Below are 71,579 nucleotides of genomic sequence, written 5' to 3' on the forward strand. Positions count from 1 at the left end.
TTAGGAACTCAAAGAATGACAGACCACAAAATGTACGATCATGATCTCAAGACACACTCGACTATGGTGGACGAGGCCTAGGGTTAGTTTTCTTGCTTGGAACGAAGAATCAACTTAATGATCCAATAAAAACACTGGGCCATAATGAAAAAGGTCCAAAACAACTCTCGAATATCAACAAATCTTACCTCTCGAGACAATGTCATAGGATAAAAGATTCTAGAAACTTAAAAATTTAGAGAGTTCGACTATAAAAATATGATATTTTATTATTCATTAATGACATTATATTATGTAGTTATATAATAATATTAAATATATACTTTTAGATGAAAATTATAAATTCAAATATATTTATATTTCTTCCGTTTGAAAAATGGGTATATATACAAATTTATTTATAATAATAGTTAAGTTAATGAAAGTTGGATCAGACCAACTGATTTAACTAGAAACTAAACTTTGTATTCAATCTAAAACAACATATTTAAAACCACTTAGTTACAAAATGGGTAAGAAAACCATCGTCAAAACCAGTGGTTGACATGGTTTTAGATGTTAGACATGATTATATTAATTTTCTTGAATATATGTAAACCTTTTTATATATAAACACTATTTAAATGTGAATCTTTTTATGAAAACTATAATACATAATTATCTTTGAAGGTTTACATAAACCAATGACCAATAGTAACTAAATTTCACAGTCTATAGTAGAAGTCAAAATAAAAAATTTATTAAGACAAAAACAAAAGTCGCTGCAATTATTTACAATAAATTAACTAACCATATTATGTTTATAAATTTAGTATTTTCAAGTGACTTTGTTGAATTAGAAAGGGCATGAATTATGCAAGCCATAGGAAGTAGTTATTCCGGCGTGCTATGTCGCATTCTTAATCGACAGCACACAGGTTTTGAATCACATGAAGTTGATGTACCAATAAAAATTATGCCATAGAAAGAAAGATAGTCCTTGGAAAAGGTGTGTGTCCCAGGTGAGATCATTCGTCAGAACCTGATTCGTTTTCATTGAGGTTGTGAGAAAACTATGTTTACATGGACCAACACAATATAGAACATTAATTATGGTCCCTACTACCTATCCTTTCTTTGCCTAGTGTGTGTGACACTCCCTACATCCATCTTCCCTTTTTTTTAAATTTCAATTATTTTCAAATTTTATTTGTTTTTTTTTTTAAGAAAATTAAAGTGCAGAAAAAATTTACAATCAACTAATAAAATAAGAGAAAATTGAGAAAAAAAACTCACTCGTAAATATCAAATTAAGACTTAGATCATATCCTATGTTGGCAAGTGCATTTGCATAAGTATTTGACTCACAATAAATATGAAAAATCTGCACCTGTCAATCAAGTTTGAGCAACTGTTAAATTTGTTGTACCAATCGCATTCTAACTATACTATCTTTTTCAGAATTCAAAATGTTTTGAACAACCACTTTGCAACCTATATGAAGCTCAATAGCTCGAAATCCAAACTCTTTTATCTTCATCCTTCTAACACACTCCAAAGTTCAACATTATATGCAATATAATAACTCAAATATCTTGCTTGCGAAGCCTCCTAGATACTCACTAGTACAACCTCTTAAAAGACCACCACATCCAGCTTTAAAGCCATTATTACTAGTTCCATATGTGTTCAATTTCACCTAACTCGAAGGAGGAGGAGTCAACCTTATTTGCTTCTCGAGCCAACTTCATCTTCCTACCATGTCGCTCCACTGCCAAACAAAATACTCATGAGTAACTTTAGTAACATGTCGCCATATAATTCTAGGTCTCAAAAAATTCTCATGTTATTTTTTATTCCTCCACATCCAAAGTGCATGGCAAGAGGTTGCCTAAAGTTCCGACCATGAAGAATCTTCACTAATACCAAATTTCAAACGTAAATTAGTATCACCCACTCCTTAATATTATTAGCGAAAAAATAACCTCTCATATCCAACTTATCCACATTAGTCTAAATAGTAAAAGCCAAAGGACAATCCAATAAGATATGTAGAATGGATTCCACCTATGTTCCACAATGACTACAAAAAGGCCCTCCTAGTTGTATTTTATTTTTTCTCTCAATTGACATTATCCTAGCATGATACACCAACCAAATAAAGGACCTTATTTGTTCAGGAACTTTAAGCTTTCATATCAACCTTCAATTATCCTCGTCATTTTGTTTATCAAAATTACACATTAATTTATAATTTGATGAAACAGTATGCTCACCTTTTTTATTGCTTGGCCAACAACAAATATCTCTTCCACTTTTATTACCATTAGGAGGGAGAATGGCTAGAATTTTAGCTACCACATTTTGAGGAAATAAATGCTTTAAAATATCAACAATCCATTAACCATGTTGATCTAATAAGTCATTTAAATGCTGATAAGAAGTTGTATTGACACCATTTGTATTAATACCCATCAACCTCATACCTAGTTCAATCCAAAAATAAGACCAAACAACTATATTGGCACCATCTCCTATAGACCAATATAAAAATTGAGCAAACTTAGGCCACAAGTTAACGATATTCTTCCACAAACTTGAATCATTTGCCTTAAAATCGCATCTTCATAACCAAAATTGTTCCTCATAAATTTGCAACGTATAACTTCATAACAAAGGGATTGTTCATTACCGTGAATGACCCAAACAAGCTTCAAAAGACAAGCATTATTCATAGCATCCAATTGTATAATACCCAAACCTCCTAAGAACTTTAGCAGCATCATCACGTCCCACTTCATCAAATGAACTCTTTTATGCTCCTTTCTATCACCCTAGATAAAAGAACATTGTAACTTTTGAAGGTAGAGTAAAACACAAGAAAGGGGGGTTTGAATTTGGTTTTCTAAAACTTTTAATCTTTTAAAATCTTTTCACAAAAGTTAATGAGATATTTAAGAAGGAGAAGAAAAAGAACACGTTTGGTTATACAGGTTCGCTTTAGAAAAGGTTAATTCTGTCCACCCGCCAAGGTGATTTCGCCTTAGAAAAGGACTTAATCCACTAATCTTGTAAGATTACAGACAACCTCTCAGAGTCTAGAAAGACACCTTAGCCCTTTCAAGTATACATACTAACAACCTAGTCACTTGAGGAATTTAAATCTCAATAGATTTACAAAGGGTAATGTTTACAAGATATTGCTTCTAAAAAGCAGATTGAAACATAAATAGTTTAGCACAGATGATAACACAATCTAATGAGCAACAACTCTTGTGTTCTTACAGATTCTTATAAACTAGATTTTGCACAATGGAGTGTTTCACACAGTTTCTTTAAGATCTTTCTTTCTCTTTTTCTCTTTGAAGTTTATTTGTTGAGTTTTTGTTATAGCTTGAATAGCGTTGTTGATTAGCAGATTCTTCAAATGAGAATGTATCTTATATTTTTTCCCATGAAAAGATGACCGTTGAGAGAGGACAAGGCATAACTTTCCTTGACGTAAGGACTCTAAAAAGTCGTGGAGAACAAAGAGCACACAAAAGACGGAATCGTACAATACATCCTGCAAAAGTAGAAAAGGTGATGTATTTTTATACCATATTGCTTCTTTTGCAAGTTTCTGATCATTCTTCATTTGAGATGTACTTCTTAAGTTGAGAGATCAGTGAAGAGATTATGTAACGTAGACGTTCCAAAAGGCCGTATTCTTCAGAGTCAAAAAGAAGTCTTCAGAGTTATAAGCAGCAGCCTATCTGAACGACGAATTTGGAATTCTGATCTTGAAGCATATCTGAGCTGAAGTATAATCTTGAAAAGTAACTTCACTTCAGAACATTTGTAAATCCTTTTTCTGATGAGTGATTCAACATTCTTCAGAACTGCTAATGTCACTTCATAATTGAGATGAATAGTTCTTGTAATGTGTGATGACGCTGATTCTGATGATTTTTCTGGACAACAATCCTAATCCACCAAAATAGTGAATCTACACACTTAAGAAACTATTAGAGTACAAAAATTGTTGCATAACAAATATATGTATTGTTATCATCGAAACTTAAAGATTGAGTGCAGAACCAAATCGTGTTCTAACAATCTCCTCATTTTTTATGATGACAAAACCATGTATTTTGATGAACAATTTTTACAAGGCTATATCACAAAAATAAACAAATCAGAGTTTAGATAGAGAAAACTCCCCATATATGTATCAGCTCCCCCGGAGTCAAAGACTTACAAATTTTAGAAGGAAGGGATATATGAGCATTGTTTAGAAGACTCCACATGAGTTAAACAATCTCCCCATGAATCTAAAACTTAAGACTTTTTCAAAAATGTAGGGTTTTGTGAGCTTTGTTCGCATTTCATCTGATATTTTTATAAGTGTTCACTTGAATCAGAGTGTTAGATATCAGAGCACTTAGATCTTTAACTATTAAAGCTCACAGATGTTCATAAATCATAGTACATATTTTTGATGTAACTCGGAATTTGGTGAACCTGATCAGAGTATGATAATATCAGAGCAAATGATTTGTAGTATAAGAATATTGGAATCCGATCATTTGAATTAGTAGTATCAGAGTGTTTCTTATTAGAGCGTATTTGGTTAAACAGTATCAGAGTCATTTAAGACTTGTGAACTAGATATTTTTGAACTTCATATCATGTATCATCATATATATTTCTAATCAGATATTTCTGACTAACCATCAAAAGTTTTCTCATCTTTCTCAGGATATAATTTGCATGGTGTATTCCTGAATTTCATTTTAAATCTCATTTTTTGAATTAAAATGTAAGCAGCGAGATTTGCTGAGAATAGATATTGATCAAAATCATCATTATATTTCTCCCCCTTTTGTCATAATCAAAAAGTAGGAGCGAAAAGTAAAGGAAAAGATTTTACCATAATTAAACAAAATCAAGGAAAAGCGCACACACACACACACACGCACAGAGAGAGAGAGAGAGAGAGAGAGAGAGAGAGAGAGAGAGAGAGAGAGAACACATACATAAAAGGGGGTACACCTTCAAGAAAGGGTGAAGGCACCACATCACTAAAGATTATGAATTTTTTGTCGGCGGAGAGGGAATGAGTTGAAACGGACCGGATTTTGTTTTCCTCGTCGAGATAGGCTAAGGTGCCATCTGGAATCGCATCTTCAAAGAAAAGAAGATGAAATATGGGTTGAAAATTTGTGGTAGTATGTTTGACTTTAGTTATTTTAGTATCTTCATTTCCAACTAATAAATATAAATGATACAGTTGACATTGAGTTTTTCTAAAAATACAGTAAAATCAAGTTTTTTCCAATTACGATAAAATCACGTCTTTCCAATAATACAGTAAAATCATGTTCTTGTACTATAAATTAAATCAGTTTTTTAAAATACAGTAAGATCGAGTTTTTTTAAAAAACAAATAAATCGAGTTTTTTCAAAATTACAATAAAATCAGGTTTTTTGAGAATACAGTAAAATCGAGTTTTTCCAAAATTGTAGGGAAATCAGGTTTTTGAAAATACTGTAAAATCGTGTTTTTTGAAAATACAGTAAAATATGTTTTTTGAAAATACAGTAAAATCTTGTTTTTTGAAAATACAATAAAATTGAGTTTTTCCAAAAAATACAGTAAAATCGGTTTTTTTAAATGCAATAAATTCGAGTTATTTGAAAATACAGTAAAATCTTGTTTTATGAAAATACACTAAAATTGAGTTTTTCCAAAAATACAGTAAAATCGATTTTTTTTGAAAATGCAATAAATTCGAGTTTTTTGAAAATACAGTAAAATCTTGTTTTTTAAAATTACAGTAAAATTGAGTTTTATGAAAATACAGTAAAATTGAGTTTTCCCAAAACTTACAATAAAATCAAGTTTTTCCAAAATTACAGTAAAATCAAGTTGTTAGAAAATACAGTTAAATCGAGTTTTTTGAAAATACAGTAAAATCTTGTTTTTTTAAAATACAGTAAAATCGTGATTTTTGAAAATAAAGTAAAATCATGTTTTTAGAAAATACAGTAAAGTTGAGTTTTTTCAAAAATATAGTAAATTCAAGTTTTTTAGAAATACAGTTAAATCAGTTTTCCAAAATACATTAAAATCGAGTTTTTCCAAAATAACAGTAAAATCAGTTTTCCAAAATACAGGAAAATCGGGTTTCTCCAAAATAACAGTAAAATCAAGTTTTTTGAAAATACTGTAAAATCAAGCTTTCCCAAAATTAAAGTAAAATCAAGTTTTTAAAAAATTGCAGTAAAATCAAGTTTTTTGAAAATACAGTAAAATCAAGTTTTTCCAATAACTACAGTAAAATCAAGTTTTTCGAAAATTATAGTAAAATCGAGTTTTATAAAATACACTAAAATCGAGTTTTTCCAAGTCTACAGTAAAATCAAGTTTTTCCAAAATGACAGTAAAATCGAGTTTTTTTAAAATACAATAAAATCTTGTTTTTGAAAATACACTAAAATAGAGATTTTTGAAAATATAGTTAAATCTTATTTTTTTAAAACCAGTAAAATTGAGTTTTTCCAAAAATACAATGAATTCGAGTTTTTTGAAAATACAGTAAAATCAAGTTTTTTGAAAATACTGTAAAATCAAGTTTTCCCAAAATTAAAGTAAAATCAAGTTTTTAAAAAATTGCAGTAAAATCAAGTTTTTTGAAAATACTGTAAAGTCAAGTTTTTCCAATAACTACAGTAAAATCAAGTTTTTCGAAAATTATAGTAAAATCAAGTTTTAGAAAATACAGTAAAATCGAGTTTTTCCAAGTCTACAGTAAAATTGAGTTTTTTTAAAATACAATAAAATTTTGTTTTTGAAAATACAGTAAAATCGAGATTTTTGAAAATATAGTTTAATCTTGTTTTTTTAAAATACAGTAAAATTGAGTTTTTCCAAAAATACAATGAATTCGAGTTTTTTGAAAATACAGTAAAATCGAGTTTTTGAAAATACTATAAAATCAAGTTTTTTCAAAATTATAGTAAAATCAAGTTTTTCTAAAATTACAGTAAAATCATGTTTTTTGAAAACACAGTAAAATCGAGTTTTCTAAAAATATATTTAAATTAATTTTTTGGATGGATGGATATCCCCCCCTAAAATGATCTAAATTGATGAATTGGATTGATTTTACTCTTAATGGACGAATTGGATTGCAGTGGCGGAGCCAAGGGTGACGGGGGAAGGCCACGGCCACCCCATTACTTTTTAGAAACAATTTATATATTGAAAAAGACTACCATGAAAATAACTTGTATTTGTTATAAATGACATCATGTTTAATGGTATTATGTATTATGATAAATAGTAAAAAGAAGAACTCATCAACATTAATAAATAATTTAATAATATTGTAATGTAATGTCATGGTCTCACACATCTCTCTACAAGCTAAAACTTTCTCTTTATAAAATACATAACTAGTACATCTTTCTAATTACTCAACTATAATAATGAATATTGTTTTATCACTAATATTTTTAATTATATTATTTTTGATATTTTATAAGAAAAAATTTATAAAAATATTAATTATTATTCTTAAAGATAAATTTATAAATTGTATTAATTATCTGCAAATTTAATATTATCAATACTTTTTAATTTTATAATATATTCAAATAGTCTTATGTTTAGGGAAAATGTAATAATATATACATACATATATATATATATATATATATATATATATATATATATATATATATATATATATATATATATATATATATATATATATATATATATATATATATATATATATTATAAGTAAAAAATTAATAAAACCTAATTTAATAAGTATATTCTACTAATTTATTAATTGTATCAATTTTTCTTATAAAAATATATTTGAGTATTTCAAGATGATTATAAATATTACAAAATTATTTTTTTCGAGTATTGATTTATTCATCACTATTATTAACATAAATGGTAAGATATTAATTTGAAAATTATACAAGTAATATTGATTTTACAAATTAGTATTATATTAAGAATAAAAAAATAATTTTATTTTGAAAAAACTTTTTTCTATAAATAAACCAGCACTCTTTCGAGGATAAGGAGTAATACTTTTACAACTTCTTTCTAGCATTTTTAATATCGAATCACTTTTCACATTTACAATTCTCATCAATTACATTTGTTTTATTCTCTCCTATTCCACTTACGCCACTTTTATCTCTATTTTTATATTATTTATTTGTAAGTTCATCTCATTCCTCTATGCATTTTTAATTTTAAAACTTTTATTTTGATTAAAGTGTAAATTTTTAATATTAGAGTTTTATTTTAGGGCTGAAATTGTACATTTTCTGTTTTAAAAAATTGTTAGTTTGACCCGTTGTATTATAATAGACAAACAAAAAATAATAATAATAATAATAATATATATATATATATATATATATATATATATATATATATATATATATATATATTTATATGGGTTAAATATGTTTTTCGTCCCTCTAAATATTTGAAATTTCATTTTTAGTCCCTCAAAAAATTTCCTTCAACTTTTCATCCCTTCAAAATTTTCCGTCTCAATAATTAGTCCCTGACGTCAGATTCCACTAACGGTTGCTTATGTGGCAGCCTACGTGTAATTATTTTTTATTTTATTTTTATTTTTTGTATTAAATTAGCTAAGGTGGTATTTAGTGGTCCTTCTACATTCAGAATCCCTAATTCTACGTTCAGAATCCATAATTGAAAAAACATTTCAAAATTCCTAATAGAAAGGTGTGGTCCCTTTTGTTCCCTTCACTCTCTCAACGCGCCTCTGTGGTCCCTCCATTGACGAAGATTATGCAGCTTGTTGCAGTCCCAAGAACGACAAGGTAAGGCCCACTTCATTTTGTTTATTCTTTGCAGTACTGATAGTATCTCTTTAGTAATGATAGGAGTGAAAACGGTTCCAACTATATTACGTACCTGAAAGCTAGGGTTTATGAGATTTCTTAAAAAATGAACCTACCTTAGTTTTTTCTTGAAACATGCAGGAAATGGGGTTATTTAAGGTGGTTTTCTATACGAAAGGTTCTTTTGTAAAGGATGTAGGGTTAACATATGAAGGGGGACGTTTATGCTGTTAGTGGTCAAGACCCAGATTATTGGTCATATTTTGAAGCATGTGACTTGATTAAGGACATGGATTCTTCATTTAAAATCGAAGATGTTAAGATGTGGTGGAAGACAAAAAAGGAAAGTCTTGGAAATGATCTTAAACCATTTGATAATGATGTTGATGCAAGTAAGTTAGTTGTGTGTGCTGAGGAGAATAAGTGTGATGTCGAGATATATGCAGAGGCAAGATTACCTGGTAGTGAGAAGACTTACATGGAGAGGTTAATAGGGAAAGAAAAAGGCCATGTTGTTGATGAGGAAATTGATGAGGTTAATAGTGAATCATCTGAGGACTCTTTGAATGTCATACACTTTGAAGACAGTGAAGAGGAAAGAATGCATGATTTTGATGATCTCATTGGTGAAGTTCCAAGTCATGTGGAGAAGGGGGGAAGAGCTGGGAATGATGCTGCTGGTAATGGTGTTGGTGATGGTACAAGTCAAGTGAATGATGCTGTTGGTGATGGCGTTGGTGCTGGGACAAGTAATGTGAATGATCCTGTTGGTGCTGGGAGCAGTCAAGGTATTAAGAAGGGTTTGATTACTGATGAGATGGATAGGGAACATGTAATTGATGATGGTTACATGACTGATGATATTGATAGTGGGGCAGATGATGATAGTGCTGATGAGAGGCCACCAGTGATTAGATTTAATGAAGGTGAAAAACTAAGAAAAGAGTTCCAATTCAAGGTGGGAATGGAGTTTGCTTCTCTAAAGCAATTTAAGAAGGCTGTGCTTGAACACAATGTGTTGAATGGTAGGGAGGTGAGGTTTGCCAAAAATGATTTAACAAGGTGTAGGATTGTTTGTAAGGACAAAAAACAATGTGACTACACAGTCCTATGCAGTAGGGTACTGAGAACAACAACATTTAGGATCAAAACTCTATATGCAAAGCACAAATGTGGTAGGAAGTTCTTTAACAAGAATGCTAATGTTGATTGGGTCTCTAGAGTTATTGTTGACAAATTAAAGAACAACTCAGGTATGAAATTGAATGAAGTTGTGGCTGATGTAAGACTTAGGTATTCTACTGAAATTACTGGGTGTGGAGCTTTTAAGGCTAGGTAGCTAGCTAGAAAGGTTGTTGAAGGAGACTCAGCCAAGCAATACAGTATGCTTTGGTCTTATGGAGCTGAATTGAGGAGGGCATCAATAGGAAATACATTTAAGATGAATATTTCTGGAACACCTCCAAAGTTTGAAAGATGCTACATGTGCTTTGATGGAACTAAGAAAGCATTGAAGGTTGGATTCAGACCATTCATAGGGTTAGATGGATGTCACCTCAAAAATAAATATGGTGGGATCTTGCTGATTGTTGTTAGTAGGGATGCAAATGACCAATACCTTCCTCTTGCTTTTGGAGTTGTGGAGACTGAAACTAGAGACTCTTGGAGTTGGTTTGTTAAGTTACTTCTTGATGATATTGGCCATGAAAACAGGTGGTGCTTTATGTCTGACCAGCAGAAGGTATTTGTACCTTATTCATGTTTCTTTATTTTTGTTAGTACCTCATTACTGTTTCTCTATTTCTGATCTAATGTTAATTGTGTAGGGACTTGTGAATGTATTTGAGGAAGAGTATCCTGAGTTTGAACACAGGTTTTGTCTGAGGCATTTATATGCCAACTTTAAGAAGAAGTATGGAGGTGGTACACTATACAGAGATCTCATCATGGCTGCAGCAAAGGCCACCTATTTTGAAGCACATGAGGAGAAAATGAATCAGATTAAGGAGGTTAGTTTAGATGCTTATGATTGGTTAAATGCTATACCCAAACATAAGTGGTGTAAGCATGCATTTCCATTGTACTCTAAGTGTGATGTTCTGATAAACAACCTAAGTGAATCCTTCAATGCAACAATTTTAATGCAAAGAGATAAACCTATTATCACCATGTTTGAGTGGATTATGAACTATCTCATGGGGAGATTTGCCACTCTTAGGGAGAAAGTAGAAAATTACAAGGGAGAGATCATGTCAAAACCCCTTAGGAGGTTAGATAGGGAGATAGAAAAAAGTGCAAATTGGTTACCAACCTATGCTGGTAGATTAACCTTTCAGGTCACACATGTTATGTTCACAGATAGCTTTATTGTAGATTTAGCAAAAAAGACTTGTTCATGTAACTTTTGGGATTTGGTTGGTATCCCTTGTAGACATGCAGTTGCAGCCATAAATAGGAAAGTTGATGATCCTATTAAGTATGTCCACAAATGTTATCATAGGGATACTTATTTGGCATGCTACAATGAAGTTATCACCCCTATTAATGGCCAAAATAAATGGCCAAGGACTACTGACCCAAATATTTTGCCACCTAGTTTTAAGAGAGGTCCAGGTAGACCCAAGAAACTCAGAAGAAGAGAGCCAGATGAGGCTTCTCAAAACAAGTGGCAAAGGACAAATACAAGTCATAGGTGCAAGACTTGCTTTGAATATGGACACAACAAAAGGACTTGTAAGAAAATTAAACAACTAGCATGTGTTGAAGGAGAAGTGCCAAGAACTGTTGCAGCCACCCAAGGTAGTCAAACTCAAACTGCAACAATGGAGACAACATCAAAAAAAAAGGGTTAGTATCTCAAATTGTCATTAGACTATATTTCTGAATGTCATTAGACTATATTTATGATTTAATTGGGATGGTTGCAGGGTGTGCCAAAGGGAACAACTAAAAAAGGAGTCCAGAATAAGAAAAGTAAGAAGACTAATGTTGCTGCAAATACTGAGACCCAGCCCCAGCCTGATGTTGATGCTAACAATGTGTCCCAGCCTGATGTTGCTGCAAGTAATGTGCCCCAGCCTGATGTTGCTGCAAACAATGTGCCCCAGCCTAATGTTGCTGCAAGTAATGTTCCCCAGTCTAATGTTGTTGCGAGTAATGTGCCCCAACCAAATGCACAACCTGAGGTAACAAGTACACAATCTTCTGCTGAAGCCATGAGAATGTATTGTAGTATAGATCCTGATGAGCTTGAAGCATTGTTGAATGATGATGAAATCTTGAATATTCAACCATTGAGTGTTGATGCAAGTCCTGTGAAGTCAAGTAGGTCTGGCCCCAAAACTCCTGGCCCCAAAACTTCTGGCCCCAAATCTTCTGATCCCAAAACTTCTGGCCCTAAAACTTCTGGTCCCAAAACTTTTATAGGCAAATGTCCTAAGGCACCAAAACCTACTGTCAAAAGCTTCAAGGTTCCAAGGCCTAAGTCACCAACTCCTACTGCCAAAACTATGGCATCTGATCCTGTAAGTTTGTTCATCATGCTGCTTAGATATGCCAAGTGTATTTTCATTGCTAATGCTAATTTTCTTCTGTAATGACAGGTGAAAACAATGATATCACCAAGGAAAAAGACCAATGTTGTTACATCTCCTACAAGAAAAAGTGACAGGCTTAATACTTTAAGGACAAAAAACATAATGGGGACTGGAAGGGATGCAAAGGAACCACTTGTAATTCATGAAGATGAAGGAGAAGAAAGTGTTGGCAGTGCTGTAGGGTCAAGCAAGTGGGATGACATCCAAAGGAACATGACTCAATGAAGACCTATAACTACTTTATTTTGGAACCTATTATCATTATGTATTTTGATTGAAACTTATAAGTTATGAACTACTTTGTTTTGGCAGTGCTATATGATTATGTACTTTGTTTTGGCATTGCTGTATGATTATGTACTATGCAAGAAATGTAATGGAGCTCTACTTTTTTGTACTTTGCAACTACTATAATGGAGCTCCACTTTTTGTGTACTTTGCAACTTAAGTAATGTTATCCTTATGTTACATTCATGTTATCCTTGTATTTTGCCAATTTACCAATTACAAGTAACTCTTGCTAACAATTTACCAATTTTCCAAATTTGATCACTAATGATTTTTAAGAGTAAATTATGTAGAACATAACAATCTCATTTCATTGAAAATCAACTTAACATTACAACACTACCACCATAACAAATGACATTACAAAGTTCATGAGATAACACATAATTCAGCAACTACATTTCATAACAAGATACACATTTAGGATAAAGGACACAACAAGACAAAACATCTTCAATCTTCCATGAAATTTCTCTATTTTCAACTTCATCTTCAAGTTCTTGCTCTTCTTCCTTGATTCTTCATACAAGAACTTCATATATCCCAAAGATGCCATGGCTGATGATTCACTGTTCATCGAATCTGCACCTTCAGTTCCAACATGGTCTGCAAAATCTTCATCCCATATGAAGAGATCACACGTTTCCGCACTCCTCCAATTAGGGCATCTCCAAAACAACCTACCATTGTTTGGTCCATTCTTGCAGAGATACGACACCATACGAACATGACAACCACAAAACTTCCCAACACCAGATTTCACCGAAGCAGTTGACATGATGGAGAGCAGAACAAGAAGGAGATCAAAAGGATGACAAAAACAAGCAAATGAGATGATGGGTTTCACGATTTTAGTAGATAGGAGATGGGGCAAGAGAAGAAGAAGAATAACGTGAAGAAGAACATAAAAAATTGTGAAATTAGGGCAACTGGTCAAATTAGGAATCCATTTATAAACTAACCTACTCATGCCACGGAGTCATTGCAGAAATAAAAAGAAAAACAAAAATTAATTACACGTAGGCTGCCACATAAGCAACCGTTAGTGGAATCTGACGTCAGGGACTAATTATTGAGACGGAAAATTTTTAAGAGATGAAAAGTTGAAGGAAATTTTTTGAGGGACTAAAAATGAAATTTTAAATATTTAGAGGGACGAAAAACTTATTTAATCCTATATATATATATATATATATATATATATATATATATATATATATATATATATATATATATATATATATATATGGCTTAATACCCTTTTTAGTCCTTTACCTATACCTCTGGGTCCATTTTGGTCCTCTTTCTTTTAAAAGGACCAATTAAATCCATTATTTCTTCTAACTGTGTCATACTCATCCTTTCCGTCTATTTCACACTAACGGTGTCAATGTTTTGCTTACATGGCATCTTAGTCATTATCTTCTTGGTTTTCTATGAACTCGGACAATCCCAAATTTTTCAAACCCAGAAAACTCATTATCATCAACTTTTTTCCAAACCTAAATTTTAAAAATCCTAATGGCTGGAAAATGTGCATGTTTAGTCTTCCTGGATGAACATCAACACCCAGATTAAATGAAAGTGTTGAAAGACCTAAATTTTAAAAATTCTAATGGCTGGAAAATGTGCATGTTTAGTCTTTCTGTAACATCTTTTGCTATTCCAAACTCTATATTATTCATAGACCCAATTTTTTATGTAAAATTTTTTGCTATTCCAAACCCAGATTTTCACAGATCCAAAACAAAGGGTCATCAGCAACCATACACAAACCCAGAATCTCTCTTCCTCTTTCTTCAACTCATCCAAATCCCGGCGAGGAACCGCGGCGGTCTACGGCAAAAAACGCATTCTTCTCCGACTGGACCTCACCAGACCACCCTGAATCAACAATAAATCTACACGAACCCCTTATTTTTTCCTACGGTTATTCTGAATACGGTGTTAGTTTTCTCAAGAAATTCCTCATATGGTCGGATCGTTTGTTGAGCTATGGTGATATTGTTTTCGTTGTTTTTGTGAGTTCCTAAAAAAGATTTTGTTTTGTGAGTTGTTAACAACGCTGAAGAAGGTTGTTGCAGGTTTCTGGCCGATTGAAAAAATTGGTGGCAAACGGAGTATTTGAAGATATGAAGAAGGAGAACACTTAACGTGAAGAAACCATACATATGTCTAAGCTTTTTTCTTCATTCAATTTTATGAGATATGCTTTTAATGGTTTGTGATTGGTAAGAGAAAGGAAATCGGGTTTTGAGCTGAGGGAGCTAAAGAAACATGGAGAAGAAGAGAGAAGAAGGTTTTAGAAACTCAGAAAAGAGAAAAAAATATTTGTTTTGTATTTTTTAATAAATTTATTTATCTAGTGGTACACATGTGGCTTCTACTTTGTCCAAATCAGCGCCACTTGTCATAGTGATTTGACTTTGACTAACGGTTCTGACAGAAAGGACAAACGTGTCATGTTTTTAAAAGATAAAGGATTTAATTGGTCCTTTTAAAAGAAAGAGGACCAAAATGGACCCAGAGACATAGGTAAAGGACCAAAAGGGTATTAAGCCTATATATATATATATATATATATATATATATATATATATATATATATATATATATATATATATATATATATATATATATATATATATATATATATATATATATATATATATATATATATATATATTTTGTTTTGTTAATATTTAATTATAATTTAAATATTTTGTATAAAAAACTTTAAAAAAATTATAATTTTCATTTTATTTTGTCGGCCCTCTCAACTTTTTTGTCCTGGCTCCGCCATTGTTGGATTGGATATTTTTAAGGAAGTTTAACTGGATTGTTAATGGACTAATGGATTATTTTGATTCATCCATTATCAGTCCAATCTATATCCATCCAATCACCTCTAAGAGTTACTATTGTTTCCATGTCATGACCCTAAACAACCTTTCAACACAACTCCGTATCTGTATTTTACCTTTAATATTCCACCTCTGTACTACCTGTTTACAAAATTGATGGCTTCCCATATCGTGAACTGATAGTATTGATAGTATTGATAGTATTGATGTAGAATACATATTTGGAGTTGTAATTGAGAAGTTGTTTAAGGTGAAAAGTGACAAGGAAACTAAACTTTAAAGCTATTAGTTGACATGATTGTTAAAAAGTTGTCTAGCGGAAAAGAAAAAAAAAAAAAATAGATGAGCTCCGAAGCTCAATTTTATTGAAACCACATGATAAAGATGTAGTAAGGACTATGTGATAGTAACCTGATTGTTGATGTCCATTAGTAAAAACAAAGTGGTATGTTTGATTTTGAAACTGATTTAAGTTCATTTAATTGTTTTAACATCTTCATTTTCAACTAATAAAGGAAACATTTATTCATAAAGATTTTCATCTGGTTCCATCCTCAACGCCCTTGCAGATTAATTCAGAGCAGTAGAGCTTAGAATGGAAGAGCAACAAAGGAAAGACAGAAAGTTAAATTGGAATCATTCTCAAAGTATGAGTATTTGTTGTGACTTGTTTCTTTTATGTGGATGTAATAATCCTTGTAATATAATGAGTCTATGACGTTTTAATCTATTATCTACTTCTACTACAATATAATGAGAGAACTTTATGCCATAATCATTTATGCTCCTCCAATATCCTCTAATTAACCCTATTTTTCTCATTAAGGCTCTATTAAACAAGTCGCAATGCTTTACGCCAAGCCTACCTTCCGCTTTCGACATATAAATAATGGACCTTGCCACCCAATTGATCCTTCTAAGATTTTCTTTACGATTCCACAAGAACAAACGTTGAATCTTGATAAATTCTTGATTAACAACATTTGAAGCCTTATAGAACGAGAACGTAAGGAGAGGAATTGAGTTCAAGACTGAGTTTAGCAAAGTAACTCTTCCCCTAGAGACAGATTTTTCCCTTTCCATAAAGTTAATCTATTCCTCACCTTAGCAAGAACCAAAGACCAAAAGGAACTCCTTCTTAGATTACAACCAATTTGAATGCCAAGAAAGAGAAAAAAAAATGAGGTACTAACCGCACAAGACAGATAATCAGAAGCTGCGATCAAAAATTTAGGCTCAACATTTTACCCCATTATTCTGCTTTTGCTAAAATTGACAGATAAATCTGAAGAAAGCTCAAAACCTCAAAGCAACACTTTACTTTTAAGGTCCTGACATTCTTCCAAGAAGGTTGTCCTATAAGCGTAGTGCCATCGGAAAATTGGAGGACTTCAATATGAAGACTATCGCTCAAAGGAAACATTTGATAAGAATGGCTTGGACACGCATTTTATAAGAGGCTTGTGATTCCTTCGGCTGCAAGAATAAAGAGAAAAGGGGAAAGAGGATTCCCTTGACGAAGGCCGCTCTTAGCTTGAAAGTCACCGGTTAGACTACTATTTATCATAACCGGAAAAAAATGAGGAAACACCAGCCTTAATCCAATTTAACCATTTTGTAACAAATTTCATCCTTTTCAAGTTATATACAGAAGATAATCCCAAAAAACGAAATCAAAGGTCTTTTCAAAATCAACTTTAAAAAGAAAAAGACATTTGTTGTTTCTCTTAGTGTAATCAACAACTTCATTTAAGACTAACACACCATCAAGGAGGTCACTGTTAGAAACAAAAGCATATTGGTTACTAAAAAAGTAGCCTACACAAACAAAAAAAGTGTTTTTTTAACCAAAATGCTTTTGTTTTTTTAACTTAATTTTGGTTTTTTATTTAATAACTAAGAAATAAATATAATTTTAATAAAAGATATATTTTAGAAATAGTAAATGTAAAATATTTATTTTTGCTTAATATTAGTTCCAGAAGAAGACTACATCCCTTGTGGCCGTTATTTTCTCAGTGGTAGTTTTATTATTTGTTTCCAATCCGTTTTTCTAGGAATTAAATCTGTTAGGTGAGAATTCTGCTCCATGATTCCTGCATCCACTCAGTGTGTGGCTTATAAGTGAAATTATTTTCTTCTTTTGTTTCTGTTTGGTTATTGATTAATTAGGGTTACATTGCATATTACAAGCAAAGTTCAGTTTCTTCAATGGCTGCCACAAAGCATCTACCAGATGATATTGTCTTCATCATTCTATCAAAACTTCCTATTAAATCATTTAAACGATTTGAATGTGTGCGTAAATCATGGTCTCTCTTGATTGAAAACACTGATTTCATGAACATGTTCCGCGACAATTTTTTATCTAACTTGCATTGTTGTTCTTATTATGACCAAGCATCTCTCTTCATGCTGGTTCATGGACGTCATGACGAATTTTTCTATTCTTTTTCAGGAGAAAAGTTGGAGAGTAAAGTCAGATTAGATATATCAAATCCATTTGTAAACCAAGAGGAAGAGGTTTTCGTCGGAGATATTTCTATTTTTGGTTTTGGTAGTATTAATGGCACATTTTGTCTCTCTGGATATGGATCTCACAAAATTGTATTATGGAATCCAAGTAGAGACGAATTCAACCGCATTCCTCCTAGTCCGGCTGAGTCCATTCTCCCCGAGGCTGCTAGGGGTATTTGTGATGTCACGCCTTATATTCATGGATTTGGTTATGATCATAGTACATGTGATTATAAGGTCATTCGTTGTGTATTCTTTGTCGGTAGACATGAAGAAGAATGGGATTATGTGCCGGAAGGAGATGTATTTGGGGATACATGTTTAGACCCGGTATGGGAGATATATAGCTTGAAAAGTAATTCCTGGAGAAAACTTGATCTTGACATACCGCAATCTGTTATGGGAACTGAGGACGCGCGACTCTACATGGATGGAGTGTGTCATTGGCTGTGTCAATATCATAGTCCACTTGCACCGTGTTTGGTATCATTTGACGTAAGCAGTGAAGAGTTTTTTGTAACATCAATACCGGATGATTGTTTTGTTGTTGGAGCATCATATGTATACTTGGCGATGTTAAATGGATACATAGCATCTTTCCGGGAGACAAGAGGTATTTTTCACATATCAATATTGGGTGAACTCGGTAGAAAAGAATCATGGATCACACTCTTTGTTGTTGGACCATTGTCTGTTCTAAGTTCTATTGGAGTGGGGACCAAGGGAGAAATATTCTTCCGGACTAAAGATCGAAGAGTTGCTTTGTATGATTTGCGTACCCAAATGATTGAGAAGCTTGATTATGAAGAAGAGGCCTGTAGTTTTCCTAGTCGGGTAATAGTTTACAAGGAAGGTTAAATCACAAATGAAATCTGATGGGAGTAAAGTAGCAGAATTAATTTTTGTTTAGTATTCTAGATATAAATTTTTTATTTAAAATATTTATTATAATTTACCTAGTAATATTTATTTATTGAAAGAGAGGAGATATGGTTTATGTTATTTCATTCCGTTAGCTATATGAGTAATTCAGTATTAATATTAGACATGGTTCTTTATTTTATGTCTTTTATATCAATTTCTCAAAATCATTGAGGCTAACCATAGATCTGATAGATCTTGAATTTTAATAAAAGTTGATGAGCAGGAGTCGAAGCATGACTCCTAAGCAAACCTTAACCAAGAGTATGAGTAGTATTACTCCCAAGCATTAGCTAAGTCTAGACAGAAGCATCAGCACATGTTCTGAGCTTTGGATTTTCTAAAAAAGGTTAATGATAATCTGATAGGAAGTTATTCCTACCAAACTAATAATCTAGGGTTTCTACTAGAAAAGGGGAAGAACACTAAAATGAGTAAATAAAATAAAAGATAAACATAAACTTTGATTTCTTTTGATTCCTTTCCAATGTGTCTAGAGACTACATTATATAACACTAATAATAGATCCTAAATCTAAAAGCCCATATACTACTAAGAGCCCATAACAATACAAAATAACTAATAATATGAATAACTTACTAAATTATTATTCTAACTTAATTTAACTCATAATTCACTCTCTATCATTGCCGCCCGGTTCACATTGAACCTTGTCCTCAAGGTTCAGTCATAAAAGTTGGATGCTTGAGTAAATCGCCTGGATCCCACTGCTTGGAAAAGGTGCATTTTAAGCAACTAAAAACGGGAGAAACCTCTGTCACATACAAAGCTGCAACAGCAGGGCCTAAGCCCAAACCAGTCTCAACAATTAGCCTTCCTAAAAGCATTCCAAACGCACTCATTGAAGCACCAATTATCAGTGGCAATTCACACAACTGGAAAGCCCTGCGTCGCCCCAACCCAGCAGCAATCCAGCCATTAAATAAGCATCCCAACAAGGCCCCACCAAGACATATGCTCACCACTTTTAATTTTATGCGCAAGGCTATGATGGATTTCACAATTTCCCACATAATGGTTGGATTCACATTAGTTTGTGCAGCAAAATCCTTCGTTCTATATCCAACAGCAGCCAAGTTCACAAAATGATGACGGGAATGATGACATGAATGGTAATCACAAAACAACACATCTTTGTCCAAAACACCTAAATCAATTTCAGACATACCCTTTTGATCAACACACTGTATCTGAAGCAAGGTATGAGCCGGGCTCAACGTATTATCCACAGTAACACTCGGTTTCTTCAGTGTTGTCATGTCTTGACTTAGAGAATGCAGCCACACCTTGCTTGATAACTCAGGACCAAATAGTTCTTTAGAATAAGCTGGTGGAAGAGAAGAAAACCCTTGCAAATGTGCATCATATTCAGGTCCAGCCAACTGAAGTTCACTGGAGATACATTTCTCTCCTAAAGCTTCCATAAGATATTCACATACATCATCTTGCCGCTTTTTCGTGTGAAACAATTCCATTTCATCAGTGATAAAGAATAATTCTAGGGCCCTTCCATCAGGAGTTGGCATCACTTTAACTCGCGGAATCGTAAGTTGGAGGTTGCACAAGATTTCGTTGATATCGTATAATAATCCTTTTTGATCGAAATTCCAAACCTTCAACAAGTAAGTTTGATTTGGCAAAGGATTAGCGGATTGTTGTTTGAAGTGGTAAGAAAACAAATATGAGGGACAGGGTGAAAGAAGCCTTGTCTTAAAGCTTTCCCAATTAACTGTTTGAAGTTTTTGAGCATCATCCTCTACACCAGGAACAGGGGAGCGGCCTAGCTCAGAAATGAACCTATAAGCAAAACAGTCTTCACTGCCACTGACTTCATAAGCTAATTTGTCAACAATGGTAGTTTCAATACAAGTAGTACTGGAATCAACACGAGCAGAAACAACAAGAGACATAGGAGAAACAGGTTCATGCATTTTAGCAAACAGGTGGCGGGAAGCATAAGAGAATACAATGTTACTATTATTTTTCGATTCACTTGTTCCACCACACAAAAGCCCAGCAGCAACCGTGTGTATTAAAGTTTTAATAAGACAAGTAATCAACGCAGGAAAAATGACATGAGCAACAATGGATTTATCGCTAGTCGATTCTTTCCACAACTTGGACAATACTTGGGAATCAAACGAGATTTTGGAATGAAGGATGATATGAGATATTCTTATATCTAAGATGTGTAGTGAAGGTTGTTGAGAATTTTCAAAATTGTTTACCTTGAAAAGAGGTTGTGGAGAAGCGACAGAATTGTTGATGTCGAAGTTAAGATCTGGTGGCTTTGGAGGAATCATTTCATTGATTTTAGACGTGGTCGGAGGTGCTAATGGAGAAGGCAACTGAATATATGACTGCTTCACAGTGGGTGTCGGATTATTGCAGTTTCGAGTCCAATCGGCGATTCGACCTAACTTGTCGGAACGAGAGATTTTCTTTCTTGAACTGGGATCTGGGGGTTTAGGGAGAATCTCCTTAAAACCCAAATATGGTGGTTTTGGAGACAGAGGACTCGGAGCATGATTGTTGACCTTGTTGTCTTTCCTCGCAACAATAACACCTCTATGTTGTTCATGAATGGAGCCTGCAATTTCAAGTGGTACAACCTCCACTTCTACCATCGATGGTAAAGGGTGCTCCAAAAGTGTCTCAAGAACGGAAGTTTGGTATACTGGAATTGTTGAAATGGAATCTTCCGTATGCAAGAGCTGAAGTTCCTGGCGTGTTGCTTCAAAGGAAGTGGGTTGTTTACCCGGTAGCTCTGTTTCGCCATCATTTAGATTGGATTGCTGCGTTTGTTTTCTAAACAGATCTGGTGATTCACAACTTTTCCCTTTCAAGAATGACGATTCTTGAACCATTTCTTCTTCATTCTGCTCGACAGAATCATTGGTTGAATAAAAGGAATATGTTGATTCATATGGTGGTTCCTCTTCTTCATCATCCAGCGGTAAAATGGGTCTCCATTCTGGCTTGAAACGCCATAATAGTGCTGTTGTAAATGTATCCCAATTATATCTACGATGACTACGACACCACCATATCCACCATGTGAAGGCAGAACCTCTTAATGCTCCAATAGCTTTCAGAACCTTCAATGACTCCGGTGTTTCATGCTCCTTGAAAAATTTCTCAACACAAAGAATCCACCAATAGACATCTTCTTCTTCTTCTTCTTCTCCATAGAACACTGGAAGTGCCATATAATTGGGGAGAATGAGATCGAAATGAGAGCACCAATTGATAGGAAGTTATTCCTACCAAACTAATAATCTAGGGTTTCTACTAGAAAAGGGGAAGAACACTAAAATGAGTAAATAAAATAAAAGATAAACATAAACTTTGATTTCTTTTGATTCCTTTCCAATGTGTCTAGAGACTACATTATATAACACTAATAATAGATCCTAAATCTAAAAGCCCATATACTACTAAGAGCCCATAACAATACAAAATAACTAATAATATGAATAACTTACTAAATTATTATTCTAACTTAATTTAACTCATAATTCACTCTCTATCATAATCTATTGCACTAAATGACAGTCCATTGTCATGTTTTCAACTTCCACAAAATTTTAAAATCTGCATATGACAATCGATTGCTCAAAATAATAATCGATTGTCGTGTTTGGAAAGTGCAATTTTAAATTTGGTAGAGGCAAAAACAATTTTTATACAATCAATTGTGCCATGATGCAACCGATTGTCATGCCTCAAAAATTGAAAACTTTACTAAGTTTTTGAACAAACCTTATTCAACATCTATTAATTTATCCGATTTAATAAATTATATTTGAAGGGCTCCTATTGACTAAAGGTTGGTTCTTCGGTTTCCTTTAGAATGAAAGTAGCTATGAAGCCCCTACTACTTATACTGACTTTGTTTGATTAAAAAGGCGAACCCCAACTAGCCGTATATGGGGTGGGGTGCTTGTGGTAAGCTGCCTTGGATATGAGTCTGAGGAATTCCTAAAGTGATTTAACATGGTTCAAACATAAAAGTTAACTTTTCCAACGCATGATAAAAAAATTTGAACACTAAGAAATGTATACGATATAGAATTCATAAACCTTGGATTAGGGGTGTGCAAAATATTCGGTTTTGATGTCTAAATCCATAATCAAATCTAAACCACTTTTAAATATCTGGATATAATTGAATGATTATTAACCGGTTTAATTATTAATGGTTTGGTTATCCATTCATATAATCCGGATATAATTAAACGATTATTAACCGGTTAAATTATTTTGGATTCGGTTATAATCCGGTTATTATCCAAATCCAAATATTTTAATTGTCAAAATAAAATTTTTTTTTTGAAAAAAAATAATTTTTAAAACTGGATTTTTTAAAAAAATCGGTTATATAATCATAACCAAATTTATAACCGGTTATATAACCAGTTTTGATTAAAATGTGGTTATGGTTATAAATCTAAACCATTTAAATGGTTTTAAAATGGTTATGGTTTGGTTTTTTTTTTTACAAAAAAAACCAACCATGCACACCCCTACCTTGGATGATGAACAAAATCTTGTGAACCAAGTCATATCTTCATAGATCTTTTTCTCCTTCTTTGATAAGGTAATCTTAAGCTTGTCTCCATCACAATACGCTGGAAGCTTGTATTCACACCTCAGTATCGTAGGAGTTACTATCCTACTTTCACAAAACTCTAGTCACTCATACAGACACGATCAGAAGAGCTTTCACGCTTCCTCTCTTTTACAACTCGGAGACTTTCAATTTCTTTTACCAGATGCATTGATCATATAAGCACTTCGATGGAACCTTGAATCCCTTAATTTATGTTAAGAAACATAAAAAGAGAAGCTAGAAACTTATTTGGAGTGATGAGGTCAATAAAAGAATGATTGTCATGGCCTCATGGGGACTTGAAAGAAAATTTGCAAGCCTCAGTCTCATGGTGGTCTTGGCCTAACTTTAAGTTGGGATTTTATAACTACTGAAGAAGCTTGAGCAGTTATTCTCAAAGCCAAGATTCTTAGACCTCATGGTGTTATTAGGCATCACAAATTCTCAGCTCATTGGTGTGGCATTAAGACTAAATTCAATCATCTCATGAATCATTATTCTTGGTCTTTTGGCAATGGTGCCTCTATCAAGTTTTGGCATGATTCTTGGTGTGTCCTTACTTTCAGTTTGGGTAGTAGTTTGGAGTTCCTTGACAACTAAGTGAGTGTTTGGAACTGCGTTTGCAATGCCAATTTCACATTCCAATGCACATTTTAACGTGATTTTCAAAAGCTACAAAGGTTAGCTTCCACGTTAACGTGAATAGCAAACGTGCTTTTGGTATTTTTGATGGTTTACCAAACATATACTAAGGTTTTAATATCTTAATGTCTCTTAACTAAAAATGTTTTATATTAAAATTTTCTTTAAGCCTCAAAATATATAATCATTCTTATAAATATGAATAAAGTCTCAAAATGAAGCTTAGAAAATTCATTAAAAAAAAGTCTTTCCTAGTTAACCCCCGTCTTCTTATTAATGGAGAGATTGTTAGAAGTAATATATAAGAATTCAGCTTTATCTTTTTAATTGTAAAATATGAATAGATTTATTGCGTTAAACTTAATATGATTTAGTTTTTCTAAGTGATAATCCTTCATAATTAGTTCTCTATAAACACTAATAATAAATTAGTAAAAACTTATTAGTAAAATTGACTTATTAAATGAAATTTCACTTATTAAATTACACTAATCTATCATTTGTGTTTTTTTAATTATAAATTTGGTTTTCAATTTTTCATATATACTGAATACCATAACATTTTGAATCTTAATAGTACCTAAATCAAATCCATATTGTAAATTGTAATAATGATACATGACAGCACCACACCTAACTAGCCAACCCTATTGATATTGGTGGCAGTACATGTACCATGCAAGTGTGTTAATAATGATTTTTTTTAATAGTCTAATGATTTTTTTCTGGAACGTCCTCATCATTTGGATAAGAGAATTGAACACAATACATATATGTCAATGACTTTTATTGAAGTATAGAAATTGTTGTTTGGAAAAAATAAATTATACAGAAAAAAAAAAAAAAAGAGTAACACAATAACTAACATAAAAAGAAACAATGTAAAATTTAAAAAAATTAGAAAAAAAAAATCATGAACATTATTAAATGGCAAAAAAATAATATTGGGTGAAAATTGTTAAAATACATAATATATTCTCAACTCAGGCTTTCAGTAGGGTTGTTAATGGTATGGTTCGTAAAAAAAATTGAACCGAACTTAACCATAGTAAAAATTTACTTAAACTGAATCGAATCGTTTCAATTTACTAAGAATCGAACTGAACCAAAAAATTTGGTTTAGTATACTGAACCGTTATAAGACAATTTTTTAAAAACCGAACCGTTTATCAAAGAACCTCACCATTAAGCTATTTTTCAATTTTTAAAATTTTTTTAATTTGTTTTAAATATTTTTTTTTTCAGTTTTGATTCGGTTCAGTTTCAATTCGATTCGGTTTCAGTTACGGTTCAGTTGTAGAATTGTTTGTGCATAATGGTTTGGTTCACTATCCAAATATAACGGTTCGGTTATTTTAACTTCAGTTTGATTCGGTTCGACGATTCGATATAGTTTTTAGATTTTTTTAACAGCCCTACTTCCAATACACTCACACCGTCCTAAACAAATATTTAACTACATCTTACACTCTAAAACAAGAATATAGAGAAAAATAATCAAATAAAAATTTAAAGTATTTTTTAGTTATGCATCTTATAATAGAAATTTTAAATCTTATATATAACATTGGACTTCCTTTTTTTTTTTTTTAACTAAACAATATACGACTTCAAAGAATATATATATATAAATTTAAAAGCTACCAATCTAGTCGCAATTAAAAAAATATAGACCAGAAAATAATGACTAAATAGTCTTGTTAAATAAAGATACATAGCCTTCAAATATTTTATAAAATGCAAGATTGTATTAATGGTTGATTTGTTATAAGCTATGGAGTAGGCATGGATAATTAGTAAGTAATAGCTACCATCTAGCAACCATTATCAATCTACCGGTCCCCTACGGAGAAAAAGTTACTTTTATTTATTTATATTTGGTGGTATAAAAAGTAAGTTTTCTTTTTTCTTTTTCTAACGTTTTGTACAAATTGAGCCTCACGGATTAAACTTGTTAATTCTAAGTTAAGAAAGTAAAGGGTTAAAGAATCTAACCTTTAAATGTGGCATATGAACGATCTCTGCTTAACATCAAAGTTCGAACCTCAAGTCCACATCACATTGTTTTTTATGTATTATTTGTATTAGGGCTTGTGTTATCAAATTAGTATTTGTTATCTTGAGAGAAGAGGTTAAATCCTAATTATCTTTTTATGTATGTTTGATATGACAAGAAAGTGGTCGAAATTACATTGGTTGAATGTGATTTTCTCAAATTTATTGCATATTCAACCATACATCTGATACTTTTTAGTATTTTGTTAACTTGTACTCCAATGACATATGGTAGAATGGTAGAATACTACAATTAAAAATTTTGAATAAAATAAAGGCACACAAATTTATTAACTTATGTCTTTGGGGTACATGTTAACATTTACCATTTTTAATAAGTAACTAAAACATTAAAGTGGATATGAGGGGTACTCAACCATTAATATAAGAGAAAAACAAAGTCAAACAAAAAAGAGATACGACATATTACTAAAAAAAACGACAAAAGAGAAGATTGTCAAAAGACAATTAAGCAATACAATTTAAACACTTAGTCGGATCCAAAAGTAATGAGATTCTTATAAATGAATTTGGTACCAATCTAATATGCATTTGAATCATATTTAACATATCACAATTATCCAAAATATCTTCCTTAAAAACCACATTGTTCCTGCAAATTCAAAAGTTTCAAGAAATAGTAGAAATAAAAATCCAAATAGATTTTCTTGAAATTTTAATCTGGTGAAATTACAAAAGAAATCAAAGTACAAAGGAACAGAATATCCTCCTCCATATTAATGTTATGTCAATTTCACATTATATGTCAGATCCCTAAACTGAAAAAACAATAGACAAATAAGTGTATCTCGTTTTCTACTTATGCGGAACACATCAGAAACAACAAACTTTATCTTCCATCAAGCACTCCCTTTTTAGCCAATTGAGTTCTTGTTGGAAGACGAGTTTGAATCAACTTCCAACAAAAAATTTAGATTGAACTTGGAATTTTTTTGATTTCCACACATGCGCCATTCCTTTCAAAATTAGTTCATCCAAAGGCGGGTCATTCTCCAAGCTAGTTGATAACACTATAGCTATTGTTGACATTAAAATCAATCTTTTCTTTCCATCATATGAAATTATCCTTCTTAACTATATTGATTTGGATGTGCTCGATAATTTCCAACAACTCAACCATTTTACTTCCAGCCTCATAATCTGTATCAGAAGGAAAAAGTTCCAAGGACCAACAACAATTTCCTCCAAGCCATACTCACATATCAACCACTTTAGCTTTAGGATATTTTTTTATCTTCCAAAAGCATTAGGGAACAACCTGCAAAAAAGGGTTATACCAATCCATCTACAGTTCCAGAAATCGATTTCCACGCCGTCTTCTAGTTTACAACTTATGGAATCAGAGAATAAATTGCCTTCATTGGTTGGAATGTGCCTTATAGATAAAAGATTCTTCCACCATGTCGAGTCTTTCTTGACAAAAGTAGGACAAGCATGATTGAGGATTTTTCCTTTGATGTCTCCATACCTAAATCTCAGCAATTCAAACCAAATAGGAATGTGATCATCTAAAATTTGCCAAAGCCATTTGCTCAACAGAGCCATATTAATAATGTCATTGTGCTTCACTCCAAGCCCACCCTATTCTTTACTTTTACAAATTTTAGAACAACTTATCCAACATATTTTCTTTTATCCTTCGGACCCGCCCCCCCTCCACAAAAAATCTCTTTGTATTTTGATGACATCATTCAGAAAAATCTTGGGAACTCTATAGAAGGAAAAATAGTATATTGGAATGTTGGACAACACAGATTTAACAACACTATTCTACCACCCAAGGATAAATTCCTCCCCTTCCAAATTGATAATCTTCTTCTGAGCTTGGTCAATAAAGGATTTCATAATTGTTAAAGGCTATGTTGCCTAGATTTTGATTTGGTGTAGCATAATTGAATATGTTATTTGAGATTGGTAGATGAATATGGTATGGGATATATTCATTGAAATGGTTGAGTTGTACTTATTCTTCCATGTGCAATATGCATCATATGTGAAAGCATGAAGTGTCAAATATTGTGTTACAATATGACTAGTGCAATGTTTGGTATGTTTGTTTTAGGTTTTCATTGCGTTGAAAATAACATGTGATACCCTTTTTATTGTATGCATATGAATACTCTGTGAATAATTAATATAATTTTGGGGTTAAAAATTGATACAGTTTGAAAAATAACATTTGCTTTAGGTTAAAAAGTTTGACCCTAAAACATGATATCTCCCGCGAGATCACGTTCCCACAAGGAGGATGATATCTCCAGCGACACACACCTCATTCATTCATGATAGAAAAATGAGAAGTGACGAGTTTTGATCAGAGATAATTTACAAAAGAAATCAAGAAAATAATAGGTATGTCCTTTAAAAAAAGAGTAATGCTATTCATACACCACTTTCTACACCAAATACTTACACCCAACACTATTCACCGTATTTATACGGTGAATAGTATTTTTTAAATAAAAATATATATTTTATGAACAGTAAAATATTATTATAATAATAAATAATTTTTTATTTTTTTAAATTTGTGTCATTAACCAACTTTATAACTTCATTAACCAAATTTGGTGACTACTGTAAAGTACTGTTCATGGGTGTGAGAATAACATTATTCAAATTTGGTTAATGCAGTGTAAAAATTTGGTTAATACAATAATGAAGTTGGTTAATGTAACATCCAGGTATTAAAAATAATTTTTAACAGTCACCAAACTTGGTTAATACAGTGTAAAAACTTGGTTAATACACTAATGAAGTTGGTTAATGCAAAATTCAGGTATTAAAAATAATTTTTAGCAGTCATCAAACTTGGTTAATACAGTGTAAAAATTTGGTTAATGCAATATTGAACTTGGTTAATGCACGTTTGTACATGAACAGTGTCGTCCGTAATTTTAAAAATAAAAAATATTTTTTAAAAATATTATTATTTTATTTTAAAAACACTATTCACCGTATAAATACGGTGAACAGTGTTTGATGTAAGTATTGGGTGTAGGAATTGGGTGTAAGAGTAGCATTACTCTTAAAAAAAATAAAGATTTGACGGTCTACTACCATTATTAAAGACTACAATTGCTATTTCCGAGAATTCTAAATCTATAACCCAAAGCCTCTATAAATATTGTTTAAAAATGTCTACTTATGTTATTTAATGTATAATTTAAAGAATGCAGGGTTATTTTGAAAATAATGGGTTGAAAACTTTACCAAAATTTAGTCATAGTAGGCCCCTATATATTTAAGCCACACACACCTTGATGTCTCTATCATTTGTAATCTACACGTGAAGAAACAGATCAAACACAATTTTTGAGGACAATGTATACAAAAATTAAGAGTCATAGTATTAATTAAAAAATGATCTAGGATTGTCTGGCAAGAACAACTTTTATTGTATTTTTAATTTTAAGAGAAGACAAAATTTAGATCCTAAAAATATTGGATTGATTTTAATATATTTAATTTTTTAAAATATATTTAAATATAATATATTAGATTTATTTTAATATATTTTTAAAAATTAATTTAATTAATTTTATCTATGTATTTAATTTCAATTTGAATTAATAATTCATAATTTTTGTTTTTATGGTTGATTATTAGCTTTAAATTTTTAATCAACTCCCTTTTATATAAATATATTAAAATTATGTATGTCTTTGATTCTACATTAATAAAATTTAATTTGAACTAAAGTGAATTTAAAATAAAATAATTTATATTTTTATACACTCATATAAAAATAATTAAAATAAAAAATTTTAAGTATAAAAATTAATTTTAAAGTAAGAAATTACGATTCCTAAATTTGCAGTATATTTAAATCTAAAAGCAAATTCAATTTCAATGTATACCATTCAAATAATATTAAAATAGTTGTTAAGTATTAAGAATCATTTTTTTATAGATGATAATTTCTTTGGGTGAGATCTAACATTTTCCCTATCATGGTGATATTTTGCTTTCAGTTTTTTAGTTTCGGCTCACATTTTGCCTCTTTTAATTGGTTTTTTTGCCTTTTATTGTCTTACTTATATTTTTTATTTTTTGAAATGCAATAAAGTAAAGAAAGGAAAGGCATGAGACATGCCATTACAAAATACAATAAAACTATACCATCCTAAAAATAAAGGACAAAACACCACTATTGCCCAAACTCTCAAGCTGATAAACTAGAAAGCAAATTACTCTAAAACAATGTAACACTTCCTAATAAATCACCAAATCATCAACACTCTAATTTTAGAGACACTAATCACACAATTACACACAAATACACACAAATTCTAATCAGACACCACCATATACATCAAATGACACGACGAATAAAATTATTAAAATTTATCAAGTCAAATCTGACGTATCCAAACAATTGCATTAATTAAACCTCGACAACATTGCTCGAACTCCTTCTCGAACTCTAATAGAGAGGAAAATACTAATAAATCACCAATTCAACAAGACTCTAATTTTAAAGACACTAATTACAAAGTTACACACAAATTCTTGTCATACACCATCATATGCATCAAATGACGGCGGCTGCCAAAACTACTGAAAATTACCAAGCCTAATCAGACGTATCCAAACAATTAAATTGCACTAATTAAACCTCGACAATACTGGACGGCCCGATAAATTACTTATTTATGTTTTGTTCCTTTTTTGTGCTCTTTAAGTTCTCGTTCGGATACATTTCATATATATAAAATTAAGATTTGATGAAATAATAAAATGCAAATTTTATTTTTAACAGGAAACAATTTTGCTAATAATAGAAAATTTTATTTATCTGTATTTTATTACTTTTTATAGGGGAATCATTGTCAAGCAAATTAATGTTAATTTGTTGTACTTTCACCAAGCTGTCAAGGAAGAGATTACAGGCATATATGTATAGGAATTCTAATACCAACAGCTATCATTTATCTTGTATATAAGATTGCACTTTGTAAATGAATAATACACAAAATTCTCTCATAATATTATCAATTTTCTTTTAATAATTTTTTTCTCGTTCCTTTCCAATTAAATTTATGAATATAATCAAGATTATACAGAAATTACAGACAAACGTACAACAAACTCCGTCACATATATTGCAATGTTCCACCTTAATCTAACGATCATCAATGTCATGAATGCCATAATTCCTAAACTTGGTCCCAAAAACTTGTACTAGTAATTTCTAGCTCTCCCTTTTTTTTCTTTTCACCTCAGCAACCTATTCTTCTGACACAAAAATTTGCATTCAACACAAGTCAACATCAACACACAACAAAAGAGTGTACAAAACAAAGCAATGGCCCAAAACCTCATCAAACATCAAACTTACAAACCAAATAAGAAAAATGTTAAATGGTAAACAAAAAACCAAAACACATTCAAAGCCAAATCAACCTCACCAATCCACCACTCCCTCTTCAATGCCTCAACCTTATTTAGATTTTAGACAACTTTAGAAACCAAACAAACATCCTTAATCTTAAACAATGAAAAACCAAACCACATTGTTCCTGTCTTTTCTCATTCTCCATTTTGCTACATCAAAAGCAGGTTTCAGTGTTGGTGGTAGTGTTGGTGTGGGAGTAGGTGTTGGAAGTGGAGTTGTTTGGGTTGGAGGAGGTGCTAATAGCAACCAAAACCAAAACCCAAAAGCCTATGAATCTCCAATATCAAAAAAGGATTCAGCTTTTTCAGCTCTTCAAGCATGGAAATCTGCAATCACTGATGATCCTTTAAAGATTCTAGAATCTTGGGTTGGTTCAAATGTTTGTTCTTACAAAGGAATCTTCTGTGCAAATCCTGAGAATGGAAATGCTGCTGAAGAATCTGATTCACTAGTTGTTGCAGGGATAGATCTAAACCATGCAAATCTTCAAGGAACTCTTGTAAAAGAACTATCTTTACTCACTGATGTGTCCATTCTTCATCTCAACAGTAACAGATTCAGTGGAACAGTGCCTGAAACATTCAAAGATCTTGTTTTTCTACAAGAGTTTGATATAAGCAATAACCACTTTTCAGGTTCTTTTCCTTCGGTTACATTGTATATGCCAAGTTTGATTTACTTGGACATTAGGTTCAACTTTTTCTCTGGCTTATTACCTCAAGAGCTTTTCGACAAGAATCTCGATGCGATATTCGTCAACAACAATCAATTCGAAGGCGAAATTCCTTCGAATTTAGGTAACTCGCCTGCTTCTGTGATTAACTTGGCTAACAATAAGTTGAGTGGAAATATTCCAGCTAGTTTTGGTTTTATGGGATCAAAGATAAAAGAGATTCTATTTCTGAATAATCAGTTAACCGGTTGTATACCAGAAGGAGTTGGACTTTTCACTGAAATGGAAGTTCTTGATGCGAGTTTCAATTCGCTTACGGGTCATTTGCCGGATACATTGTCTTGCTTACAGAATATAGAAGTGCTTAATTTGGCGCATAATCAGCTTTCTGGAGAGTTATCTGATATAGTATGTTCGCTGCGAAGTTTGGCTAATTTAACTGTTGCGTATAATTTCTTTTCTGGGTTTAGTCAACAATGTTCTAAGCTGCCTTTTAGGAATGTTGGTTTCGATTTTTCGCTTAATTGTATTCCTGGGAGGGATATGCAGAGACCACATCCTGAGTGTTCTATCATCCCAGGTGGTAGCTTAAGTTGTTTCAGAATTCCAACACCAAAGCCTCTTATTTGTGGTTCTATGTTTGTAAGTGATTCTGAGAACACTGATTCTACCTCGGAATCACCTTCGCAAACACAATCTCCTTAATTACGATCCTTAAATGTGTCTGGTCTGGTGTCACTATAGTCTCTGAATGTATTGAAATCGCAACATTTCTAGGACTAAACTCACTAAGAAAGAGACATTCCGGAATATTTTTGTAATTTTGATACATTCGGATATTATTATAGTTGTAACAATAGACACATTTAAGGATCAAAATAATGATTTCTGGGATAGTTGTAGTATAGTTAGTTACAAGTTGTTATTGGATTTTTCTATTAATGACACTTTTAATCTAAATTCTTAATAGATTCATATTTTTTGGGTAACTATATTTGGTTTGTATGGATAAAGACATGCAACTTGTGAAAGATCTATTTTGTGTTCTTGGATTGGACCTAATAAAAGATATATAATTTATGTTTCACGTGACATGTTTGATAGTTATTAATTTCATATCACGGGTTCTTATACCTTTCAACAACTTCATTCCATGCAATTTGACAAAGGGGTTCTTTTTTGTTGTTGCTTTCTGAACAATGAAATGAAACTTGTAGCACTGTAATGCTTTAGGTTACATATCCAAGATCACAATCTTGCCCATTTTGCTGTAAGAACTTCAATTACATGAATTTGATTTGGATTAGACTATCTAAATCTCGAATGTTCAAATTGCAATGCAGATTTTGAAATCTGAAATACAGAGTTTGAAATTTGAACTGATTGATCAGACAAATCAGATGGGGTTGATCTCGTGCAATCGTAAAAAATGAATACAAAATGGAGAAGCCATATTTGTACTACGGAATAAAATACATTGGATTTGGTAGTTTAAAAGACCGCGACGCGACTGAATAACCCCATAAATCACTCCATTGATCACCAGAGCTTCCATGGATTCTGTATCCTTCATTCACCAACTCTTCTCTCTTCTCAGACTTGAAATTAGTTGCTGATTTCCTTTGATCAAAAGGGCCTCTGTTTCATTAACAAATAATTTTATATTAAGTTTAACAAAACACATCCAAATCGGAACCATGTCCATGATACCGAAAGAGTTTTAACTGCGAGCTTCAAAATTTGAACTCTTAAAACCAATTGAATCACAAATTACTAATATTTGCCTAAGAACGAGCAATCGATATGTACCTTAAGATGAGTCTCTCCCAATTTCTGTAACCTGCAAACAGAAGGTTAGCCTCTGTGACATTCCTTTGAAACTCACTCCTACCGGTCAATAGAAATATCTTGAAGCCCAATTCTTGTAGCTTTCTAAACAAACTCAAACTGGAAGGTAATGCCGGGGCATCAGCCAACTTCACCCAATCATTGAAGGAAGTCTCATTGAAGATTTCTGACCTATAGCCCAATCAAACACCAAAATGTGAAACAAAATACACCCATGATGAACTCACCAAGAAATATAATCATATAAACAAACTCCTTAAGAGTTTATCTTATCACATAAGTACATCCAGCAAGTTTTTAGATCTATAAAAAAGTTGTCTTTGAGAGCGTGCAACGCAGAAATTTGTTAGTATTAAAATAAGATATTAAAATATTTGACACAGAGACTAAATAAGGTCTCTATTTAGTATACAATTAAACCAGGGGTTTTTTTAGTCGTGCGGACTTAAGTCTTGAGAATGTGTTTCTACTAAGATCTAAAATTTTAATCCTATTAGTACATGTCAACAATTTTTGTACTGATCCCAAGACCGAATATCGAGATTTTAATACTAAGTGTCAGTAGGGGACCGAATATCGAGATTTTAATACTAAGTGTCAGTAGGGGCTGCAAAACAGGTCTGGCCCGTGGAAGAAGCCTGTTTTGCCCGCACTTTTCCGGGCCTATATTTTACCAACTGAACTACACCAATATATGTAATTCAAGTGTCATTATATATTTTTATAACTAAATAAAAAAATTGAGACCTTTTTTAAGCCCAAACTTTTGAGGCCTAAAGTCCTAGCTTGGGTAGCTTGGCCCTTGGGCAGGCCCTGCCTAAAAATTTCAATGTCCGCGACCGCTCCGCCCTAACACAGAACTGAACAAAATTTTAGACCCGCACTCTCAAATATGTCCGCCCCGCCCTTTTTTTTCCGAATGCTTTTGCAAGCCGGACCTAATCGGGGCGACATATGCCTGTTTGCCACCTCTGAGTGTCATGTCAGCATGACCTTCTAGAATAATTTCAATTATTCAATAATTAATAAAACTAAATCTATATTTAAATGATTAATTATTGTGAAAAAATTGATAAATTAATGAACCAATACAAATTCAACAACTATTTGATTAAAAAAAAATAAAAATCCAACGGCTAAAAATTGACGTACCCGAATCCGACGGCTTTGTAATAAGGCACATTAGAAAGAAGCGTTTCATCAATATCAAACACCCACGCGTCTCTTCCGTCACCGGCAAGCGCCACGCGCTTCGCAAACTCCGACGAGAATTTCCCCACCACTTCGCAATCCCTCTTGTACCGTTCTCCAACCATATATTCCGCCACCGAATCAACACAGTTCGCCGGAATCTGATTCCACGCCCCGACGTTGTTCGTCTCCACCGCTAACCTCCAGCTATCGCAATACTCGCCGGAGATTTCGTTTTCCGACGGAAGTCTGATGATCGTCTCCGAAGATATGTGAGAGATCAACGAGAGGAATAGGATGAACGTAAGCTGGGCGACGGAATCCATCGCCGGTTAACGGTGAAGGTTTTCAGGGAACTGTTCCGGTGACTCTCCTTTTTCTCAGATTCTGTTAATCTGAGAAATGATTATCACACAACAACAGAAAAAAACTAAATCATTTTATGCCACACAGAAAAATCCAATAGCTTTTTTTTAAGTATATATAATTAACTTATTTATTAAAAAAATTATTATTTAACTTTCTTCGACATGACAAGAACCAGAAGAAAAAAAAAAACTTTTTTTGGCAGGAAATATTTACTTAACTAAAAATCTTCATTTTAAATGAAAAAGGATTTTACATTTTAACTTAAATGAATTTTTTTTTAAAAAACTATATAGAAATTATTTTACATTTGCCTAAAAATTAATTTAATCTTCCATTTCATCTATTATAACTAAATATATACATAATATAAACAAAAGATAAAATAAATATATATAGTCAACAAATTCTAACAAGTCAATATCTATTATTAATATATAAAAGTAATAGTACTTGGAAATTCCAGTAAAAGCCTTTTGATAAATGAACTAAATCTTTTCTTATTCCACGGGTATAAAAGTCTTTTGTCAAAATAACACAATAATATTGATTTGGTATTTATTGCTGCTGATGTGGCAGGCTATTATTTTTTTGTTGATTATTTGTTTTTAATAATAGATTATTTTTTTTCTTCCATTTCAAATCTTCACGTTAAATTAAATTAATGGTTAAACCTAAAAGTTAATTCATCATTGACTGTGTATGTTTTCTATGCGTTGGAAAACTTCAATTCTTCCACTACCCAAAATCAATTACTTCTGCCCTTTCAATGTTCTATTCGTTTCAAATTTTTTATTCTCACGCTATATATCACCCCAACAATGGCATACCAAGATTCACTTGCTCTTTTACAGGTTTGATCCTTTTTCTTCATTTTTGTTTTCTATTAATATGTACGATTTGAGATTTAACAAGTGAAATTTGTTTTCTTCTTGCAACTATTTAAGCATTCCCATGGCTCGCCCTATCGATTCTGTGAAGTACATCAATGAGTCGAAGGATTTGTGGAAGATTGCAGTTAATTGTAAGCATATATGGTCTGTAACAAGTTCTTCAAACAAAGAACACATAGAAATGATTTTAATTGATTCGAAGGTGGTATTTTGTTCCCAAATTATATTGTTTTTGTCTAACACACTGTGTTCGGCCTTATTACTGACCAATATTATTTCTGTTTTTTTTAAGCGTGATATGATTCAAGCCATTGTCCCTACTTATTTGGTTTCCAAATTCAAGTCCGAACTATCAGCGGGATGTTCTTATATCATGCAAAATTTCAAAGTTTCGAAATGTCAACCGAGTCACCTTTGTCATTGAGTCACTCTATCATGCCGCCGATTAAATAGTCTGAACCATTCATATTCCATTTCCTATTTCTGAATTCGTGAATTTTAAACTAAAGTTTATTATGTTAATTGAACAAAACTTTGATATTTGTTTACGTAGGAGTGCTATTGATTCCTATTTATTCAAGCAGTGGTTGCATAACTTGCAGACAGAGAATGGTATTCTAGCTTATGGGACGATGTAGGCTTAAGTATATATTTGCTTTGATGCATGTCTTTTGTTTTTTTAACTGATATGATTTACAGCCTGTTTGATCTGATGAGTTACGGGATTTTATATTGCAGGTTTGAATTTTATATGGCATGATATGAAGTGCAAGATGTTGTGATAAATGCACAGGGATGATTCATCAGGTCGCGACATCTGATAGAAAGCAGAGTTTGCAAAATAACATGGGAGTTTTGAAGTTGATTCAGTTTAAATAAATAATAGTAGATTCTTTTTTAAACTGAATAATTAAAAGGTATAAAATGATTCAATTTTTTGAAAAATTGATTCTTTTTTTTTTTTGGAAAATTAAAAGATTAGGTGTGTCATTAAAGTTGTACATTCAAAGGATATAAAATGTTTTAATTTCCATTGATAGTAGATTTATTTCAATAAAAAAAATTAATTATGTGATGAAACGTATCAATTCCAAATAAATTAATCATATTTTTTCAATTTTATAGTATAATCAAGTATTATTTGTTAGATTAAAATATGTTATCTTTTAATAACGATAATAAATTTTATATTTTAAAAATTATAATAAATTTCAAAAGCAAAATTTAAATAGATAACAATTATTTAATAAATAGAACAAAATTTAAAAATTGAAACGTTCACGACATTATTATCCCATAAATTATAATTCCAAAAATATGAACTGTTTTAATTTTGAAAATCGAAACGTTTAATCATTATTATGACACAAATCAGACCTTATGATATTTAATTATTATTATTGAATTTGAAATGTTCAATCACTTTATGTCTCTTGATTATATTGTAAAATAAATTAATATTGATCTGACATTTAATTTAGGATGGTATGACAGTTCTTTATTGGTTGTTTTTGATTTTGTTATTTATTATTATTATTATTATTATTTGTATTATTATTTTTATTATATTTTGTATTTAAAGAAGCATCTACTATTAATACCTAACCATATATAAACCCTAAACTATAGCTTTTAAATGTCGTGGTTAACGTTATTCGATTTTCTTGGTTAACGTTATAAAATAGAACATGTAAAGTGTAATAGTCAGTTTTAAAATAGAAGATGTAAAGTGTAATAGTCAATTTTCAATAGAATAAAGTATAATTTTTTATTTAGATTATGTCACTCTTTATTTGTCAAAAAAAAAATATCACCTCTAAATTATTTGTAAGATTTTTTATTTTTTGAATATTATTATAATTATAGGAAGAAATAATTAAAAATGAGTTTTTAATTACTAATGGCATAACTATATTGGACTATGGGTAATGACAGTGCTTTAAAAATTACTAGTGATAAAGTGTAGTAGTCAATTTTCAATAAAATAAAGTGTAACTTTTAATTTAGATTAAATGTCACTCTCTATTTGTCAAAAAAAAATCACTCTCTAAACTGTTTGTAATATTTTGGTTAGTTGAGTCGTCATTAATGTAATATTTTGGTTAGTTGAGTCGTCATTGATAATGCCACTTTTACGTGGAAAACATAATTATCAAATTTTTTATTTTTTTAATATTATTATAATTATAGGTATGAAACAATTAAAAGTCAGTTTTTAATTACTAATGGCATAACTATATTGGACTAGGGGTAATGATACTGCATGTTCCAAATTTATTCATCAAATTTTTTTTATGTAGGATGAAAAATTATTAAATAAAGTTGTTTTAATGTTGAAATAAATATGAATATATTTTATGTATTTAATACAAAAAATTATACCTTTTAAATTGATTACAAAATCAATCATCATTATTATAAAATTAAATAATATTTATTGATTATTATTATTATTATTATTATTATTATTATTATTATTATTATTCATGTATATCATCAAAATAATTCTTAGGAGTTAAAAATAAAATAAAATAATGTTCAAAATGTGTCAATAATTCATGAAGTTAAAGGCTAATGGAACAGACATACACAGGTAAATGACTATTTAATTATCATAGCTATGTTTTTAACTTTTCATATAAAATCAATTTTCTGATGGTCAATGCAATTAATATGAAAGGTCACACCGGAAGATGAAAAGTTTCTTAATGCAGATACGGAAACTCAAATTTTTTAGTTTTTCATTCAAAAGGTAGACTTTTTTAAATCTTAAATTCAATTAAATGATAATTATAATATTGAATGAAATTATTATTATTGAATTGAAAACTAAATAATTTCTCATAATTATTAATTTAAAATTTATTTATAATATAACTAATTTGTTTATACTACTAATTTGTTATTTTATTTAATTTTTTTATTAAAATTAAAAGTTCTAACTTAAAATAAAATATATTTTGTAATCATTTAGATTATTAGAAAAGGTTAATAAAAAAAAATCTAAATCAATAGAGATAAAATTTATAATTTTTAACTACAACTTATAACTTTTTTTATTCCAAAGGTAAATATTTAGTTTTCGATTATAGAAATATAAGAATAAAAATTATTTTGTAATTATTTAGATCCTTATTTGAGATAAAATTTATTTTTAAATTATTTAGACTTTTATAGAAAGGTTAATAAAAAAAAATTTAATTGAGATTTTGTAATTTTTGTAAACTTATGAATTAACTAAAACTTCTCAGAATTTTTTCAAATTAACTTCATAATTTAATCATGTTAAAAATATGTTAATGGGTAGTCATGAAAATTTAATGATAAATGGTAATCATAAAAAATAATGATAAAAGATAAAAATTTATTAATATAGTCAATCTTATAAATTGAACAAACTACGATCGTTTTTGCATTTTAAATTTGAGATTTTATATTTATTACACTATTCAATAGAGACTATTTAATCTGACTATTTTAGATATATAAGAATAAATATATATTATTTACCATACATAGGTTTTAGATTTCTATTTTTTTTATAATTGTACATATTCAAGATCTAATTACTCTATTAACATATTCATATTTTTATTATTTATTTAACTTTTAAATATTTTAAGTATATATTAAACGTAGAAACTTTTAATATTTGACCGGAGATGTCATGCATTTTAGGTTTGAAAAAAATGAGCTAATATCTCAAATAGATTTAATAAATTTTATTCTTTAACTATATTTAATTTCTTAATTAAAAATATATTTTTTAAACTTATAAAATTATATATTTTTTATATTATAATAATATAGGTATAAAATCTTAAGCATTTAACTGGAGTTGTTATACATTTTACGTTTGGGAAAATGGGCTAATATCCCAAATAGGTTTAATAAATTTTTAGAATTAATTCATTTGGATTCAACTGGGGTTTCTTAACTCATCTGAATTGACGGGTAGATGTGAACGTATCTGTGGGATACCACTGATTGACGTTTCTTAACTTATCTGAATTGACGGGTAGATGTGAACGCATCTATGAGATACCAGTGATTGAAGGATCATTTTAATGTCTATCTTTTAACTATTTCTTTTGTTACTCTTTTATATATATATATTGAATTTATAAAATTAATTGACAGGTAGATGTGAATATATCTATGAGATATCATTTATTGATTGGAATTACGTGAATATTTATAAACTGCAAAATAAGTTATATTATGTTTGATATTCCAAACACATGAATTAAATTTTGATAAATGATTATAATGTATAAATATATTAATTTTATCTAATATGAATCGATAAGTTTATTGTTTATACTTAAAGAGCTAAAAAAATTTGATGTATTATTAACTCTTTCATTGTTAACTATTATGTTTTTGGGATTAACATTGACTAAAATTTGTTTGCATTTTGGTTAAATATATACGGTTGATTTATATAGATTAACTTTACAAGGTATATTTTAATACATGTAATGTGAAACCTCGATCAGACCCGTGCGATAGCACGGGTTTCCTACTAGTTATATTGATAAATTGGACATGGTTATTGTCAGAGTTTGAATTCTCATGTTCTGAGTTCAAATTCTTATACTTACGGTTAGAATTTATGATCCAAAAAAATTAATTAATATAAGATACTATAATTTATGATCCAAAAAAATTAATTAATATAAAAATATTAATTATTAAAAAATTAAATAAATATAATCACATGTATCGATTTTATGTTGAATAATCAACACGAATTCGATGAAAGTGACTGTGTTACATATATTAATGCAAGAATATTGTAATTGAACTCTCTTCCAATATATTTTTATGGAAAAGAAAATTATTCATGACAAAGTTCTTTCCTAAGTTTATGAGAGAAAAGTTGACATGCATCCATACTAAGATCAATGGCAGCAGATAGTGCAACAAACAATGCAGCATCAGCCATACATGTAACATGTTGTGCACCAACTTGCACAAAAGGCTTACTTGTTTTTCCTTCACCTTCAACACTAGAACTCATCACAAAACCTTTACCTATAAACCTTGAACACAATCCATAACACTCTTTCATAACTTTATAATCAATGCAAAATTGACCACCCTTTTTCACACTCATTGTGGATTCAGCGATAGGTATTCCGCTATCTTCGGTCATGAGTTCAAACTTGTATCCCAAGCCATCTATAGGACCTCTTTCTCTCCATGCTTCTAAGCGTCCCCACGGCTTCCAACTACTCACCGAGGCACCGTTCGGGCGAAGAATGAGCCATGCGCCGGGGTTTGATCTTGATACTCTATCTGAGCCAGGGGAAGGGACAAATGGTGTGACCATTGAGGCTGTAGCGACCGGTGAACCAGAAAGATCGTGAACTATTATCATCCAACCCTTTCTTTCTCTCGTCTGACGCTCTCGAACACTTTTCAATGACATTCTCCATCTATTAGGGGTGATTGCCACATCAGATAATGAACTACACCTGAAAGATTAAAAAAAAGTTCATCAACCATTGGATTTTAGATATTGATTCATAATATATTTGATTTATTTTTCAAATTTCAATCTAAACTGTCTGATTTCAATCAAACGATCTTCAATTTTTTAACTGGCGAAGAATTTTTAATCATCTCAAGGAATCAAACTCAATTAAAATCACGAGAGAATCAACTCCACCTGACTCTTAACTACTTTTGTCAATAGTAGCTAGCATCAAATCAAATTAAGAAGCACTAGTATATTTTATTTAATCATTCATTAATTTAATGTATCATGTAACAACCTAATGAAAATGTCAATCATGTTGTTAGGTTAATTAATTCTATATGAGATATTGAGTATGCAACCGGATACTAGCACATGGGAGGGAATCCAAGACAGTTATGTTTCACATTTTGGAAAATCTCAACTTGTCTGTTTGACCAAATCAGTTTATGCACCTAATTATATAAATCACTTATTCTTAAACCTAATAATTTAGTAGCTGTTTTTTATTTTGTCAAAATATAATTAAGCATTCTAACAACTACACTAATTGAAAGTGTACAAAAACTTGTATATACTTCAATCATTCAACTCATAATTGAGTGAAGGAGAATTTTCTAACTCTCAAAGACAATGCTATTAGATAGGTAAGGGACAAAGGGATTTTAGGAATGTCAAAATCAAAGTATCATCAAGTGACATGTTTTTGGTGTGTTTTTGTTACAAGAAATAATAGAAAGAAACAAAGAAGATGATATAATTCATGAGCACAAAAAAGGATAACAACTAAGCCATGAGAGAGACATGATAATGAAATTGAGCTGGATAAGATGATAAGCATGTGCACTTGATGGTAGGCACCAACCCTAAAGATATTGACAAGCAAGCCCACTTGCTTAAACTATACATTATTTGATTCATAATGATAGTTAATTACCCACCTTAATAATTAAATTTATATCAAAATATGGCAGTACTTTTATTTATTATTTTTTGATAGTAACCGAGTATATTTAATACATAATTGCAAAGATTAATTACTTGAATCGAGAGGTTAATAATAGGCGGCAAAAACTTTTATTTATCATTTCGTTTATATATTAAAAAAAATGTATTTATTTTTTAATTAAAGTGATACTTATGATGATTTTACAATAATTCTTAAGAAATTTAAAGTATATTTTATATGTTATAAAATCAAACTTTTACCAATTTTAGCTAATAAGTCATGCACAATAAAGAAAAGTGTTTTTGACATTCAAAATATTTTTGAAAAACTAAAAGAAATTGACTTTAAACAAAATTTAAAAATCAACTCATTAATATATGCCATATTAGAAAAGGATGAAAAAAATTTATTTAGCTAAAAAAAGTGTAAATATAAAGAGGGGAAAAAGAGTGCAACATCTGATATAATGTTTAAAAAATTGAGTTATCATGGACTAGGCTGAGACTTTTAAATTAAAATTAAGTCGCTTTAAACCATTTCAATTGTTGAAACAATTGCGATTGAACAATTCGAATAATTAAACAATAAACTTTATCGTTTTATGATTTAACTAAATGTATTGTCTAATTTTATTCCGTTTAAAAAAACATTGAATAATCAATAATTAGTTCACAGAACAGTCTCAAATTTCTTAAAAATTCAGAGTAATTTAGTCGTTGTTTGACTATAGAAAAAGATATAAAGATCATATTTAACTATAATTTAACTGTTATAAATATTTTATAAGATCCGATTTAATTATTAACTATCCGTGATGAATTTATAGTGATTAAAAAAATGAGCTGCACAAAATAACATTAACAAAACTAACCTTGATCTAGAGTTTCGATCAGCACTGAACTTGCAACTAAAAACCGGTTGTCTAATATTCTCTTGAATCTGAAAAACCACAGGACTACACTCCGGTTCACCACCAAACTGAAAAACAAACCGTGGGTCCGGTTCAGACCGAACCACCAAATGAATCCGAGCCGGTTCAACCCCGTTCTTCTTCTTTTTCTTTCCCAACTCAAGCCACCCACTATGAAACATAACCGAACGAGACAGAGAGTTTTTAACATCGATGTTAACAACAGCCCGACCTAATAGCTTCGAACTTTTAATACCGCAGGTTGTTCCATTGCTTCCGGCGTAAACAGAGAAGCGAAGCGGGGTTGGTTTTCCGGTGAGACGCCGGAGTGCGGCGGAGTCGAGGTGGAATCCAGCGGCGGAGGTTGTTGTGTCGGGTGTCGAAGACGAAGACGACGAAGAAGAGAGATGAATGAGTGCGGTTTGAGAAGGGAAGTTTGGTATGGAGATGTTGCAAAAACATGGTGTTGTTGAAGGATGGATACGAGAAAGTGTTGATGAGTTTGTTGGTGATGGAAGGTTTAGTGCTAATGATTCAATTGTGAGACGAACAAAAGGACAAGGATCCATTGTTGTTTTTGTTTGAAAACATGAAAACTTTGTTTTGATTTAGGATGGTGTTGAAAAGGATGCTATGAGTTTCATAGTTTGAGGATTCTGTTTTGTAGAGTGAAAATGACTGAATGAGAACATGAGGTTGATGCATGGTGTAATATATAGATTTTTTTTAATTAAAAGAAGAAAGTGATTTTATGAACAAAATATTTTGATAAAATGTAAATAAATGAAGAGAATAATTGTTATGTATGTCACTATTGTCAAAACATCACAATAGTGATATTTTATATTTGATTTTTAAAAATCAAATTTATATAAAAATTTATTAGTAGCTATGATTCACTGACAGTGTAAAATTGATCATCTTTTATTTTCTCAAAAATTAGTTTTTTTTTTGTTTATTTTATAATTTTTAATTTTTGATAGAAAAGTGGTCAATGAAATTTATTAAAAATTGGGTTTACTTTTTAATTTGGATTTTTTTTATGATATCTTTAAATAGGTTCATTGATTATTTGAGTTTAATTATTTTTGTTATTTATTTATTTATTTTAGTTTAAATAAAAAATATTATTTTAAAAATTATTTATTAAAAAAAGTTTTTAAATAAGCTACAATATACAATTTTTAGAATTTCTTCCTTAAAAATTTATAATGACAGATGAAAATGTTTAAAAGTGATTATATAGTTTTAGAATAAAAGAGACTTTTTTTTAAAAAAAGAATGTAAGAAACAGGTCATAGTATGATGAAGCTGGACACTTGTTTTTATAAAGTAGTTTTGTTGTTTTATTTCCATATTTTTGAGTGGGAATCTGGTTTTGGATCAGCAGCTGTAATCCTTTTTTGGCTTCTTTAGAATTAGTTCATTGGATTCCATCACTCAAAATAATCTATAAAAAAAATATTAATTTTTTTATTTATTCCATTAGTTATATGATTTTTTTTACAAAAGTATTCCCTTTCATAATAAATTTGAATAAAAATATACAATGTTTAATTTAAAGTTTGGGATAAATATATATATATTTTTTATTTATGTTTTATTATAGAAACACGAGTGTACGTGAGGTGTGTGTGATTGATTTTGTTTCTTGAATTCGTGTTGAATTCACGAACGGAATCGTAACAGAATTGCATTTCTTGATTTTCTGGGATTGGATAAGTGTTTGGAGAGATTTGAGTTAGTTTCAGTGCACAAGAACGAAGATGAACGACATAAATAGCTTGAATACAAAGCTTTTAGTATTTAATGGAAATAATTGGAATCAGTGGATGATTTAGATGTGTGTGTTGTTTGGTGCTCAAGACGTTCTAGATCTCGTCACCGACAGTTACGTTACGACTGCAGCAAATGCGACGGAGGCGTAAAGAAACACACAAAGAGAACTGAGGAAGAAAGATCAAAAGACATTGTTCTATATTCATCAGTGTGTGGATGTGAATGTGTTTGAGAAAATCGCTAATTCAACGACGGTGAATGTTGCATTGGACATACTGGCACGGTGTTATAGTGGCGATGCATCAGTGAAGAAGGTGAAGTTTCAGTCTCTACTTAAGCAGTATGAGAATCTCAACATAAAGAATAGTGAGAAGGTACTTGATTACATCTCTAGAGTGATTTTGATCACAAATGAGATGAAGGCTTGTGGAGAAACGCTCTCTAAACAAGTTATTATTGAAAAGGTATTGAGATCTCTTACTCCTCAATTTGATTGCATTTTTGTAGCGATTAAACATTCTAAGAACCTCAACCCCGTGAGAATTGAAGAGTTGCAGAGTAGTCTAGAGGCACAAGAGCTGCGTCAGACTGAGAGAACCTCTAACAGAGAGATAAAGCATGATCTGAAGGCGTCTTCTGATAAGAAGAGTCAAAAGTAGTCTTGGTCATAAGCCAAGAAGAGACATGGAGGTGGTTCTCAGAAGTCAGAATCCTTCAACTTTGATGAGAAGAAACATTAGAAAGGAAATGAGAAGCTTGACAAGAGAAATGTATAGTGTTACAATTCTAATAGGTTTGGTCACTTTTCCAAGGACGGTTGGTCAAATAAGGAAAGGAAATCAGAAGAAGCAAACATAGGCAGAGGAGATTCTAATGATGAACTTGTGCTATTGATGGCTTTTGAATATGAGTGTGGAGAGGGAGAGTGTGACAGAGAATTCGAGGGAGTATATTTGAGGGTGAGAAATGCACATCACCTTATTCATTGATACCTCCATGATATTTATACAACTTACAATGAATTGGGATACAAGCAAAACTAAAAAAAAATACAAAAATTAACTGCTTATAGTAGGTTCCACAAAACCTATAATCGGTTACAGCTAAATCTACAAAACAAAATCATAATAGTTGTAACAGATAACTCCAAATGCGTAATCGGTTATACCCTCGAGTAAATTTTTCTATTTTAGCCTAAAAGTGAATTTTGCCCGGCTGTAACCGGTTACAGCATATGGATTATGGATTTTTTCTTTTACCAGCTCATAGGGCAAGACTAAAGGAAGCATGGTTTAGAATCTGCCCATATCGACACACTCCATGGTTTCCATTCTATTTGATTCTCATTTTCGCTATGCTTACTATGATTATATAGTTCTCAGTTTGACCGTTTAGATCATGAAGGACTAAATGCATCAATTTATCCAATGACTTGAACCTTCATAATGGATCAAAAAGTTGCAAGCTCCAAAAATCATGCATCCATTGGATAACAGTGTCATTATTCACTAATGACATATGCATTGGTGAAGTAGAAAATATGAATCCAGTGTTATAAATCCCCTACATAAACCTCATTCAAAAATTGCAGCAGCAACACTTGCAAAACTAAACCACAGAAAAAAGGTAATCATGCTATTTTGGCCAATCACATGGAATACAAAACTAGGAGAGATAGATTTCCTCACTCTACATAAAGTAGTTGAATTTCACAGAATATACATTAATAAAAAAGCTTCTGAAATCATTACTTTTCCTTCATGCCAAAAGCAGCAGCATAATACCTCCAAATGGTAAAAAAAAATTAAGCAAGTTGCCTTTTCAACAATCAAACTCTTAGCCTCTTTCTCGGCCATCAAACAAGCTCGTTAGGCTCGTTCGAGATCCAAAAGAAAGAAAAGAAAGGTTAAAAGAAGAGCGCTAGTAGAGATTGATGCGTAAACTTCTTTGTTTGAGGAGGAGGATGGAGCTGAAGGTATTGCTGCTGTACTATTACTTGCCAAAGTTTGATTATTTCTGCATCGAGAAAAAAAAAACGAACTCAAATACCATCGTGATTAAGTCTTAATAATACGAACATAGCAAAATTTCAAGGACTAAACATACCCGATTCTCATGTAAATGCAGCTGTCATAGGCTGCAGAATAAAAAACAAGTCATAAGATCGAGAAAATCAGTATATAACCAAAATGGACAGAAAAAAGATTACGAAAATTAGTTATAGGAGATGAACATACTTGGATCCTTATCGACTATTACACCGGTCCCTCCGAAACTACATGCAACATCAGAAGCACCGTTTTGCTGATAATAGCTATTAAAAGCATATGAAGCGTGCGAGACTAAGTTATCCGGCTGAAAACAAGGCTGACTTGGCTGGATAGGAGTACAGTCCACATTGCCAGAAGTTCCACAAGCCCAGTTTATCGCATTCTGTAAATCAATTTGTGTCGCCTTACTCGAAGCAATGCACCATTTTGTTCCGTTTGATTTTGTAACGTTTGAATCCGCAGTCATGTCGACAGGACTTTGTCCGGTGAAATCTAGGCTATATACGCTTGTTTGGTCCGGATAAAATAACCCCCAGTTTCTCTCGGATTCCAAACCCGGCTTCCTGTTTTCGTTAAACAAGGAAAAAATATAGATGTCGAGTTCTTCTCCGGGTTTTGCAGGTGTACCGGTTTCGTTGATAACATGCCTTATCAGATTCATGTTATACGTTTGTGCATTATCAGGAGTAGCTGCTGTCTCTTTAGGCGAACCTTTCGAAGGCCAGCCTGTTTCGGTTACCATGACTTTAATAGTTCTGAAATTCAACGCCGACAATGCAAAATAAATAGCATCAATCTGAGCATCAAACATGTTTGTATAGAGCAAACCGGTGTTCTGATCAATAACTTCGGAGGATGACTCGAACAATGCATAGTCCAATGGCACTTTGTTCCGGGAGTCACGGTATGCATAATAAGGATACAGATCGATCATAAAAGGCGACTGATTTTCCGCAAGAAATTCCAGCAGTGGCTTCAGGAAATGAGCATGTTTGCTATCGAAAGCACCGGCGGAAGGAGGGAAGGATCGAGACAGCACGCCGAGGGAATGAGTGGTTGAAACTTTTATCTTCTTATGAAGTCCGGCTTTCTTAAGTGCTGCAAGGACATTAGTCATGGCTGGCACAACCAACGCGGAAATGTTTTCAGGACTTTCCGTGATTTCTGCGCCGACGGTTATGTATGTGATCTTCGTAGCTGGATAATAAGGAATGATGCTGTTTCTGAGCCAAGTGTCGGCGTTGGTTTGGAACTGTGAGAATGGAAGCAAATCTAGATTTGGAATTCCAATCATAAGTTCGACGCCAGTGTTTGCGAAAGATTTCAGAACTTGGATGTTGGAATCATAGATTCTAACATATTTGATTTTGTGATCTTGAACTAACTGTGACACCTTATCAGGTGGAGGTAGGTCATCAGCATTTCTTCCATAGCATATTCCAACAAAACTTCCATAGCAAGAACCTATCAAAATTTCAGATCAAATAAAATCAATCAGAATTACATTCAGCTCCGCTCCGTTCTAGTCCATCAATCCAAACATAATCTTAAGCAATATCACAGGTTTGAGTCTTGTGGTTAACCAAGTTCTCCGACAGAGGTAAGTCGCAAAAAAGTCGGTGGATACTTCAACCAATAACATAGTTACCAAAAAACATTTTAACCAATGTTACAAACTTCATTGCATCTGATTTCTTAATTGTGAGGTAATCGTCATGAAACATTAACACAGACACAAACATCAAACATGACACCAACCTTAATGTGTAGACACTAACGCAGACACAAACATCAAACACGACACCAACCTTGATATGTAGACACAAATAATAACTTGAAGAAAAATAATAAAATTATTGAAGATAAATATATGTGCGAGTATCGCACGAGTGTTGGACGCCGAGACACGCCTTCAATATAAAGTGTCCATGTTATAATGCTATAATGGTTAGACAAGTTAGATCCACAAGAAAAGAAATTGATTAAGCAATAATTACAAACTCCATTTGATGTATATGATTATACATTAAATAAATAAAAAAAGTTAAACTTTAACCTATCTTTTTATTTTAGTATTTCATTTCTCATTCTTTCTTAAAAAGGACATAAGCTTCAAACCACAAAAACTTCAAAGTAAACTAATATCAGACTTATAGTTCTAAACCCTAGCCATTAGAAACAAAAGTACTTAAACACTGTGGTTACATTAAAAAACACAACATAAAAACTATAACATAGAGAAATCATAAACATAATGCAATGAGATAGAAGGAAGAGAAAAAAGAACAAACCAAGAAGCATAAGCCAAACTGATGAAACAACAAGTAAGATGAACATAAACCCTCTTGCCATTGTTCTCTATGCTCTCAAGAGACTGAAGCTACTTCTTCCTCTTCTTCTTCTTGCTTGCTTGTTTGCTTGTTTTAGAAACAGAAAAATAAAGTAACGGTACTTTTTTGTTTCCCTATGTATTGTCTCTAGAATGAAGTGCACAATTTATTTATTAAATTAAATTAAATAATTGTAATAATAGTCACAAACATTACATCACATAAATTATTTAACTTATTTAAATTATAAGCCAGAAATGATTTGCATGCGGGTCCCCACCCTCTGTATTACAGATAGAGAAATTGAATGAATAAATAAATGGAATAACTCTAGAGTTTGAGAGAGAAGTATGAGAGTATTTTGTCAGTATATTTAAACTTTAAAAGGTACTAGTACAGTAGAAGTGACACAGTGGTGGATTTCAAATGTATTTATCAAATTTAGTTTACTATGTTTTTCTCGATTCCGATGATGACTAGCAAGCAAGCAGGTTTGTTTTTCTTATGTCTGTCTCCCACTACCGTACTACTCCCTTATCAATGCCTCTATCTATAGTTCAGTCTACTCTTCTTTTCTTAAGAGATAAAAAAATTAATATCTAATAAATATTCATGCACAAAATGGGGAAAAAAAAACATAAAGTAATGGTTGAGTCAAAATAAGGATAACAATTCAAATGAACATAAACAAGAAGTTGATATGTTTAGATATGATCAAGTTTATAACGTTGATTTGTCTTCGAATCTTGTTATTAGTCTAATACAATTCATTCATGTAGGAGTTTCTCTTATTCAAATACCAAATGTTAACTTACTTATTTATGGGCTACCCTAAACTTTGTTCTTTCCTCACGAGTTACTTATAATGTACCATTAATGATCACGAATTTTTTTGTCTCGTATGCATATCAAAATTATGGAATTCGAGTAAATTCTATAAGATCACTTTGAAGTTGTCTTGTGTTGGTTTTGAAGCAATCGTTGTTGAAAGAATATTGACCATGACGAAAACTTGGCCATTGATTAATTTTTAGATGACCAATGCGAGCTTTTTTTGCTTGAGTTAAGACCTAATTGGCCAAAAATAAATCAAATGTGGCTTTCAAGACTAAAAATGAATTGAATATGAAGTTGAACAAGAAATGACTTATATAGTTAAAGTTTGGGGCCAGTGATAATACACATTCTTCATATGATGAAGTAATTTTAGAACTTATACATGAGTGCAATAATAATCAAATAAATGAATCTCTCGATTGTATGATGAGTCACCTTTAGATTTCGATTGTACGTGAGTTTTCTATTTTGTAGAGATTTAAAGTAAGAAATCGTGAAGATTTTTCATGAATACAATTGTTGTTTTTCTTGGGACTATAAAGATTTGTCAGGTTTGAAACGAGGGTTAATTGAGAATATGTTGTCTCTCAAATCAGAGAAATAACTAATCAAACAAAGCCCCAATAAGATTTGCATCAGAGGTGATTTTAAAGATGAAAGATGATATTGAAGAATTACTCAAAGCTAAATTCATTCGGATATCTAGTTATGTAGATTAGATAATATAGTATATGTTGTAATATGTATAGATCCTAAAGATTTAAATGTTGTCACAACCGAAGATGGATATTATATATTTGTTGTTGATAGGTTCATAGATTGAACATCTAATAATGAAGTTTTAATCTTAATGGATGATTAATCAAGATATAATATGTATTTGTTAAAAGTACAATATGTAATAACCCTTGGTGATTAAGGATTGTCAAAGGATTTTAAGGTTTGTTGTGAGGTTTATAGTTATCTCACACGGGAGGTGAGAAGTTGTATACGTGGTCTTTACCTAATTAGATTGGATTATTTTTACCTTAGGGTTTAGGTATTGATATAAATCCTTATACCTAGACAACATGCTCCTATGAAGTTGCAACCACTACTAAGAGTCTAAGAATGGGGAAATTAATTCCCTATTATTTAGGAAAACATGATTAATTTTCTCTTAATCCTTTTCCACACTGTTGTGGACTTGGACACGTCATTTCCCATGTTCTCATGCTTCGGACGAGGGCTTGGAAAGTATCGCGTGATTAGTTGAGTCCCTCAGGAGAGACTTTAAGTCGAGTCCATTAGGAGACATTTTGAATCGAGTCTCTCAAGCGAGACTCTAAATTGAGTCTCTCAAGCGAGACTTTGAGTTGAGTATCTTAAGAGAGGATTTGAGTAGAGTCTGTCACATGAAACTGTAAGTTGAGTCCCTCATGTAAGAATTCAGATCGAGTCCCTCAAGAAAAATTTTAAATTAGGTCCCTCAGGCGAGACTTCGAGTAGAGTCCCTCAGGTGAGACTTCAAATTGATTCCCTCATGCGAGACTTCAAATTGAGTCCCTTAGGCGAGATTTCGAGTGGGGTCCCTCATGCGAGACTTTGAGTTAAGTGATCTTTGAAGAAAATGTCCCATAGAATTTTAGCATTTATGTTGCCTCTGTATGCCACAAAATCTTCTTGTGGACGTAAAATATTTATACTGCCTTTATAGGGCGACAATGAGCTTCTTGTGGAACTTCTTCTTTTATATTGCCTTTTTAGGCCGGCAGAGATCTTCCTATGGAATTCCAACATTTATATTGCCTTTTTAGGGTTGCATGGATCTTTTTGTGGAATTCTAGTGTTTATATTGCCTTTTTAGGGCAAAAAGGATATTTCTCTAGAAGTCTAACATTTAAGAACGGAATAAGCTACTATAAATAACAATAAAGGTTTTTCAAAGAGATCCATACACTAACAAACAATCCGCCTTTTTAACAACCGAAAAACAATGAACTATAGTAATATCTTAGGTTAACTCAATTTCAAGTTATAGGAATGAGTCATCCATCTAGCTTTTCGAGTTTGTAGGCTCTATGAGGTAGTTTATGATATATGTGATACAGTGCTTCTTAATTGGGTTATAGTTTCCTCTAAAAGGTGGGAAAGATAACTTATCTTGGCACTAGGTCACTTTCTTGCATTTCCCTTCGAACAACCTTCAAGTTGTACCTTCAGTCCGCCCTTTGTATTGAGAAAAATTTTCGGATGTGGGCAACATTTCTCATTTCTTCTACTAGGTCAGTAACATATCTTAGCCCTTCCTCATTCTCTTCTACATCGAAATGAAAGTGTCATTAAGAGGACATTTCAATTTCGATAGGTGGCATGGCATTTGCTCTACATACCATGGTGAAGAGAATGTTCTTGGTGGTCAAATGAGGGGTGGTATGATATGAATACAATAATCTGTGAAGTTGTTCAGCCTAAAGTTCCTTGGAATCATCTAGCTTTTTCTTGATCCTCTTCAATATCACCTTGATGCTTATTTAGCTTGCCCATTTGCCTATGGATGGACAGCGAAAATAAACTTTGCTTGCTCTCCTAGGTCATGGCAGAAATTAACAATGGTAGCGATGGTAAAATGAGTTCCTTTATCTAAAATAATGACGCTTGGCAAACAAAACATGCACATGAATCTTTGCCCATAAAAACGTCAAATCCTTTCTATTGTGATTTTGGAGATGACTTCGACTTCTATCCACTTCATGAAATAGTCCACTCAAACGGTCATAAACTTTAGTTGGGCGAATTCTAGGGGGGCACATAGTGTCCATTCCCCACTGACAGAATGGTTAGGGCGCCATGGCATAATGAAATAGTTAGGTTGGTTCATGATAGAGATTGATGTGCCTCTAGCATTTGTCGCATTTCTAGATGAACACCATATTCTCTTTCATCGGGGTGGGACAATATGCCCTTAGCAGCTTGTGGGTCAGGGCTTGTCCACCAATGTGACTACCACAAGCTCGTGCTAGCCTTGAACTCAAACTTCAACGAATGCTTGATTAACGTGTTTTTTGGTCCTTCCAACACTATCTTGGCATCACTTGCCTTTAAGTTAAAGGCTTCATGTACTAATAATGTCCATGTGAGGGAGCCTCCATGTCAACTGGCAAACTAAATTATGCTAAAAAACCAATTAGTAACTGTGATTTGATATTTTCTTTTGATATATACGGGATGTCGTATTTAGGTAATTTAACCTCCCTGGATATCTTTCTTCTTTCTTAATTTGTCTTTTTTAGGACTTATCGAATCCTTGGGGTATATCCTGAAGTAAACCATATAAATCCTCTCAAAATATTACCTTAAGATGTTCTGCTAACCCAACTTGAGGTGCGTAAGCACTATTAACATTAAAATTATCTTGGTACACTATGAATTTCAAGGCAATGATTCGACCTCCTACTCTTTTCACATCCACAATATTCGTCTTCCACTCCTAACCCACAATAATCCCCGCCCCATCTTTTGATCTAATTTTTCTGATGTACCAAAGCTTAAATCCCGAATTGTCTAATTCTTTCGCTTTTTCACTTGTCCACTTAGTTTCATGTAGGCACATAAAATTGATCTTCCTCCTAACCATAACATCCAATATTTCCATAGATTTTCCATTAAGTGTGCCTATATTCCATGATCTGAATCAAATCCTTCTCCCATGAACTAACTTCTTCACCCACGCCCGTTCACGAGAATGTGAGAATCCTTGCTTATTTTTTACTACATTCGGACAGCGATGCAATGACCCTTGCTCTTTTGACACTGTACTCAAGACATATAGTGCGTCGTTTATGGGCAACGACCTAACATTCACATTATTTCGTAATTGATACATGTCATAAAGATTCGACAAAGTTTTACGTTGACTATCGACTGTCTAACACAACCCTCTCCTTTTATCCGGGCTTGGGACCGACTATGTATAGAAAAGCTAACCTAGGCAACATTACACCAATCCCTGTAAAAAATAAACAAAATCAAACATAATCAAACTTGTTGAAATTCAAACATACCTTTTCCTGATCTGAAATGGAAACATATATTATATATTCTCCAATATATTCCATTAATAACTGTAGAAACTACCTCTAACTTTCCTTTAATTCTGCTTCAACAAGCCAATGGAAAATATTTCTCATTAGGGTCCCTACCCATAGCTATTAGAAGTTATCCACCATATTTTTTTCTTCAAATGGCAGCCATCAACTACAACAAATGGTCTACAACCATGTATGAAACCCTCCATACAACCATCAAAATAAAAGTAGAATGATCCAAACTTTGGTTGTATTGATGGGTTTAGTCTATCAGCATTGATCTTAATAGTATTCGCGTCATTAATTGTTCTTAACTCAGCAGAATACCTCCATAAATCTGCATATTGCTTATCGACATCTCCTTCAATAACTCGCTTTGCAATCAACTTTGCCTTTCATTCTCTAGCAACAATAATTCCCACGTAATAGTTTTGTCCCACATCTTGCGTAGTATCACGAATTCTCACTTTCTCAGATGTTTGCATTTTGTTCACTACTTCCTTGGCTACCCACCTTGATTTTGCAGATCTATTGTTCAAAACCCTATCACATATGTGGGTATCCACCAATGTGTTTATAACATAAGTGTACTTGTGGCCCACTTTAGAGCATATAACTAAAAAACCACATTTAGCCTTATATTTTACCCTTACCATATAACTCTCATTTTTCACAAAGATAATTTCTTTACCATTAACATGGACCACTCATGAATTTCATCTCTAAAATCAGCTAGAGAATTAAATTCCATACCTCACTTAAACTGGTAATCCTTATTAAGTTGTTTTTGCCTAACTTTGGCCCTTTACCTTTATTATCATCAGAATCATCTGGGTCTGAGCTACCCAAATCATCACTAACATATTCACCATCTACAAATTTGTTTTGGGAACTACAAATTAGACCAATAAGAGAAACCATGTTAGATCCATTTGGGGGCGGATTAAATTCAAATCCATTTGTAAGAGCAATAGTTCTCTTAGCCTCACTATCATCAAAGCCTTCAACATCTTCATCTTCACTTCCTTATATATATCTGACATCTCATTGATGAACTAAGGTTCCCTTACTCTTAGTTTTATATCCTTCACTTCATGTTTCATATAAATGTGACCATCAAGTTTGCTTACAGAAGTATATGCAGCAAAATCATATACATCATCATCATCATTACCTAACTGAAAAAATTAGGATCTATTTCAACAGTTCTAGTCAAAGCCATATGACTTCTTATTTCATTATCCCAACCCTTCACCAAGTTATGAATTTCAAACACAGTCAATTTCTCAATATTTTACCTAAATACTATGGTTTGAACCCCACCTCTGTAGAATAGGGTCTTCTTGTTGTCGCTTACAAATTCACCTTCATGGTGACAAACTACATTAAACTCCATCTAATAAGGAAAAACAGAACAACACTGAGATCGAAAACCATGACTTCAAAAAACCTAACATCAGACATTGCAATCACTACAAAGAGTTTTGCATTCAATAAACATTACATTCACTAGAGAGTCTTGCGTTCAATAAACATTACAATCACTACAGAGAGTCTTGCATTCAACAAACATTATAGTCACTACAGAGAGTCTTGCATTCAATAAACATTATAGTCACTACAAAGAGTCTTCCTTGTTTGTTTTTGTTTGTCTTCCTCCATCTTCCTTATTTGTCTTCGTCCGTCTTCCTCTATCTTCGTTCTTCGTTCTGCATTCGAATTTCTTCGTCTTACTTCCACGTATCCCTTCATCTTCCACAGTCACTGTGATTGTGGAGAAAGATTGAATTGGAGAAACCCTAAATTTTAAAGGGGTAAAACACAATTTTAGCTAATTACTAGTTGACATGTCAACATAAATAAAATAAAAAATAAATAAAAATTCATTTGAACGGTCAACTCAACAAATATAAAGATTTCATAGTCTACTGGTCAACAAAGAGGCCAAATAAACGAAATCATTACATCATAAAAGAGTAATTGTGTTTTTACGAGACTTAAACCGAATATTGCTCACTTTACCAAAGATTTTACATATTTAACCCTAAAAAATTTCCTCAATTATATATGGTCAGAAGTCTCTCCGTATGTAATGGCCCAAGAAGCCTTTTTAAGATATGGTGTCTAAACAATAATTTCAATTTAAATTAAAGAAGTTATTCTCATAAAATTTAAAAAATCAAATTTATTTTCAAAAAAAAAAACCGTGAATAAAAAAAAAAACACGAGTGTAGGTAAAAACAGGTTCCTTATCTAGAATGACAATTGTGGTTGTATCATCGTGCAGTTCCAGTTCGTTCTCTCCTTCGTAACCTTTAACCTTTTCAAATTCATCTTTCAATCGAATTTAACAATGAACATGTTAGCATCATCATCATCATCAAACATGCTTCTTCTTCCCACCACTTCAATTCCATCCATTCGATCCATCAAAACCAACTACCTCAACATCAAAACAAACCGTTTCACTGCTTCTGCTGTTGCTGTTGCTGAAGATTCCATTTCTTCTCAGTCCTCTCCTTCTCTCCAGTCTCCGCCTCAATCTCAGGTTTTCACTCTCTCTCTGTACTTAATTATAAGTTTGTTCAAAAGGGTTCTGAATTTTGAACTTCATTACTGTGTTCTTTGATTTTTGTGTTCTACGTAATACCGACACCTTTGAAAAAAGATGTGTTAGGAACATTTGTGATTACGTTTAATGTATAATGTATTGTCGACGTGTCAGTGTCGGTGTCGTTTCCGGTTTTCGTGCTTTATAGACTGTGTTTTGTATTTTGATGAATTATACACATTTTATTGTAATTTTTCAATGAGAATGTTCAAAAGGGGTGCTGAAATTTCAGGATATTGTTATCTCTGATACTTCAAAAAAAGAAGGTTTGGTTTCATTTTTGGATGAGTCAAAATTGATTCTGGTGTAGAATTGATTTTGAGATTTTTGTATGAGTGCTCTATAGAAAAATTGATTTTGTGATGGTTGAGTGTTAGAAATAATGGGCCATGAGATGACGAACTTGTGCCGTTCTATTCCACCATGTAGCGCCGATCCAAACATACCTTGAGAGGAAGGAGCGAAATTCCTCGTAGTTAACTCAACTACAAAGCCAGAATGGATAAACTTATCCAAAAGTGCTTATGGAAAATGAAATATGAAACTAATCTCTTGTTGCAATAACAATGTGATTGGATAAAATTCCATGTGTTTTACTGAAGTTTCAGGATATTATGTCTGACATTGAAATATTGAAAAATAAGTCGGTTAAGAAATGTGGTTGGGCCTAACTCATCCCTATAAAATCGGCTTATAGGGCGAAGATTGCTCCCACTTATAAGCACTTGTTCAACCATAAATTGTCTGATATAGGACTCTTAACAAAGTCCTCGATGTCTCATTTAAGATTTTTTTTGTTTTATTTTTTTAATTGTTATGATGGTTGTTATGGTGTAGAAACTAGGAGTAGTTGTGAAACCAACAGACAAGCCAAGACTCGTGTTGAAGTTCATTTGGATGGAGAAGAACATCGGTATCGCACTTGACCAAATGGTACCTGGCTACGGAACCGTTCCTCTAAGCCCTTACTACTTTTGGCCAAGGAAAGACGCGTGGGAAGAGCTCAAGGAGTTGCTAGAGAGTAAGCCATGGATATCACAAAAGCAGATGATTATTCTTCTCAATCAAGCCACTGATATTATCAATTTGTGGCAACAAAGTGGTGGTAACTTGTCCTCCTAAGGCTCAAATCTAGGATATTTCAAACAATGTTTTTTGTTTTTGTATCAATAGGATGTTTTCACCTTTTTCATGTTGTGGCTGATCTGTTGTATTCTATTTGCTGTTACTATGTACACCAGACAAGTACCAAATTCTTTTAGATGAACAATGAAATTTCTGCATGATGAGAATTTGATTTTCTGATTGTAATTTGTGTCCATGCTTAGTATTACTATAGTTTAGAAAATTAACCAAGAGGAATGGCATTCACAGACATGTCTGCTGCATGAGCCTTTCCATCAGGCATGGATGTATGCTCAAACATCATACAATCTTCACACGTTTCTCGAGTTATTCAAATTCTGTATCTACCCATTTCTAGATGGTCTCTAACAGCTTACTTCTTGATTTTGTGGAGAAAAGAATGGCCTCGTTTCTTCAGATTTCTCGTTGCTGTCGGAATGTTACTCGAGATAGCCCTGCAAGTTACAGGTATTGTGAGCTGTTGGATGCCATTGTCATTCTATTGGGATAAACTAGGAAGGCATTTCTGGACTACTGAATCTTTTTCTTTTTCTCCTTACTAACATAGAGTGCATTTGTGTTAAGATGTTTTTTACAAATTAATCTTTCAAGTTTTTTTTGTTAAACAAATCAATTATTTTAATCTATAAGAGTGTTAGTCATTACTTTTTTTCATTAAAGCAATTAAAGCAATGTCTTTAACCTCTAATGTAAAATTATAACTATGTAGTTGAAGCAATGTTTTTATCTGAGTCAAGATCCTCCCCATTTTTCGCTTCTCCATTTTGTCAATTATCAAAATTTTGTAAATACAAATACAATAATGTATCATTTGATGGATTCACTTATTTTTAATACATTATAAATATCTTCAAAACTATAGTAATGAAGAGGGAAAATGGAGAAGAAAAATGGAGAGGATCTTGATCAGTCTTTAACCTTTCTAATGCATATACACTAAAACTATATCACCATCTACATCAAGAAGAATAGGGTTGTTATCTGGTCCGGTCCGGATATTTGCTATCTTGAGAATCAGACCAAAATAATAATCGGGTAAATTCGGACAGGACTGAAACAGTGATTGACAATTCTTTTGGACCGAAACCGGACCGTTACTTCGGATATCCAACAAAAGTATCCAATAAATATCCAATATAGTATCCATTTTTGGTATCGGATAAAAAAATTATCCATTCCCGGACCGAGTAATATTTCGGCCGGTCCATTGGTCCGGTTTCAATGGACCGGTTCTCTGATGGTTTTCCAGTTTCATAGGTCTAATAACAGTCCTAAAAAAGAACATGTCTTGATGTCTTGAAATTCTCTCGATTTCTTTTTTAAAAAATGATAATGTTTATTATTATATTTTAAAAATAAATATATAATTAATGTCGTTAATTTTTAAAATGTGTGTAATTGTCTTACTCTGAGTCGTGATACAGGATTGAAGATTTTCCCAAAAATATTGAACCGTGCAATAGTCTTAGCGTTAAGTTATGACTTATGGGGGATTTTAGAGGACAATCAATTTGCTTCGGAGAAGAGTTATTTTGAGGATTGAGCTTCAAACCTACAACAAGACAATTACGAAGATTTTCAACACGAAAACTTTAATCATCAGAGAAAGAAGCGACATTTTAAAGTAGATCAAATCTAAATTATATGAAAATTTGAATGAGCGAATCAAGCATATTCATAACGAAGCTAACTTGACGGCATAAAAACTAAAATAAGCTAATTTATTATTATTTTATTTTAATTTTTTTTTGTTCTAGTCATTTTAATTTAAAATATTAACTTACTTCATTCAAAATAAATATTAACTTACTGAACCGGACCACATATCGGGTTACCGGTTCAACCAGTCCGGTTCAAATAACAGCAACAATTCAAAATAAATATAAACATTCAATCAATTATAATAATTTTCGCGGCCACTTTAGTTTGAATTTATTTTTTAAAATTCTCATTTTCTATATTGTAACTTACTTCATTATTCTTTCATTCAATTCAAATCACTCTTTTTCCCTTTTTCTGTTTCTTCTTTCCTTTCTCTCTCAAAATCTCTCAAAACCCTCAAAAACCAGCAACACTTAACAACCAACATGAAGACAAAAACCCCATTGAAGCAGCTCAAGCTCTCTGTTCCAGCTCAAGAAACACCCATCACCTCATTCCTGTAATTTCATCGTTTTTCATCTTCCTTTAACTGACCCATTTCTTATTTTTCCTTTATTATTCTAATTCATCTATAAAGTTCGCTTTTTTATTCCAATTTAATGCTTGTTCCCAAAAAAAATGAATTTTTTTCAAACTTCATGTTTATGAATTTGATTTGTGAATGTTGAAATTTTTATCAGGACTGCTAGTGGTACATTCCATGATGGAGATCTGCTTTTGAATCAGAAAGGAATGCGTCTCATTTCTGAAGAAAAGGAATCAAGGGTAATTTTTTTTACTTTACTTCTTTATTATTTTTTACCCTAATTTATGTTATAGATATACTATTTCAGATTGCAATTTCAATTTATTTTTTTTGGTAGAGTAAAGAATTTGGATGCATTGATTTATTAGATAAGAGTGTTCAGTGTTGATTATGTTTCATTCTACATGCTTACTCTTTGTTTAGTTTATCACCGACATTTAGGGTTTGGTTTGTTTATTGTTTTTGGATGCTTGCATCTGATTTGAAAAGTTGCTGTTAAGAAGTGTGGTTAGGCCTAACTCAACCCTACAAAACCGGCTTGTAGGGTGAGGATTGCCCCCACTTATAAGGACATGTCCAGGCCATATATTGTTCAATGTGGGACTCTTAACACACCCCCTCACGCTCAGGACTCACGGCGAGACGAGCCGTTTTTCATTAACGATAGGTGTCAAGTGGAAGTGCAGTAATGTATGCAGCTGAGGCATCCTAACAGACCGATAGACTTGAACCTTGTTCCTACATTACCTGGTCAATTCGATCAGGCACTCGCCATCTATTTTTATTGTTCAACTCTTTGACAACATGAAAAAACCAAAACCTCAGTCTCATGAGCCTTTGGTTCGAGAAAGGGACCGGCTAAAACTTGTAGTTGAAAGTCAACGGATACATGTAGTTGAAGAGAGTCAACAGATACATGTAGTTGAAGTCAACGGATACAAGTGTATGTGGAAGAGGAGTTTCCACATGGAGGGGGAGCATTGTAGACTCACACTTGAGGGGGAGTGTTGAGAATAATGCAAGTGTGAGTGTGGATAATAGTCCCACATTGGAAAAGTGTGTGGTGACTTGAGCATATATAAGTGGGAGAACCCACTCACCTATTACCTTAAGGTTTTAGGTGGAGAAGTGGTGTCTCTCCCACAAAGGTGTATTGCTCGAAGGAATGTCCCGTGATTATCAATGCTCCCGAACTCGACTCCCCCGATGTTGCGCCAACAAATGGTATCAGAGCAGTTGCAATTTGTTTCTTTGAGCAGCCTTCTGATGCTAAGGATCTCAAATTTGACTTCACGTTGGACGACCTTGAGACTGTAAAAGTAATCGGAAAAGGAAGCGGCGGTGTAGTGCAGCTCGTTCGCCATAAGTGGGTTGGAAAATTGTTTGCTTTAAAGGTGTTGTCATTCGTAACTAATTTCTATTGCTTCTTATAGTTAGATTTGCCTGTATGATTAATCTTTTTGCACATTGTAATTTGTACTATGTATGTATGTCTGCAAAAAGTTGCTTTTAATATAAATGGTTGCAACTGTCTTAGGATAGTAGGTATCTATAAGAACATGTGAAACAAATTATTATTATGTGAAACAAATTATTATTATTATGATCAGGGCCGTCTTTGAGGGTATGCAAGCCAGCTATCGCACAAGGTTTAACATTTGTCACGGTTAAACCTTACCTTTGTTAAAACATGGTTAAATAGGGTCTCTAATTGTTTTGTCAAGATTGAACTCATGATTAAACTATACAAGACTTCCTAAAACTTAAGATAACTCTGGTTATGATTTTGCGCTAAGTAGCACCTTTTGAAACTAAAGCATATTGTTTCAAAAATGATTTTCAAACTTGTAAATTGAACTTGTGTATGGTAGAAGAAAATCTTGTTAAACTTTTTATTGCAGGTCATTCAGATGAATATACAAGAGGATATTCGGAAACAGATTGTTCAGGAACTGAAAATAAACCAAGCATCACAGTGTCCACATGTTGTAGTTTGTTACCATTCATTCTATCATAATGGTGTTATATCTCTTGTACTGGAATACATGGATCGCGGTTCTCTAGTAGATATAATCAGACAAGTTAATACAATTCTGGAACCATATCTTGCTGTGGTTTGTAAGCAGGTACCTAGATCATACTTCTATTTATTCTTGTTGAAATTGGCAGATTGATTCTCGCCGATCCAATATTCTGTATCTTTGTTGAATGTTAATAATTTGTGTCCGTATTGCAGGTGTTACAGGGCCTTGTTTACTTGCACAATGAAAGACATGTGATACATAGAGACATCAAACCATCCAATCTTTTAGTAAATCACAAAGGGGAAGTGAAGATTACTGATTTCGGTGTTAGTGCTATGCTCGCTAGCTCAATGGGCCAAAGAGATACATTTGTTGGAACTTATAATTACATGTCGGTATGTAACTTTTCTTCATTAAGCTTGTTCTATATCACTGGAAACTGTATAGCATCTCCCAATTGAGTGAGAAAATTTCAAATGCTCCCAAATTACAACTGAACCAGATAAACTTAAATATCTCTTTTATGTCCTTCTCTATTAAAATTTCAATAATAGTGGATTTGTCGATTTCTTTGTGTAGCCAGAAAGAATCAGCGGAAGTACTTACGGTTACAGCTGTGACATCTGGAGTTTAGGGATGGTAGTACTCGAGTGTGCCATAGGACGGTTTCCTTATATACAATCTGAAGATCAGCAAGCCTGGCCTAGTTTCTATGAACTTTTGCAAGCAATTGTCGAAAGTCCACCGCCTTCTGCTCCTCCTGATCAGTTCTCCCCGGAATTTTGTTCATTTGTGTCATCCTGGTAACTCTTATTCCTTTTTACTACTTTATTACTATATGCTTGGAACCTCGTCTCAATACACATCAACACGGAAGCTGTCATATTAAACTTCAGTATGAACGCGTGTCTATAAGAAATTCATCGCGTTTTCAAACAGGCACAAAGTAACCATACCAATAAAAACTCATGGTAAAACTCAAATGTTTCAAACATGCAACTGATCATAAACTACCTTGTGCTATAAGTTGCACATAACACGACATTGCCATGATGGTTTTTTCTAAACATATTTACGTTTTTCCTCTTACTAAGTTCTTTCTTGGTATTATTACAGCATAAAGAAGGATCCTCGCGAAAGATCAACATCATTGGAGCTTTTGGTTAGTATACTAAGCTGTTCTTTTTATATATAAAAAAACGAATTTCTATATCTTGTTAAAATTTGTCATTTTTTATTCTTGTTATTGATCTCATTGTAATTTCAGGATCATCCTTTCATAAAAAAGTTTGAAGATAAAGATCTAGATCTTGGAATATTAGTAGGTAGCTTGGAACCTCCTGTAAATTTTCCCAGATGATTTGTTAAGATATATGGTGTAAAATTTGTACTTTGAATTTCATAACTTTTATGACTTAAGTTTCTCCTTGTCACTATTACTATGTTAGAAAGTAGAAATATAAAATATACTAGCATGTATCCTTGTTGAATTCATTATAATTTTGTGAAAATGAATTGTAAAATAATTGTTTTTTTATAAGAAAAATAATTAATGAATACAAGTTGGGAGTGGCATGAGATGACACTGATGAGAAATGCCCCCTTCCTTCCACCTACTCCTATTGAATTGTCATACAGAATGAAAGTCATTTGATGAATGAGTGGCTCCCTTATTCTCCACATAATATATACTCAAATACCAACCTTTCATGACTTGTGAGTCCAAGTCAATCTTCTTATCCTCACTAGTCATCAACTTATTCTAAATAACAACTCGATTTGTATTGTCATTATCAATAGAACTTATGTTCTTAAATTAAACCAATTCTATCATAAATCATTTTCATAAGTTATTGACTGTGTATAGTATTTAGAAATTTAAGCAATATTCCACGATACTGTTCAAAACTATTATATTTAATCTTAAATCTAAGATAAATTTGGACCAGTAAAATCTAAATATTTGGCTTAAATTTTACTTACAATATATGAGTTATCGATTTATATATATTTACAACGGAATGAGCATGATCGGTTCGAATCAAAATATTAACGGTATTGCGGAAAGTGAAAATTGGCTAGAGTTCTTGAAAAACACTTTTGGATAATCTTTCCGAAATTAATCAGGTGAGACCTCAACAGTTCTGTATATTCAGGATTATTGCCGTAACTGTATTTTCCGTATGTTGTTCTTCTATTGGTTTGTCCAGTGTCCCTAAATGGAAGACTCCCTTTTATACTTAACATTTATAACCTGCACTCATTTGCATTCATTAAGTAGTTACCTTACAGCTCCCATAATCAATAAGATTTCTAACTCCCACCGTCGTAATCATGAGGTTTAACATCTCTCCACTAATTTTCATAACGCTCGTGCAGCAATTGGACTACCGTAACCGTCATACCGACTTGGCACTTCGGCCATCCGACTAGGCATGTGTCTCGTCCCGCCTGACTTCGTACATCAACTTCAGATTGGTGTATCTTTCGTCAGGTCCGACTTTATGTACCGGTTCCGACTCCTTCACACACACATCGACTACTTACCTACGATCTCGATTTGTTTAGCATATATTCATCATCCAATTTATAAACCTTCCTAAGAATTTTAGAGTGTACATTTAGAATGTTTTAGATTTTTTCGAGTGTGTATCTCATTTGACTTTTATCATTCTGTTTTATAGGAATTTATCAGGATTTCTACTAATTCTCATTATATAGTTTTCATCCTAACCATTCATATTGTCAAATAGCGATGTATGACTCGTTATGAGATCCAATGATCTAGCATTTACTTTTATGTGTTGGATATGGTGTTCTTCAGCTCCTAGAACATTTTTTTTTGTGACATATTTGTGACGTCTGTGGTCCCTATTTATAGAAATTCTATTAGGATTTCTATTGATCCTTATTCTGTAGTTCATCCAGAATATTCACATTACCAAATAGGAAAATATGACTCGTTCTGTGATCCAACAATTTGTCTTTTACTCGTTCGGATCTAGTGTTCTCTAGAATAGGTTTATTAATGTTCTTTAAGTCCAAAAACCTTTCGCTTGATGACATATTCGTGATGTCTGTATCCTGACGTCACTCTTATCTCCTATTTCTTTATCTTTTAGGTTTACATAGTTTTTTTTTAGAAAATATACACTTTTAAAAAATATATATTTACACTAATTTTCATTTATAGCTTATTTACTATATATTTGCTACCATTTTAATAAATAAGAATAACATAAGAAAAAGATAACATTGACTGTTTTATAATATTATAAAATGACAATAATTAAAACTTTGGATTAAAAATAATATTTAGATTATTTAATATTAATATTTTTATTATATCTTCAATTTAAATTATTAATATTCAATGTAAATGGTCGATCATTAAATATTAACAAAAATATTTTAATATATTTCATTTTTATATTTCATTTGCATAAAATTTAAAAAATATATTAATTAAACTAATTATGTTTAATTAATAAAAAATATTTTGTTTCTTATATTAATAAATTAAATATAATATAATAATATAATTTTTAATTAATAAAAAATGATAATAACTACTCCGTCTGTCTTATATTATAACATGAATTCACTTTTTAAATTTATTAAATAATTAATATAACTGACTTATATAAATCAACTACATTAATTATTTAATGAATCTAATGAATAAATTTTTTTTATAATATAAATAGAGAGAGTATTATAAACTTAGGCACACTAAAACATCGAATTTAGCAATTTATTTTTATTAATTAAACTAGAATGTGTTGAATTAGTGATTATCTATCCAATATATAATAGTGCATTAAAAAAGAGAATGTAGATATATACCTATCTGTCATAGCTTTATGAAACAAAGTTGGTTAAATGTGGACCCTAACTTTACCCTTTCAGAATATAAAAAATATGCTAATTAAGGAGGGTGACTCATTTACATGGATACACATCTCTTCAAATTTAGATCTTATCTTTATCCTTGTTGTCTCATACAAAGCTATGCATTTTCCACCATATATTAATATAACATTTATCTGATTACGACAGAAATTTATTATAAAAATAATATTTTGAGTAAACTATACTAAAAAGTAAACTATACTAAAAAGCATAAAATTAGTCAATGTTATCCAATTATTCTTATATATAAAGTTCCAATACTTTTATAAATACAACATAACGGATCTAAGCTTTTTCATTGAAGGATTGTTTCATTTCTTCTTCTTGATACAAAAATATTTGTTAAAATGAATGTTCAAGGAATAATAGTGAAGGAAAAGAAACATTATTCAACATCATCATCATCATCATCATCATCATCCATTGGAACATTTTCAGAAGATTCAATGAATTCTTTATGTTCTTGTTCATCTGAGTTGATAGAAGATGCTGATTCATCTTCAACTTCATCATCACATTCAAATGGATCTTTATGTGACTTCTCAGAGCTCATGAACAATCTTCCTATAAAGTATGTATACATCTTCTTCCTATATTATACCAACTTTTTTTCTTAAATATGTCAAACCAATTATTTGGTTCCAGGACAATTAAACTGTGATTAAATAGGGTTCGTATTTTTTTTTTGTCACGATTGAACTGTGACTAATGTAGATCTTAAATATTATTATTTTGGAGGTGTTTTGAATTGGTATGAATTATTGGATTAAGTATTGTTTATGATTTGTGTAGGAGAGGGTTGTCAATGTTCTATCAAGGGAAGGCACAATCATTCACTTGTTTAGGTGAGGTACAAAAGATAGAAGATCTTCCAAAGAAAAGCATGTCATACAATAAGAGAATGAAGTCATATAGAAGTTATGGTGGAGATTTGGATAGTCATAGAATATGGTATAGTCCAAAAGCTACAATATCAAAAAAGACATCAAGAGTGACTTTTCCATCTGTATTAAGTAAAAAAGGGAGTTTCTTAGAAAGGTCTAGGGCCTCTAGGCCTTCCATTTTTGTACATAAGAACTACTGAAGTCCAATTAATTAGAGAGAGCTTGCTTCATTTATAAAATTCGTTTGTTTTTAATCTCACTCCTTCAGCTTATTCTGAGTCAAAGCCACATATATAACTGGATTCTCTGTTTGGTAAAAATAGCGGTTGACTGATAAGCTAGCTGATAGCTTATAGTTTATGACTGATGGCTGATGATTTATAATTTATAGCGGATGGTTGAGACTGATAGCTTATAAGCTCATTGAATTGTTTGGTAAAATTAGCGGTTCAATTAACTTATAAATGTAAAATGACATAAAAGATATTTAATATATAATTATTTTATTTTAAATTAAAATAAATTATAAGGGTTAAAAATGAATTTTAATTGAAATAATAAGGATAAAAAAGGAAGAAAAAGTAATAAGCTATAAGACATAAGCTAAAACGCTATTTGAAATAGCGTCTGGAAAATAAGCTATAAGCTAGTAAAATAAGCTATAAGCCCGTGATGAAAAGACTGTTACCAAACGAGTCTAAATTATCATATGAGCTTATAAGACATAAGACATAAGCTATAAGCTCGAAAACATGTTTTACCAAACAGAGCCTAAGTATATCTTTGGATCAACTTTTCCACCACTATTTTCGCATTCTATTGCAAATTTTATCGTGATCTTGTGAAGTTAGGATACCAAACTTTTGCCACATCGGTTTTATAAAGTGAATTTGATCAAGTAAACATATAAGCAAACACATACTAAATATTTATAATTTGAATGGTTATCATATCAGTGCTTACACATACTAAATATTTATAATTTGTTTTAAAAATTATACATTGAAAGTTTTTTAAAGGTTAAAAAAAAATTCAATGACTCACCAGAAGCATTCGTCAAAGAGATTTTCACATGAAGAATTGAGCATTCGTCGAAGAGATTTTCACATGAAGAATTGAGCCTATAACTCTTTAGAAAGTAAATCAATTCTTTATCAACCGAATCATCTTTCATTAGCTCAACTTTAAACCAAAAAATAACATGTAGTTTTAGTACATCAAATGTTATTCTTGATGATTGCATTATTAGATTCATGCATCAATGAAAAGTATTTGCATCCTCTCATTTCCCTTGCTATACTATTCAACAGAAAAAGACAAAGTAAGGGGACAGAGAGAAATGAAGAAGAGAGGATGGGAATTGGGAATGATGGAAATCAGATAGGAATTGGGAAAAGACAGGTTGAAGAGATGTCTTTCAAAAAGGATGGGCATGTGAATCTTCAATTAATTTATATGCAATGAAATAAATCAAGATTAACCTTGACACACTTCACTGAGATAACTAAGTTATGGTTAAAAAAGTAATTATGATTAACAAAAATTAAACATATAGAATAGACTAAATTCACCAGCTCAAAGCCCTCAACATAACTCCAAACAACCTTTAATAACAAAAATTGTTCTTTTATATTTAAGATTGAGTCTGTACAGTGATTCTATGCAGTTGCATTTTTTTCTTAGTCCATTAGAATCCACATAAAAGTCCAATTCTTGTCATTTCACATGAAACACATTGAATGAAACTATATAGCTCTTTATAACAAAGAAATTAATTTGAACCATATAAATAACATTGCTATAAGAAATTACAAATTTCCCTCTTTCACCTCATACCAATACAATAAACAAAACAAAAAGGATATGATAACTTGCCAGAACAAGTTTCATTTTGGAAGCTTTTTTTATACAACAATAAAACAACAAATCCTATGAAACAAAAATCATTTGAACTCCTTTAGATGGGTTATAACTTGTAAACAGGTTCAATTCCAAGGAGATAGAAGCACTTTCTCATCACAATTGCAGTTGCTTCACATAGCAGAAGTCTACTACTTTCCTCGGGCGATCCTACAACCTGCCAAAGAAAATGACCCATCAGTAACATGTATGATGTATAGTACCCTATCTTCAACATGTGGCATAGTAAATATAACAAATCTTCTACTTGGAAGCTCTATGCAAACTTCATGCATCAATGGGAAATATGAATAGAAAAGACATAAAAGTTCGAATGTATAGACAGAAGTATACCTGACAATTCGAATAAAACTTTTTTGTAAAGATTTCTGCCAAGGTATAAAGGTAATCACACAACACACTAGGCAATAAATTGCTGCATGCTTCCTCAAAAACCTGAAAAATAATACAATATACAAAACCCATATATGAGAGACAGAGCATCTTAATCATATGAAATCTCAAGTCGCCTGTTTAAAGAAAATGGAGCCCCGGTGACAAATAGTATGCAAAGGTCTAAAGCTCAAAAACATGATAAACTATTCATATGTCCTACCTCAGGAAATTGTAGCAGATGAAGCCCCAATAAACGCTCATCTTCATGATCCAAAACTATAAACCCATTCTGTCACAATAAGATGGCAGGAACATTAAATACAGTAAGAAATACGCACAGGTTGATTTTACTATATATATTGTAAAATTAAGCATATGGTACAAAATCATATAAATCCAATTTTAATAGATATGGTCAGTCGTCGTCTCAGAAAGAAAAATAAACTTACTTTCTTTACTTCTTCTATGTCTTTGCCAGATTTTCTGATGATAGAGCAAATCCTAGCATGTGCATAGAGCAAATAAACAGCAGTATTTCCCTGTTTCACATTAAACTTAAGCAGGTGAGGCATAAATAACTTCAGATCTTTAGCTTTCTTAGGGATGAAGAAGGGTTTATTTACTGCTACTGGAGTTTCTTAGAAAATTTCGACAGAAATTTTCTTAAGGTATGGCTGGTTTAGCTTAGTCATGAGCGATTCTCTCTCAACAGGGGTTTCCTTAGACTCAGTACATTTTTCTTTTCTGATATCATCTTGTAAGGAGCTTCGCTCTATCCATTGTTTCCTTAATTTTCTTAGCTAAGACTACTTCAGTATTTGTAATTGACGAATTATTCCTCTGTTGACAGATATACAAAACCAGTTTTCATTGTTCGGTCCAATTGGTTTTTAAGTCCATTACCGATTGCACTTTCAAAAGTTGAATCCGAGTGATAACGACTGGAACAAAGTCAAAAGAGTGGATATTTCCACAAATAAATGGCTTGTTATCCATGTGTCGGTATTTAATCAGAATTTAGAACAGTGATATTTTCACTCCATGGCTATCAAAAGTTACCCTATACTTCAAAGGATCCAAATATATGACAGGGACCAAAGAAAATGGCTACTAAATCTACTGGGTTCTTTACTGTAAGTTCACATGCTAACTCTCAAAGTTTGTATGTGGTGAATGCACCTTATCACTAAGCATCTGATCAAAATTGAACGTGTAATTCGTTAATCTGTTGATCTTCAAGTCAGCATACCTGTAAACACAAATCAAAAGCGCAAACATAAGGGACTGTAAGGGATAAGCCATTTAGAATTTGCATTACAGGTGAAAATTGCAAGCGACACGAT

General features: G+C 31.9%; 9 protein-coding genes across 10 annotated transcripts in view; 5 read left to right on the top strand and 4 right to left on the bottom strand.

Annotated features, from left to right (window-relative positions):
• Positions 1-17,824: 17,824 nt before the first annotated feature.
• LOC131594495 (F-box/kelch-repeat protein At3g06240-like) lies at positions 17,825-19,004 on the top strand. Its single transcript, XM_058866645.1, has one exon. The coding sequence runs from the start codon at positions 17,825-17,827 to the stop codon at positions 18,986-18,988; it is 1,164 nt and encodes a 387-aa protein (XP_058722628.1). The 3' UTR covers positions 18,989-19,004.
• Positions 19,005-31,520: 12,516 nt separating this feature from the next.
• LOC131594273 (leucine-rich repeat extensin-like protein 6) lies at positions 31,521-33,192 on the top strand. Its single transcript, XM_058866359.1, has one exon. The coding sequence runs from the start codon at positions 31,901-31,903 to the stop codon at positions 33,176-33,178; it is 1,278 nt and encodes a 425-aa protein (XP_058722342.1). The 5' UTR covers positions 31,521-31,900; the 3' UTR covers positions 33,179-33,192.
• A 520-nt stretch (positions 33,193-33,712) lies between these two features.
• On the bottom strand, positions 33,713-35,970 carry LOC131594275 (acid phosphatase 1). Its single transcript, XM_058866361.1, has 3 exons — positions 35,474-35,970; positions 34,283-34,492; positions 33,713-34,111 (listed from the first exon to the last, which is right to left on the bottom strand). The coding sequence occupies exons 1-3, from the start codon at positions 35,836-35,838 to the stop codon at positions 33,934-33,936; spliced, it is 753 nt and encodes a 250-aa protein (XP_058722344.1). The 5' UTR covers positions 35,839-35,970; the 3' UTR covers positions 33,713-33,933.
• A 5,597-nt stretch (positions 35,971-41,567) lies between these two features.
• On the bottom strand, positions 41,568-44,807 carry LOC131594274 (uncharacterized). Its single transcript, XM_058866360.1, has 2 exons — positions 44,074-44,807; positions 41,568-42,251 (listed from the first exon to the last, which is right to left on the bottom strand). The coding sequence occupies exons 1-2, from the start codon at positions 44,679-44,681 to the stop codon at positions 41,612-41,614; spliced, it is 1,248 nt and encodes a 415-aa protein (XP_058722343.1). The 5' UTR covers positions 44,682-44,807; the 3' UTR covers positions 41,568-41,611.
• A 2,693-nt stretch (positions 44,808-47,500) lies between these two features.
• Positions 47,501-50,399, bottom strand: LOC131598677 (glucan endo-1,3-beta-glucosidase 13-like). The gene is made up of 4 exons (XM_058871263.1): positions 50,234-50,399; positions 48,129-49,406; positions 47,998-48,028; positions 47,501-47,907 (listed from the first exon to the last, which is right to left on the bottom strand). Exons 1-4 carry the CDS (start codon positions 50,292-50,294, stop codon positions 47,760-47,762), a joined length of 1,518 nt encoding a protein of 505 aa, XP_058727246.1. The 5' UTR covers positions 50,295-50,399; the 3' UTR covers positions 47,501-47,759.
• A 7,032-nt stretch (positions 50,400-57,431) lies between these two features.
• Positions 57,432-59,079, top strand: LOC131598678 (small ribosomal subunit protein cS23-like). The gene is made up of 2 exons (XM_058871265.1): positions 57,432-57,724; positions 58,625-59,079. The coding sequence occupies exons 1-2, from the start codon at positions 57,530-57,532 to the stop codon at positions 58,907-58,909; spliced, it is 480 nt and encodes a 159-aa protein (XP_058727248.1). The 5' UTR covers positions 57,432-57,529; the 3' UTR covers positions 58,910-59,079.
• A 1,819-nt stretch (positions 59,080-60,898) lies between these two features.
• On the top strand, positions 60,899-64,653 carry LOC131598679 (mitogen-activated protein kinase kinase 6). Of its 2 annotated transcripts, XM_058871266.1 has the most exons (8): positions 60,900-61,094; positions 61,276-61,360; positions 62,381-62,515; positions 63,023-63,247; positions 63,358-63,540; positions 63,725-63,948; positions 64,262-64,307; positions 64,413-64,651. In XM_058871266.1, the coding sequence occupies exons 1-8, from the start codon at positions 61,021-61,023 to the stop codon at positions 64,503-64,505; spliced, it is 1,065 nt and encodes a 354-aa protein (XP_058727249.1). In that variant the 5' UTR covers positions 60,900-61,020; the 3' UTR covers positions 64,506-64,651. The 2 variants fall into 2 exon arrangements, with proteins under 2 accessions (XP_058727250.1, XP_058727249.1); XM_058871267.1 differs by lacking the exon at positions 62,381-62,515 and having other exon boundaries at positions 60,899-61,094; positions 64,413-64,653.
• Positions 64,654-67,315: 2,662 nt separating this feature from the next.
• On the top strand, positions 67,316-68,161 carry LOC131594277 (protein OXIDATIVE STRESS 3-like). Its single transcript, XM_058866363.1, has 2 exons — positions 67,316-67,628; positions 67,850-68,161. The coding sequence occupies exons 1-2, from the start codon at positions 67,405-67,407 to the stop codon at positions 68,139-68,141; spliced, it is 516 nt and encodes a 171-aa protein (XP_058722346.1). The 5' UTR covers positions 67,316-67,404; the 3' UTR covers positions 68,142-68,161.
• Positions 68,162-69,692: 1,531 nt separating this feature from the next.
• LOC131594276 (arginine--tRNA ligase, cytoplasmic-like) overlaps positions 69,693-71,579 on the bottom strand; it is a 7,481-nt gene continuing 5,594 nt past the window's right edge. The window contains exons 14-18 of the mRNA XM_058866362.1: positions 71,416-71,485; positions 70,686-70,775; positions 70,457-70,525; positions 70,195-70,296; positions 69,693-70,018 (exon numbers count right to left, since the gene is read on the bottom strand). Of these exons, the coding sequence (XP_058722345.1) occupies positions 69,908-70,018; positions 70,195-70,296; positions 70,457-70,525; positions 70,686-70,775; positions 71,416-71,485 (442 nt within the window). The 3' untranslated portion in view covers positions 69,693-69,907. The remainder of the gene's footprint in view (positions 70,019-70,194; positions 70,297-70,456; positions 70,526-70,685; positions 70,776-71,415; positions 71,486-71,579) is intronic.

This window comes from Vicia villosa, linkage group LG4, assembly GCF_029867415.1.
Source record: "Vicia villosa cultivar HV-30 ecotype Madison, WI linkage group LG4, Vvil1.0, whole genome shotgun sequence".
Lineage (NCBI taxonomy): Eukaryota > Viridiplantae > Streptophyta > Magnoliopsida > Fabales > Fabaceae > Vicia > Vicia villosa.

What these genes read in the sequence shown, in the direction of transcription:
- LOC131594274 (XM_058866360.1), bottom strand. Translation starts at nt 44,681, where the DNA reads ATGGATCCTTGTCCTTTTGTTCGTCTCACAATTGAATCATTAGCACTA. An exon ending in GATCGAAACTCTAGATCAAG is followed by an intron (nt 42,252 to 44,073) that starts GTTAGTTTTGTT and finishes TTAATCTTTCAG; the next exon opens with GTGTAGTTCATTATCTGATG.
- LOC131598679 (XM_058871266.1), top strand. Translation starts at nt 61,021, where the DNA reads ATGAAGACAAAAACCCCATTGAAGCAGCTCAAGCTCTCTGTTCCAGCT. An exon ending in CTGAAGAAAAGGAATCAAGG is followed by an intron (nt 61,361 to 62,380) that starts GTAATTTTTTTT and finishes TTCTTTGAGCAG; the next exon opens with CCTTCTGATGCTAAGGATCT. An exon ending in TGTTCATTTGTGTCATCCTG is followed by an intron (nt 63,949 to 64,261) that starts GTAACTCTTATT and finishes GTATTATTACAG; the next exon opens with CATAAAGAAGGATCCTCGCG.
- LOC131594495 (XM_058866645.1), top strand. Translation starts at nt 17,825, where the DNA reads ATGGCTGCCACAAAGCATCTACCAGATGATATTGTCTTCATCATTCTA.
- LOC131598677 (XM_058871263.1), bottom strand. Translation starts at nt 50,294, where the DNA reads ATGGCAAGAGGGTTTATGTTCATCTTACTTGTTGTTTCATCAGTTTGG. An exon ending in AGTTTGGCTTATGCTTCTTG is followed by an intron (nt 49,407 to 50,233) that starts GTTTGTTCTTTT and finishes AAATTTTGATAG; the next exon opens with GTTCTTGCTATGGAAGTTTT. An exon ending in AATAGTCGATAAGGATCCAA is followed by an intron (nt 48,029 to 48,128) that starts GTATGTTCATCT and finishes TTTATTCTGCAG; the next exon opens with CCTATGACAGCTGCATTTAC.
- LOC131598678 (XM_058871265.1), top strand. Translation starts at nt 57,530, where the DNA reads ATGAACATGTTAGCATCATCATCATCATCAAACATGCTTCTTCTTCCC. An exon ending in AGTCTCCGCCTCAATCTCAG is followed by an intron (nt 57,725 to 58,624) that starts GTTTTCACTCTC and finishes GTTATGGTGTAG; the next exon opens with AAACTAGGAGTAGTTGTGAA.
- LOC131594275 (XM_058866361.1), bottom strand. Translation starts at nt 35,838, where the DNA reads ATGGATTCCGTCGCCCAGCTTACGTTCATCCTATTCCTCTCGTTGATC. An exon ending in TACAAAGCCGTCGGATTCGG is followed by an intron (nt 34,493 to 35,473) that starts GTACGTCAATTT and finishes ATTGGGCTATAG; the next exon opens with GTCAGAAATCTTCAATGAGA. An exon ending in TGGGAGAGACTCATCTTAAG is followed by an intron (nt 34,112 to 34,282) that starts GTACATATCGAT and finishes TTAATGAAACAG; the next exon opens with AGGCCCTTTTGATCAAAGGA.
- LOC131594277 (XM_058866363.1), top strand. Translation starts at nt 67,405, where the DNA reads ATGAATGTTCAAGGAATAATAGTGAAGGAAAAGAAACATTATTCAACA. An exon ending in ATGAACAATCTTCCTATAAA is followed by an intron (nt 67,629 to 67,849) that starts GTATGTATACAT and finishes TGATTTGTGTAG; the next exon opens with GAGAGGGTTGTCAATGTTCT.
- LOC131594273 (XM_058866359.1), top strand. Translation starts at nt 31,901, where the DNA reads ATGAAAAACCAAACCACATTGTTCCTGTCTTTTCTCATTCTCCATTTT.